This window comes from Felis catus, chromosome D2 (genome assembly GCF_018350175.1).
Source record: "Felis catus isolate Fca126 chromosome D2, F.catus_Fca126_mat1.0, whole genome shotgun sequence".
NCBI classification, from domain to species: Eukaryota; Metazoa; Chordata; class Mammalia; order Carnivora; family Felidae; genus Felis; species Felis catus.
In genome coordinates, this window is record NC_058378.1 from 48,271,855 (window position 1) to 48,334,319 (window position 62,465).

Sequence of the window (62,465 nt, forward strand, 5' to 3'; positions counted from 1 at the left end):
GAGAAAGACAAATGTATGATTTCACTCATGTGGAATTTAAGAAACACAACAGATGAACAGAGGGGAAGGGAAAGAAAAATAAGATAAAAATATAGGAGGTCTTTATTCATAGTTCCCTACTTCAGAGCTAATGATTTCCCGGCTATTACAGTTTTATAATAAAACACCTGACACACTATTTCATAAGGACCACTAGATGCTGGCTATGGAGACTTTCCTTTTTTTGTGCCCAAATGGGTGTCTCTGTGCCCACACCAAACCTTCTTCAAGCAGAACTCATAAGTATTCTCACTATAACCACAATTCACGTGCTTATATTCTAAAATAGTACAATTTCACTAAACATGATTTAGAATTGCAAAGGTTATCATGGGGAACTTTTGAGTTGGTGAAGTTAAAACATCTTGGAATGACTTCCAGAAGGAAGGAAACACACCAAATACTCAGAAGGAAGTTGTTTTGATTGGTATGGTGAGGGCTCAAAACAAAATTTTGACTCCATTACAGCCTTCCTCAAAATTCCTCTGGGAAAAGCTAAAGTTAAGAGCACACTTTATTCATATCTTCATACATGGGCTCTTATTGTCCCTTCTTATGTCCTACCTGCTGTGATTTCACAACTTAGACTACTCTCCTCAACATCTTCCCCCAGTAGACTATTGATTTAGTGGGTCATTCCTCACTCCAGATTGCTTTGCCGGAACGTAAATCAAAGGAAGATGAATATAAGTTGAATTATATTAGAACCATGATGAAAAAACTTTCCAAATCACAGAAAAACCAAAACATTGCTATGGGATTTTGAATTATATTAGTAATTTACTGGCCAGGGACTCTAGATTTAAACCAATTAAGGTTTCTCAGATGAAGACAAAATTTATTGAAACCTATCATGTGGGAAAGTTAAAATAATTTTTAAAATTCCATCATGGAAAACACTGAACAAGGCTTAGAAACAGTAAGAAAAGTAGGTCATTTTTGAAGCTATCAAGATTAATAGCTACAGTTATAAACAAATAAAAAAGACAACTCTAGACCAGATTCTAGAATTCTGTTTCAAGAAAATTTTAAACAATATTCTCAGGTGGACTCTAAGCTAATGTAAAAGTATCCTTGTCCTTTCTTTGTATAAGTGGGCTAAAATATGAAATAGGGAACCTAGTCAAAAATTATATGAGAAATTGTAGTTCTGAGGTTCTCCAATATTTGGCCGAACATTTTCAAATGCACTTGGAAAAATTGACAAGCTTAGGGCCAACAACAAATGTATGGCCCTTGAGATATAAAAAACCAAAAACCAAAAACCAAAAAAACCCCACAACTGGTCCCTGAAACAGAGATTGAATTAAAAGGCCCTCCATCATCTAAGAATTAAAGAACTATTAATGATAATATGTGCAGCTATGTAAGCAAAAACGTAATGGGAAGAGTCAGTGTCCCACATTATTTAAAAGCAAAACTAATCATCCCTTTCACTGGTCCTTGTAATACTTCTGTTTTATCTATAAGGGCTAAATAGACGAGATTGTGGCTCAGTTCAATATTTGTGTGTAATTAATATAATAGTATACTTTGTTTTTTTATATAGCCTCATCCAAACAGCATAGTTTCCTTAGTCCTACCTGAGGATAAATTCTTGTGTAACAGACTTGTGCTCAGCATTCTTTACTATCCCAGTAGAGAAAGACAGTCAATATCTACCTGCTTCAGGGGCGCCTGGGTGGCTCAGTTGGTTAAGCGTCTGACTTCAGCTTGGGTCATGATCTCGCATTTCCCGAGTTTGAGCCCAACGGTTCGGAGCCTGGAGCCTACTTTAGATTCTGTGTCTCCCTCTCTCTCTGTCCTTCCCCTCTCACACCATGTCTCTCTTTTTCTCTCAAAAATAAATAAGATTAAAAAAATTTTTTTTTAATCTTATCTGCTTCACTTGGGGGAAAGTTACAATGCACTTAGACAGGGATGACTCCATAATGTATTATTGAGGCTCTATCTTATATCTCCTGACTTTTAGATCAGGATATTTAAAAAGCTGTCCATATTGACCTATCTTGATACAAAATGTCGATGATCTCCTTATATACTTCACTGATTTATTCTTCTAAAACTGATTCTAAATATCTGCTGACTGAATTGATTTAAAAAGGCTGCAAAGTTTTTAAGGGAAAGCTTACGTGTCAGCCAAAGGTAGAGGTTATTTGGGGAAAGACTGTCGACTATACAAAATTATCCAAAAATATTTTCTAAAAGACAAATGAGAGAATTTCTTGGATTTACTATTTATTGCAAATGAAAGGGTCCCAGTTTTTCTGAACTATTAAGGTCTTTATATGAGCTTCACTCCTGTGGAACTCGGAAGTTAAAGATAATTATAGTAATATCAGACTGTCCTTTCAACAACTGCCTTTGCTGGGTCTTCCAGATTATGATAAACCTTTCTTCCAGTATGTCCAGGAAAGTTCAGGTCATGGTCTAGAGGCATGAATGTAAATATACCCATTAAGGACACATTGTACATAGCCTGTCCCTGACCTACAGGTTTATTTTTCCTGCCTCTGAGCAAATGGAACTCTAGCTAAATTTTTCTACTAGTGAAGGTGGCCACTGTTTTCCCCTTATCCAATGACTGGGCTATGTTGTGTTTTTTAATGAAATTATCCATACTCAAAGCTGGTTGTCTGGATATCTCCTCCAAAATCTTGATATGATATTATTTGTTGATGGGTTTTATCTAAAAAGTGACAAAGGTCAATACCACATGTGGTTTTTCCTTTGTCCAGGCAAGAATTTTGAAGTGAATTTTTTTTAGGTTTGAGAGCAGTGTGATTTCCTTTAATAAACAGCTGCACAATATCCCATCATATGACTGTGCCATATAGTTCATTATTAACTGAAGCCATAAAGTTAATTATTAGAAAATAACTAAACTAAAAGCTTCATATTCAACGACATAAAAGATTAATATTCTATATAGAAAAATATATTTATATATAAACAAATCAAGTACAAAATGATAGATTGGAAGAAAATATTTACATCATACCTGACAGATAAAGGTTAGTATCCTTAATATACTAATCATTCCTAAGAGAAAGGCAAACAATTCAATAAAAAAATTAACACACAATATAAAGGACAATTTCAGAAGAGGAAATGTGCATGTCAAATATACTAACAATCAAGGAAATGTGAAGTAAAATAATAGGTAATAGTGATTCAACATTTTATCCATCATATTGGCCAATGCTAAAAAGAATTACAACAGTTAACGCAAGCTAAGGGCGCTGGGAAAAGGCTCCATTCCTCTGCTGTGGTTGTGTGAATCACTACAACTTTCATGGAACAGAACTTGGCAGTATCTAGTGACATTTAGAGCATGCATACCCTTTGATCCAGCAATCACACTTGGGAGATCCATTCCACAGAACTTAAAGTCCTAGTATATAAGAATCTATGTGTAAAGATTTGTATCCCAGACTCGACCTCCATACCAGTAACTTGATGATGATGTATTCTTTTTGAGGTCATTGTGGGGATTAAAGATAATATGTAAGAAATGTATTTTGCAAATTAGTTATCAATATTTAAAATACATGGGAATAGTATGGGATTTCCCAAAGAGGACCCCACCTTCCCTAGTCTGACTCGTCATACATCATCCTCTGTACGTGGTGTTTCCCATAGCACAGCACTCAGCAGAAGCCAGCAAGAAAAGAAGGAAATAACAGCAAGGAATAGCAGAAATAAATTCAGCAGTCAGGGAAAGAAGCCTGTGCTTTCTCAGCCCGTTATGAAGAGACCCTGGAGGGCCACCTCCTGGAACTCTGGCTCACCAGTCTATTGATGTTTCTCTCAAGTATTAATTACTCCCAGAAAGTTTAGAGTAAGGGTGAAAACTCTTACTCGAGTTTGGAGTAAGGCAGAGGCTGAGCCCTGGTCATATCTGCAGGGATCCTGGGGTCTGGCCATCACCTGCTTGTCTCTAATGGCTTTATTATCTCACAGAGGTGGGTCACCCAGTGGATACCTCCAGGGAGCTTAAAGGCTCTGGGGCAAGTTTTCAGGGACCACTTCTAGCCATAGGTGATTCTGGGATCCTTTGTTAAATCTCTCCTAGTAGGTTAGATACATCATGTGGGGAATTAGGCTTCAGCGTATGAATTTGGGGGGACACAAACATTCATTCTATAGCAACTCTCCCAAGGGTCTGCCTTCCACTCTCTGAGATTTCCCCCATTAATTACCTGTATACATGTCCTTGCTCAGGCTCTGCTTTTGGTGGTGTCTGAAGCCAGAGTAAGTTCATTTTTCCTTTTTAATTCCAGGACAGTATTTCCTTTCCATTATTCTGCACTATTTGCCAACAACCTGAATGACTCAGGGCAGATGCTAGTCCGGAGTCTCCAGATAATAACATAGACTGGATGACACTTTGATTTTGGTTTTGTGAGACCTTATGCAAAGAACATAGTCAAGCCCACCCAGACTTCTGATCAACAGAACTGTGTTGTTTTAAGCCACTAAATTTATGGCACCTTGTTTTCTCACTGATCTTGAGTCAAGGAGCAGGTTGAGAGATAGAACCTGTACGTGTTTAGTGTCCTTCCAAAATTCATGTCCTTCTTGGAACACCAGAATGTGACCTTATTTGGAAACAGAGTCACTGTGGGTATATAATTAGTTACAATGAGGTCATGCTGAAGCAAAGTGGCTCTTAATCCATTATGACTGGTATCTTTACAAGCAGAAGAGAAGAGACACAGACACAAACAAAAAAGGGTGAAAGCCACATGGAGGTGGAGGCAGAGTTTGGGGTGATACCAAGGAGCACCAAGGATTGCTAGCAACACTGGAAACTAAAAGAAAGGAATGGAGCCCTCAGAGCGAGACCGTGGCCCTGTCTACATCTTAATTTCAGACATCTTGCCTCCAGAAATGTGAAAGAATCCTTGTTCTGTTGTTAAAAATCACCTACTTTGTTACACCAGCTCTAAGAAACACATCCAGGACCTGTGTCTTCCTGCCCTTTTAGGTGGTCTTTGTTTCACCAATCAAAGCCTGAGCTCTTCACGAAAGGAAGCCTATGCTATCATTTCCTTAATCCAGCCTTATCTGCTAATAGGTTGTCTATCATTCTCAAGTTTTAGTGAGACTGTGGGTTTTTATCATCACATATTTCAGCGGGAGGGAATAGGAAACCACTAGAGGCTGCTAGACAGCACAACCATCCTGACCGTTGTTGACGATCATGCACATTTTGGAAAACTACCACAAATCTCCTCTGGAACCAGGTTAGGGGCTAATTAACTAATTAGCAAGATCATAAATATTGCTAGAAGGTAAAAGAGTACTTCAATCTATTACATAAGCTTTGCCTTGACTATGGGGCTTTGAAAGTTTAAAAGGCCAGCTCTAGAAAGGACAGGCATCTGGTCAATTTCTCTTCAATCTCAGAAAGGGAATAAAAGAATTTATGATTGTCAAGTGGTATCATTTGGAATAACATACCCTCAGCATCAGAAAGTGGATAAGGAGAGAGAAAAGAATCTGAAACATACAACAGGATACATCCTCAAGCCATTCTTCTACAAGAATGTAGAAAACATCCATCAAAATGCAAATCTGGTTCTGCTTTGTCCCTATTTTTATACCCCTCTAATGGTACAGGGGTATGCCTTCAGGATATCAGGCCACACTTCTTAGCTGGGCATCCAAGTCTCTCCATGATCTGTGCCCTTCCTAACCTCATCTCCTCTACCCCCGCAGCATAGGCTCTAAGCAGAAGCCACGCTGGGCTATGCGCACCCCCCTGAATATTCCATGCTCCTCTACCTCTCTGACTTTGCCCATGTTTCCACATGGACAAGCCTTCTCCTCCCCCAGCCTTCTCTCACTACACTAGCAAATCCTTCCCTGCCCCTCCCAACCCAAGGTGGTTCCTTCCCACTCCTAGTGCCTGCTGTAGCCAGTGCAGGTCTTTGTTTTGCACACATCCCCATTCCTATGCAGTACCTTGTCTCACAGTTGACTTTTCTTCTATGCAGAGAGCTCCCAAGTGGGTTCTATGGCCCAGTGAACTCTGATTAAGATACGAAGTGGAGCGCTGACTACACGTTTAGAGTTGCATCAAAGGCAAGCAGCAGCCTGGTGTCTATGTAGTGGAAAGCCATAGTGGCCCATAAAACTTAATATATATTGAGCAGGCTGTGGCTACATAACTTTTTAAGTCGAAAGAGCACACATCCTTTAAAGGCATACCTTTCCTATTTTCGTGACTCATGTACCACAGTAACCAGATTTTATCTCTGTTATTATTTCCCAGTAAAAGTAACCAACATCCCTTGGAGGAAAACGGATTCTATGGCTCAGAAAAAAATCACAGTGGGTCTGGACTTACCGATAACATGAGGTGAGGATGCTTTCAAGAAGTCAGGGGGAGGTGTTCCCAGTAGGGAGGATGAAAAATCAGAATAAAACTTAGGATGAATTAGAACAAGTTAAGCCAGGGGGCACCTGGGTGGCTCAGTCAGTTAAGCATCCAACTCTTGATCTTGGCTCTGGTCATGATCTCATGATTCGTGAGGGTGAGCCCTGAATTGGGTTCCATGTTGACAGTGTGGAGCCTGCTTGGGATTCTCTCTCTCTGCCCCTCCTGCTCTCTCTCTCTCTCTCTCTCTCAAAATAAATAAATAATTTTAGAAAAAAGAACTAGTTAATCCAGTGTAAGGCCATGAGTTAATAAAATATCGAAGAGTTCATATTATGTGATAAAAGAGTAGTCGTGATCTCAAAACAGAGGAGTGTAATCGGATGAAAACAAATTTTTTTATTTTAATAAGCCTCAGAATATTAATATAAGGAATTTTTCTCCTAATTATATGTTAGTAAAATGGTTTTATGTGTATACATGTATTTATATGTAAGAATATACAAATATGTATTTTGTATCTAAATAAACAGGAAAGAACAAAATAATGTGTTCAGAATAGTAATATGCAGTCTGAAGGGCAAGTTACAAAGTATATCTTTAATAATTCTGCCACAAAGAGTAAAGTTAAAACTAGTGTTTGAGTTAGCTTAAGAAGTTTAAGGGAAAACTGACTATGAACTTTTCTCAATTTAAGTGTGAGGTTGAAAACAAATTTAAATAAATTTGCTCTTATTACTTCTGCATAGATATTACTTATTGGAAGTCCTCAAAAGACTTGATAAATGTGAACATTTAGTAGCATTTTTCTGTGAGAATGGATACAAACATAACATGAAAACATATACACAGAGATGAATTATTTTTTAAGTAGTCACATCAGAAAGTATGTGCTCACTGCAATGTTTCCATTACTTAAACTATTGTTAGATTATTCATTTGGAAATTTAGAAATTGTTTTCAGAGCTAATTTATAAGTTTTAAGAATATAAGTCCTATTCTTTCATTTTTTTTCTTTTCTTGTGTCTTTTCTGTCTCTTCTCTCTTCTCAACTACCCTCCCCGCCCCCATCCCTTCATTATAAATGGCGTTCCTCCTTCCCCTTGCAAAACACATCCATTAAAGATGGGAATGAGTACTGTCATCACAGTTAGCAGGCAGATGGTGGCTCGAGCTGAGAACTTCCGATGGCAGCCTCTTAAAGATCCACCTGTGACCCTGAGATCCCTGGGGTTGCCCTGGCTGACCATCCTTCCTACGACCTAGTGGTTCAATTCTTTCTTTAGCCATCTTTCCTTACATCTCTTTGTTTTGTTGTGGTTAGCCAAAGTTGGTTTTGGCAGCCTGCAGCTATAGAGTCATAACTGAGACAACCGATTTACTTGACTTGAAGTCGGACTTGACTTCATTTGATGGATGGGAAAACTTAGGGCTCAAGAGGAAAAATGAATTGCCTAAGGGCATGTGGATATTCCACAACAGAACAGGATCTGGAACTCAGGACTAATCACTCCAATTCAGACATAATTTATTTTATACCATACTGCCCCTTATATTCAACAGCCCCTTTCCCTCCATACCCACCCCAGGTGTACCCAACCGTTGAACACAAATAAGTTCCCATGCATGGACTCTGTGATAGAATTCAGCCCTTTAGAATTTGGGGAAAGAAAAGCACAGGGAGAGGGATTGGAGGAACAAGTACTAGATGAGATGGTATGTTTATGAAATGCAATGCTCCTTAGGACTTCTTGCCCACCAGGCAAAGGTGACAAAGGCATTGCTCTGGGACACCCCCCCACACCCCGACTTCCTGTTTCCCCAGACTGTCCTAGTCTTGCTACAGAAATGTAATTGGCTTTACAGTTATATTTTAATTGTAAATATAATGCATGTACATGCTCAAAAGTCCAAACTCTGGAAAGCAAACTGTTCTTCCAGCTCTAAAGCTCTGGCATCAGTCTCTACAACTGCATTCAATTCTCCACGGGGTCTAGCCTTGCCTTTGAACCTTCCTGTCAGTGGCCTGTGCTGCACAAATTCCTTGAGAAGTTTTTCTGAGCAGAGGGGTGGATGGAAGCATGGTGACTGAGGGGAGAATGCCAGGTAAAGAAAGGGAAAACAAGCACAGACAGATCTTTCAAGGAAAGCAAAGAAGAGGGGAGCAGAGAAAACAGCTATGGTTTGGTTAGCAATCAATCACTTCAGGTGATTTCCTTTCCTCTTCTGCCAGGACAAGACAGCTACCTACTTATCCCTCTGTGCCTTAGAAGTAATTTAATATCCAAGTTACTGAAGAAATGGAATGACAGTCAGGTAATTTGACTGAAATGTGCTTAATCTTAAAAATTATGTTTGTATTCCCAAGGACACTTTACTGAATCCCAGATGACTGCAAAGAGTTGCCTTAAGTTTTCAACATTTTGAGTATGGTATTTTCAAAGGAAAATACAAATTGAATGTGGATCAGCTACAGTCTGGTTTCCATTATGTCTCCTTTGCTCCCATGCAGTGACAGTTCAAGGAAGTACAAGAATCCCAGTGTCCTAGGGGCTCCTGGGTGACTCAGTCGGTTAAGCATCTGACTTTGGCTCAGTCATGATCTCACAGTTCATGAGTTCAAGCCCTGCGTCAGGCTGTGTGCTGACAGCTGGGAGCCTGGAGCCTGCTATGGATTCTGCCTCTCTCTCTCTCTCTCTCTCTCTCTCTCTCTCTCTCTCTCTCTCTCAAAAATAAATAAACATTAGAAAAAAAAAAAAGAATCCCAGTGTCCTAGAACAGTGAAGACTTTTGTGACGGAGTACCTTCTGTTTCCTTTGCCCACATGGTGCCTTCATTGGGTGGACATATTTCTGAGTCTAGGGATTTAATTTGTTGGTTTTCTTCAGTGGTAAAAATCTCCTCAAGAGCACTTACTAAACATGTTTCTGTATGAAGTGAGGCAATCAGACCCTTGAAAATGACATGGGGTCCATCTCCAGCTCAAACAAAATCCATGAGGACATCATGAAAAATAAGCCCATGAATGAATACTTTGGTTGCTTCCATATCATAGCTATTATAAATAATACTCAGCCTTGCCCCCTTTTTTTCTGGAACACTTTCCATGGAATACAGTCTTTAACCTGCATTAATATGCTATATAGTTTTCAACATCAGAGAAAACAAGGGAGTGTTTAATGAACGAAATGAGGAAAGAGGATTGATATGTGTAATCCTGTCCTTTTGCTGGCTGGTCTCCTGTTGGCTTGAGGAGGCCCAGCCAATAGGGGGCAGCAGCAGCATTTTGTTTCATGCTCACTTCCAGGGTGAATGCTGTGTCTACTGCCAAGAATGAGACCGTAGTCGACACCAAAGCTGATTAGACCTTTGGTCCCACTGAAAGACTTTCCTACAGGAGACTTTACCATGCTCTCCATACTTGTGAGCCATCAGAGTGCAGCCCTTTGCCTCTCCCCAAACCACCATTCACTTTTTATCAAAGTCTGCAAGAAAAACCGTAGACAAGACTTGTAAAATTGTCCTTGGAGTAGCAGAGTTGAACAGCCAAAAGGTCCACAGAACCAAGGTAAAACAGAACCTAGGTTTGGATCCGTTTGGTTTTCAAAGGGCAAATAAATCCACACTTATGGGTGTCTGTGCAACTAAGGTAGATCCAGCCAGAGATCCAGAAGAGCTGGAGGCTGTGTATGGAGTCAATACTCATTCCTGTTATACTCTATTCTGGCAAATCTCCTCTCTCTTTGAGGTCAAGGAGGTTGGGACTGTTACTTTTATTTTTGATAGCCATAAAGGTGCATCCATTTCACATGATCTAGGATGGGATAACGAGATATTTAAAAGACATCCAAAAGGCCATGGACCTTTTGGTCCGGTTTGATGTTGAATAAGTTACTTGAACTCTCAGAGTCCGTTCCTTTATCTAGACAATGGGAATAGTATCCCTTGCGAGCTGAATTGTGTCCTCCCAAAATTCATATGTTGAAGCCTTAACCCCCAATGTGAATGTATTAGTAGATAGGGCTTTTAAGGAGGGAATTAAAGTTAAATGAGGTCAGGAGTGTGAGGCCCTAATCCAACAGGACTAGTGTCCTTGTAAGAAGAGACCCAGGGAGCTCTCTTCTCTCTCTCACCCCCTCCCCTGCATGCACAGAGGAGAGGCCATGAGAGAACACAGTGAGAAGATGGCTGCCTGGAAGCAAGGAAGAGAAAACAGAAAACAACCCTGCCAGGACCTTGATCATGGGCTTCCAGCCTCTAAAATAAGAAGACAATGCCTGTTATTTAAGACACCCAGCCTGTGGTATTGTTATGGCAACCCAAGCAGATTAATACAAAATCTAATGTATGTAAAGCATCCAGCACAGGGTGGTGCAAAGATGAATTTCATTCCTCAATATCTTCCATGCTTAGACACAGATATTCAATTTTCTATTACAGTTGTTTACCCAGATACTACCATAAACATCTCAAAAATCAGTATTTCTTAAAACAAATTCATTGTCTTCTCCCCAAACCTCCTAGTCACTTGGACTGGAAAACACCGTGATGTTTCCTCTCTTGCTTGCACCTCAAATCTGTTGTGTCTCAGGCCTGTCCATTCTATCACCACAGTATCTCCTTCCAAGACTTCCCCACTCCAGATCCCCTCTTTAATTTCTTCCTGCGTGGACTACTCTAAGAGTCCTCTTGACTCTCAGTGCCAGCAAATGATCTACTTGATCCACGTCTCTACCTTTCAAATCATCTAGGTAACATTCTGTCCAAATTACAGACTTAAAACTCTTCCAAAAACGTCAGACTTCCCAATTTTGGAGAGCTGGTATTTCTTGGTCACAAAACCAATATTAAGTGTGTGTGTGTGTGTGTGTGCGTGTGTGTGTTAAAGTCTGCAAAGTCCTTAAAATGCTCCAGATCCGGCTTTAAGGTGAAAAACGCAGAGTGTTGGGTCATTTAAAAGTTGGAAATGGTGGTTTCCTAAAATGATATAGACGCTATGTATATGTGTTTTATAACTCCAAAGAGCATAAAGGAAGAATTTGGGTCATTAAAAAATAATCGTCCAATTAGGGGAAGGTGAAGTAAGTGGCCTTTCAGGTCCCTTAAGACCATGAGAATCTTTTTCCTTAAAGGTTGATGCCATTTTATACACATTCATTCATTCATTCATTCAACAAATATAAGTGTGTACTTTGTGCCAGGCTAAAGAATGAACTACACAATGAGCAAGGACCTCCAAGAGGATAGAAGGTTTGAAGAAGAGGGATAAGGATGGCAGATAGGGGAAGAAAAGTTCTATGGGGCACTCTTCAGCTAGGTAGGTATGATAGCTGACAAGTAGGCTAGCAACTTTCCAGAACTAACTTCTTACCTCTTTCTCTAACCTTCTTTCTGTACTTCCCTCTTACCATTTTTCACTAAAACTGACTTGATTGACTACTGTAAGCCAGGAGCTCGCTGTCTAGTAGGAGAGAGGAAGAATGAGAGAGATTCAAACATGGATCACTACAATTCAGTTTAAAGGAAGAGCGTCTAAAGAAGGTACAAGGCTGACATCCTGGGTGGTCTACCTCTCAGAGTAGGTACTGCAGGATATTTGCAGGATAAACAAAGCTACAGAGCAGTTTGGAGTTGCTGTCAGTGTGGGGCAGGGAATGGAAGGAGAGAAGACTTGAGGCCTGAGGCAGGAAGGGAAGCCCTGTAGATCCAATTAGTCAATTGGGTCTCTTCCGGGGAGTTTTTCTTCTCACCAACGGGGTTGTTCTCCTTTGTGGGTTCATCATCTTCCAACCTACACTCTAAAAACCTTTGTGCATTTCGTCTCAAACTGTTTCACTCTTAAAGTAATATTTAAGGTTCTTCTGGAGGCCCCAGCCTTATCTCCCACATCTCTTGGATAAAACTGGACTGTTAATAAAGCAGTTATTAACTGCACTGTTAATAAAGCAGCCGCTCGCTGTTCGCTGGGCATTCTTCTGTGTTTTGCAGCTTCGATACCATCATGCAGCTGGGACTTTCCCCTCCATGCTCTCCATACACACAGAGGCTTCATATTCTTAAAATTCTAGTCCAAGTGTGGCAAACTGACAAGAAGGGTTGTGAGTTTCAAAATCTGGATTTCTCTTGGAAAGTCAAGAGCTGGTAAGTCTGGGCCTGAATCTCTATATGGCAAAAAGGGGTTGAACCTGAGTGGGGTTATCTTTTGGACGGGGACAGGCACCCATTTACAGGACACATGTCTTTGGCTTCACTCATTACATTAGCTGCCTGGCCTCCACAGCCTTTTCGGTTCCATTCCCTAACCTAATATAAATGTCATTCCTTTATGATTATTTCCTTCCTTCTTGTACTAGATGTAAATTCTCCCAACTTGAATAGCAATCACACTGTATATTCATCACCTGTTTTCATATTACTTTAAAAAAAATGTAACCTCCCTTTACTCCCAGTCTTTTATACATGGCCAGTACCTACTTTTATACGTGGCCAGTACTCAACAAATTTTTGTTTCCTCAACAACATGAAAGCTTCTCCTTCCCCGATATGGAGTATAATCATTGTGTTTGTGGCCATGTACTTCTATTTTGAACAGGTCCTCCCATTACTTGTCAAAAAATTAATGGATTCTAAAATTTCTCTTAGAAACTTAGATGGTCCTTGTCCTTTTTAGGCATCTCTTTCTCTCCCAGGGTCTTGCCTCAATCAAAGTAAAAGAGAACTCACCTTTAAATTTATGGGAGTAATACTTTTGCCACTGACAATTTCAGATGGATAGAATAGCTTCTCTGTCTCTGGCAGTCTAATAAGCTAATCAGTAAATCCTAAACAATGTCCCAGGCACCATGCTAAGCTCTCTGCCTGCATTTGTTCATTTAATTCCACCCACAACTCAACCATAGGCATCTTCTCCAATCTAGGCAAGGGCAATTATTCAAACTGACCAGTTGCTAGGTAACTAAGATATAAACCTAAGTAGGTAGACCCCAGGGCCATCTTCATCATTAAATCCTGCCCATCCTTATCAATGAATAGTATTATGTATCTTAGGATTTTATGTGAGCACATCACTACCCTCCAGTAACGGGTTATAGTAGTTCTCAAAATGTGTCCTAGACTAGGGTGCCTGGGTGGCTCAGTCTGTTCGAGTGTCTGTAGGACTTCGGCTCAGGTCATGATCTCATGGTTCATGGGTTCGAGCCCCACATCTGTGCTGACAGCATGGAGCCTGCTTCAGATTCTGTGTTCCCCTCTCTGCATCTCCCCGGCTCATTCTCTCTCAAAAATAAAATAATTTTAAACATTAAAAAAAAAAAAGTGTCCTAGACCACTCTATCAGCATCACCTGGTAGTGTTAGAAATGTAAATTATCTGGCTACAACCCAGACCTACTGGATAAGCAATTCTGGGAACAGACTGAGGAATGTTTTAACAAGCCCTCCAAGTGACTCTGATGCACCTTGAAACTGAGAACCACTGGGCCAGAGGAACTGCCCTGATGCTCAAACAGCACCCTGTGCTTGCGCTCCTAGTTTAGTTTCCCAGTTCCTCTACCCAACTACTCATTTAACCAAAGTTCCTTTACACTAAGGGTGTCTTGATTGGCTTTATTTCTACCACAGTTGTGAAATGACTGAATAAACGAATGTGGAAGGCAAAGACATTGAACAACACCGCTTCCTCACTAGTGTAGGGTGAATGAAATTTCAACAATACTTTAAAAAAACACCTTGGAGCTTTTTTTCCCCTCTTCTCCAATACAACATCCAGAGACCGTATAAGAAAAGAACCTGCCAGAAGGATAAAAGGATTCGGTTTAGTAAACGTGAGTGAAGGCAGAGATTCAGCAGAATATTGAGGGGCAGCATATTTTCACATGAGATGGCCTTTAAAGAGGCAGTGCCTGTCAGATTTACATTCTCCCGTAACTCAATTTCTAGCAGGGGAACATAGCCTTTAATCAATTTAAAGCAGCTGTGATACTTCTCTGGTAAGATGTCACAAAAGCAGATGAAGGCTGCCGCCTGTGCGTCAGGTCCTACGAAAGGCCACCAAGTTATTGACCTATTTGCTTCCAGTTTTAGGGCTCTGAGAAGACATGCATACCACAAACTGGGAATACACAAAAGTCTGAAGAGGATTTGCTTTACTTTTCTACAGAATATGGAAGTCTATTCAGGGTAAAAATATAAACTATGAAATCTAACAAGATACAGAGGTCTTTCTATTGCAGGTTGCTGTCAAAATTGGCAAATTCATTAAAGAAAGTGGTGTTGGTCCCAGACACAAGTTACTCCAGACACAAAACTGCTATAAATAACACTCATGGCAGAGCCTCGGGATGGCCCCGGAGCCATGCCCCTACTACAAAGTGACTTGGCTGTGATTCAGGGGACACTTGCTAAGTAAACGATCAGGGATCGAGTCTTTTGTAAAAGATAACTACAATCACCTGGTACTCACCAAACACTCTGTGGATATTCTGTTGAATGAAACTGTTGTCAATAAGGCATCTTCTATGACTTGCACTCAAATGCAAGGCCAGGAGGGAGGCCAAGTTCAAGCTTGAGGAAATAAAAAACAGGCAGAACAGGGATTCCTCCAAAAGCTCGGATTTCTACATGTTGCCTAAATCACTGAAACAATTTCCCAGGAGCAAAATAAACAGAAGGTGGTCGTATGCAAAATATTTCATTTTCTTTATTTTTATGGATGTCATTAATACAGCAGGAACTGGTATGATTACAAAAGATACAAAAAAATCAGAAGAATGTTAGCTTTCAATAGAAATTAAAACCTGAGCTGAAGGCTGATCAGAATGTCTGACACTTGGCACTGTCCTGACGAAAGTTAAGAAACAGGTTTGCTCAACTTCATAAATAATTCGTATCGACTCAGAGGAAGTTAACTTACATTTCAAAATCTACACATTGAGCTACAGATGCACGGACACTGGAGTCAAATGACTTTCACTGTCGACAAGCATTTGTTTAAGATAACCAGTGTTACCTAAAACTCTCAAAGGGGGAAAGCAGGGAAGCGTGTAAATTGTAGATTTCTAATTAACAAGTTGAGTGTGCTGGTAGGATATGGTTTAATTATTTATTCACGTAGATCTAACAGGCTGGCTCAGTTTGTCAGAGGGTAAGCGAATGCCGAAAGACAAAGGCATGGGGACGGGTGAACACGAAGCCACCCCAACCTCTCAGAAGCAAGTGGCACAGTGTAACACCATCTCAAAGAACTGTGCTAGTGGGAATAGGAGACTTGTGGTCTACTTCAGTTCTCACTTTGGCTTCTAGAGGATCTCTTATTAAGCACTGGGTGAAAGAGAGGGAAATCCAATTCCGTTTATTAATAAGTGTCCGTAAGCAGGAGGGAAAAACAAAAGCTAAGTGAACAGGAATACATTTTAATATGTTGAGTCTTGAGTCATACTTACATACCAAATGGTTAATATACTACAAAACTTTACAAACATAAAATCTCCTCATCGGCTGCAGAACTTCCACACTAACGGAATTAATTTCTTCTCCCTTTTAATTACTTCCACAGAAAGTCCTAAAACTGAGGAGTCACTAGAATACCTGCACTTTCACACGTGCCATTAAAACATAGTTATTTTTGTCAAAATGATGCAGGAAGCAACTATCATATGAGGTCAAGGATCTTATATTCTCTCAAAACATAGTTTCGGGTTTTTGTCTTCCAAGTTACATAAAAAGAAATGAGACCAGCTGGACTTGTAGTTTTTCTCAGCCCAAGGTCATAAACTCCCAATGTTTCCATGCTAGGAAAGGATACAGTATTTAAGTGCTCTATTACAAAATATCTCCAGTTCTAAAAGGGACAGCTTTTATTTTTGTATTTAAAAGAAGGCTGACGCAGTGCCCTTTACTTAGCGGAGACCAGCCACTGACTTCCTACCTGTACCAGCTTTCCAAGATGACACTAAGTGAGTTTTTGCCCTAATATTTTTGCCCCGGGTTTTACGAGGTTTCTCTTCTTTGTGCACCTTCATGTGCTGCCTAAGATGAGAGCTCTGGCTGAAGCATTTGCCACATTCACTGCACTGGTAGGGCTTCTCCCCTGTGTGGGTTCTCTGATGTTGAATAAGGTGGGAACTCTGGCTGAAACATCGGCCACACTCATCACACTGATAGGGTTTTTCTCCAGTATGAATTCTCTGGTGTTGAATGAGATTTGAACTCTGTTTAAACCTTTCTCCACACTCATCACATTTATAGGGCTTTTCCCCAGTATGGATCCGCCGATGCTGAATGAGGTTAGAGCTCTGAAAGAAACTTTTCCCGCAATCGGCACATTTATGGGATTTCTTTCCGGTGTGAATCTTCTGGTGTTGAAAAAGAGTTGAGCTCTGACTGAAACTCTTTTCACATTCAGTACATTTATAGGGCTTCTCATCCAACCTTCTTCTCAGTCTACTCAAGCTTGAGTCAAATCGAACAGTCATTCCCCATTTTTGCCGCTGCCGGCCTGTTTTGCGTGGGTTCTCATAAGCTTTTCCTTGGCTTGAGCTCCGAGAAATACCTCCCTTAGGTTTTCCTAACCTCATGGTGATGAGCCAGATGTACTCTTAAGAGTCTGCTCTCTTCTTCTGAAGTTTCACCTCCTAGAGCTCCTCAGCTCAGAATTTTCTGCATGGAAGAAAAAAATAAAAGCCAACTTAGATCATTTGTTAATTATTCAACTTTAATACCTCTCCAACCCACTAAAATTGTATCCATGCTTAAATTAACAATGTATCCAGTACAGGGGTGCCTGGGTGGCTCGGTTCCTTAAGCGTTGGACTTCGGCTCAGGTCATGATCTCGCTGTTCGTGAGTTCGAGCCCCATGTCGGGACAGCTCAGAGCCTGGAACCGGTTTTGGACTCTGTGTCTCCCTGTCTCTGCTCCTCACCCCCTCACACTCTGTCTCTCTCTCTCTCTCTCTCATAAATAAACATTAAAAAAAGTTTTTTTTTTTTTTTAATGTATCCAATACATATGAAAGACAATTCTGGGGGAAAAATACTTGGAAAATAATTGTAATAATTCCCAGGGTTTCAACTTAATAAATATCCCCAAATTTTGACCAAATTTACCTATGGAGTTTTTGTCTGTTGAGACATGACAAAATAAAAGTGATACTGTGAAATATGTTTTTATTAGGCATTATCAAATGGATATAGAATTCTGAAGGATTAAAAGGCTGAGACAAAATAATATCTTCATGGGAACAGAAGAAATAACTCCAAAAGACAATCAAAATTTGGGTAATAGACTATCATTACACTTTAGTATTTACTCCCATGTTAAAATTCTACTTTCTTACTGGTGACTACATAAGGCATCCAAATTAAAATGAAATGACAAATCATACTACTTCATTAAATATTTTTGTTTATCCTTACTTGGTTAGCCATTCTACTTTCACAGCGTGAATACTACTTGGCTTTAACTTTGTAGCAAAAAATTGCTTTGACAGTAGGAGCTCCTCTCTAGGGAGTGGCAAGTTTGTGAATCAATTCAATAATACTGGATGAGAAAAATATAAATGAAGAGACGCTTTAGTATTTTTTCCAGATTCGAATGATCCAAGAAAGAGGACAATTCTTTGAAAATTTGAAACAAGGGAATTGTTTTTGGAGAGAGGAAAAAAAATTTCAGAAGAACTTTTAGTGGACAGTGGAACAAAACGGGGTAGGAAAAAAGTGGGGTGAGCAGGGCACACGAAAAGGAAGGGCGGCAAGTTTACATGCAAAAATAGGACAGGATTTTGTAAATACCCAAATGCTAGGAAAATTCAAATAAATGAATTTCATCTACTTAGCTTTTTATTGAAATAATGGCCATAAAGTAAGTCACTAACTCCAAATAGGTGACAATGTGGGATAAGATGGGCTACAAAGGTAATAAAATTATTGGAACTATTTTCCACATCTTGTGTCAGAAAGTAGACTTTAAAATCAGAATAATTATTCTGGGTCTCTGCATACAAGCTTATGAAGCAAATAACTGAAAATACAAATTACATCACTGTTCTTGCTTTTCCTTCATCTCATATTGTATAATTGAGACTCTAGGCCTGGAAGTGCCGAGGACTTTATTTGGGATATTTAATAATTAGCTCTGTTGTAATTACGGTAAGTATCAGAAAGAGCAAACTGCACACACTATCAATTACTGAGAGGGCACCACTCATTCCTTCAGTGAATATTTACGGAGTATCTATTACAGAATATGTATCTACTTACAGAATATCTATTACAAGGAAACATTTGTTAGGCACATGGTCTTGTGTTCAAACAACAGCTATAATGGGACTTACACATTGAAAAAGAAATCACTTTTCATACTCTAGAAGTCAGATCTGGTAGGAAACTTTTAGACTGTGCAATCCACCCAGAACACTACAGATGAGAAAATCATGCTGAGAGGCAGAGACTGTGCTATGATATTTCATTCTCGTAGCAGCTTCACGCGACGATCTCTATTTTACAGCTAAGGAAAGGCAGGCATACGTCGGCCGGGCTCCCAACCCCTAGCAGCCAAGCCCCAGAGCTCACGCTCTTCAGTGGAAGACCCGAGTGCAGCCACAACTTCTAACACCAAGTCCAGCGCTCCGCCCGGTGCTCAGCATAATTCCTCGGCGGGTGGAGGTATTAAGGTAAACCCGAGCGATGGGAACTGTAGTCGTGCGAACACGCGTACCGGAGCGGGCCTTGCTTTCTCTCGCATAGAACTGGGAAGACAATAAGGCTGCTACATCATCAGGGTGTTAGAGGTGTAAATGAGTCAGTCTCTGCGGGTCGCCCCTAACAGCCCCGTGCTACCCAAGCGTTTGTTCAAACTATTTAGTCCTGAAACGGCGATGGCCGGCGTAGGGGATGCGGCCCGACTCGCAGGGACTCCCGTGCAGGCCTCCGCCCTCCCGAGGCCTCCGCCGGCCGCTCCTCGCAGGCCCGGCCCGCCCAGCTCCCTCCGCCCCCGCCCCCGCCCCCGCCCCGTGGCTCCGGGAGCGGGGGCCCGGGTCCGCGCCGCCCCGCGGCGGCCAGCTGGCGCCAGAGCGGCCTCCGAGCACCGAGCACCGGGCCTCGCGCCCCCGGCCCACTCACCGCGCCGCGGGCCGCCGGCCGCCACCCTGGCTCGCTCACTCGCTGGGCGCCCCTCGCGCCGCCGGAAGTGAGGGCCGCGCCGTCAGTCGGCGCCGAGCTGCCGCTCTAGGAACGCGGTGGGGGCGACCCTCTATGGTGCTGGGCCCACCGGAAAGAAGGAGCCCTATGCTTCTCCTTGTTTGTTTCCCGCTCTCGCCCCTCTGATGGCATCCGGAGGCCGCCGGGACAGCAAGACCTGTGGCGGGGCCCCTTTGTGGGCGCCCAGCGGCCTACGGGGCCAGCAAACCGAAGCCCGATCAGTCAGGGCTTTCTTAAGGCAGCGCCGGCCTGCCCGACCCCCTAGACCTCATTCTTCCTACAAGTATTGAGCACTTACGAATTATAAGAGGTACTTCTGGAGAGCCGAAACTGTTACCGATAGTTTTCACGAGTCACCTGTGTTAAATTTTTTTTTTTTTTTTTTTTTTACCAAGTAAATGTCAAGATTTTTTTTTTTTTAATTCCAGTGTAATTTACTGTCTTATATTAGTTTCAGGTAAATTTTAAGATCTTGATTTGGCTTTGTTAAGCAATTCATGAATGGGCAGCATCCCATCTGGGAAGTAGAGATGCTCCAAGGAGTTGTAACAAAATGGAAGATTTTTATAGGAAGGAGGGACAATTATCAGCAAAAGAAAAAAAAAGTGTTGTTATATTTTGGGGGGAGGGAAGGAAAAGCAGGGTTTTTGTCATGCAGATGACCTCACTAGTGCCCATCAGGAAATTTCAGGTGTTAAAAGGCCACAGTCCTGGGACAGATTGAAACTAAATAAGTCTTGAGTTCCTGTTGTGGGGGAGCGGCACAAATGACCCCATTTTGGGCTTCTTTAACTCCTTAATTATCACCAAAAAGCCTTTGCAAAGTGGAAATGATCATACTCTCTAGTTAAGGAAACCAAGACCTAGAGAAGTTTGCTCAAGTTTACACAGTGTGTGAAGTGGAAGATTGGGAGTGGCCTTTTCAGCAACAGTCTCCTGATTTTCAGCGTAGTCCTCTGTTTCGCTTTAATAATGATCTCTCCTGATTCTTCTCTCTTACAAGCTCCTCCTCCTTCTCCAGCCTGGCGGGTGCTGGGTCATCTGACCTTTCTTCCTCTCTGTGCCCTCATTCCCCTGTTGAGCTACTCCAGTCTGATGGCTTCAAATACCATCTGTTAAAGCTGGAGACTGCTGACTTGGTAACTCCAGCCTGATCCTCAGACGCAAATATTATTGAACTCCAGGCCTGTATCTGCAATTGATTATTCGGCTGCCATTTGCATGCATGATGGACACCCCAAACCTAACATACACCACAAAGGAACTTATGACTGAAAGGGCGGGCCTACGCCTGCCGACTCTATCTTGTTCTGTGTCCTTCACCTTGACCACACCTCCTCCCCTTGAGTAACCCCCCCTCACCTGCCTGACAGGACTCGGACCCTTCCCCAGCACCCTTCCCCAGCCAATTGGCTGAGGCCATAGCCATTACCTCACCAACTGCCCCTAGGCCCCAATAAAACCTTTGTCCTTTTGAAACTCGCTCTGTTTCCCTGGTATCTCACCGCTGCGTCGGTGCAGGTAGGGGATTGAGCTCGAGCTAGCTCGAATAAAGGCTCTTTGCTTTTGCATCGGACTTGGCTCCCTAGTGGTCTTTGGGGATCACGAATTCTGGGCATAACAATGACATTCACCCAACCTGTTCCTTCAGTGGTCGTCGTCCCAGCAATTGATGGCAACTCCATCTTCCTAGTTGCTCAGGTCAAAAATCTTGATGTCATTGTTGTCTCTTTATCCACCCCAAACCCAAACCCAATCCAATCCTCAATTCTGGTGTCTCTATCTTCAAAATCTACCCAGAATCGAGCCACTTTCAACACCTTCACGACTATAACCTGCCCCAAGCTGCTGTCATCTCCTTGAAGGCTGGGGCTTTTCTGGGAAACCACCCAGCAGGGACCAGTGTGCCCTTGAGCCTGGTGGTATTTGACAAGCTCATTCTAGGAAGAAGCGCCTACACACGTGACACAGAAGCCCCGTCTCAGCAGGGAGTGCCGCTGCATTTGGCAACAATGCAAGGGAGCCTGGTCACACGTGTGACCCAAGCACAGTAACAGGAGTGGTCCACACACAGGGACCCCTGGACAATAGTTCTGTCGACCAAGCCTGAAACTTTGCTTTCTGTTTCCTTTGGGTTCTCTGGGAAAGGAAACTGTGGGAATTCCCATTCCTGGGTTTGCAGAAAACATTCTATTAAAATCCTGGCGGAGGGGGGGGGGGGGGCGGGATAAGCAGAGCCCCACCCTGCATGTTCTGAGTCCAGGGGCAGGTCAACAGCTGACTTTCTTTCAGACAATCTCAGCTTGTGGGGCCTAAATACAGCACGTGTACGTATGCTGTTTTCACGCTTAGAATGGCTTGGCTATGACTGCACTTCCTGCCTGATCACGGCTGAGGGACTGAGGCAGAGGGGCCGCTGCCCACCTGGGCACCTAAGAAGGATGTCCCGCTCCTTCTCCACAGCTGCAGGGTGCCTGCATCCTGCCCACCTTGGGGAACATTGCACACTCCTGGCTCCTCCACAGATCACCTGGTCAGACTGAATAAGCCTTGTGCTTTGTTTCCCTGCGACTAAAGGCCCAGATGTATCCTGGGTGAACACAGAGCTTTATTGTGAAAGTAGGAAGGTCTTTAATCCGTTTTCTGGTAAACATTCCAAGCAGGTGGCATATGGTTATCACATGAGAAAAACAAGCTGTTTTTTGGTTCCTTCTGATAATTTGTTCTGGGCAAATCACCCTGTTTTTCCGGAGTCCAGGCCTTCTTTTGCAATCATGTTGATTTCATCCTGTGTTTATTATTTTCTCTGGTTGAGACCTGGCCTGGGAAGGCAGGCTTGTTCTAGGAGAGGACACGCACTCACAGGAATCTGTACTTTGTTTTTGGATACTTTTATTACCTGAGATACTAGTTAGTGAGGGAGCACGTGAGAAACACCGTAAACTCTATGGAAAGAGGAAAATAGAGCTCCCACACAAACCAGCAGGAAACCACAGAGCCCAGCAGAGAAAGTCTGCAAGTGTGGTGTCACTGTGAGCTGAATTAGCAGCTTTTCAAATTGCCTCTGAAAAGCAAATATGCTGTTGATGAAAAGATTTGCTAACCCCTTAGATGACTGTAGAAGTGTACCTTTCCCCCTTTCCTATACAACTTGCTAGTGATTTTTCTTTGCTACGATCGTCACAAGTTAATTTTGATAATGTCTATTTCAAAAGTGATCCTTATCTAGAGATGTCTTGAACAATACTATTGTAGCAACTGCAAAAAAAGAAAAAAAAAAAATCCCGAACACCAAAAAAACTATAAAATGAAACCAGTGAGTGCTTTCAGAAGGTCTCCTGATCAATGGCTTTCCCCTGGGCTTTGTCTTTCTCCCAAGCTGGCACGTGTTTCTCAGGCTGGAGTGCCACATACTCCAACCCGGGCTCAGCCTCAGGCCTCCTTCCAGGGACTTAGATCAGCTCTATCCTCTCTGGTCCAGCTCTGCTGGTCCCCTGACCCTCCTGGGTATCCAGCTTGCTTCTCCAATTGAGGGTACCCCTGAACACCTCCCGGTGAGGTGAACCGTGGCTCTGTCTTTGTCCCTCCAGGGCTGAGCACAAGCCTGGCATAGTTACCGCTGAACGATGGATCGGCGGTTGTCCTAGACCTGAGCTTGTCAGTAACGGGTTGGGGAGTAGAACGACCTGGGGGAGCCTGTTTGATTTGTTTTCTACCCTCTCTTAGGTAGAGATGCTGCCATCCCATCTGAGCCCCTGCCTGGAAGATTCCTATGGTCCTGATGCCAAGATTCTGTAAATCACGGTGGCCCTATTGCTTATCATTCAGGCTGCCCACAGACCCCCACCAGTGATTCTTTCTCTGTGCCCTTTGGCTGCCTCTGTCCTCAGGCCCCACACCAGTCCCAAGGATATGCACTGAAATGAAGGAGTCACGTTGGGGTCTAGAGCAGCGGGCTGCCCCCAGCGTTGGCTCTTTTGCCAACTTTGGCCACACGTATCGTAGGATAAAATTTGAGAGGTTCGAGCAGGGAGTTAGGGTGGACACACACAACAAAAAGAAGGCTTGGTCCTAACTCCTTCACTTCAGCACACCTTTATTGAGCACCTGTGAAATTATGTTGCCAAAGGAGAACAGAGATGACAGAAACTGCAGGGGATCTCCCTGGGGCATCTCTGCGTGTCTCTGTGACGGCAGAGCTAGGTCAGGGCACCCTCGGCACGAAGTTCACCCTGAACAGTGGATCCACAGGACACGGCTGCTCCCAAGCTCTGCTCTTTGTGGGGGCCAGTAAGGAGCCACTGCACAGAGCAGAGTTGGGATCTCTCTTATATCTGGAAGACTCTCTAGTTCTTCTCTTTAAATCCACTATCCACAGGCCCCAGTGGGAAAAGAATTTGGTCTTTAATTTGCTCTGGTTTGGACAAACACTTCACATGACCAACGTAAACTGTTGCACAGTTGTGCAAAGGCCTTCTTGTTCATTCCAGAAATTCTCCGACAGCTGACAAACCCAAATTGTTCTGGCCCCAGGGGGTTCAAAGCGCTTTCTCCTCAAATACACATTTCTTCTCATTGTGCCCCTTTGACGGGAAGCGTAGAGAGTGGAAGAAAGAGACCAGAAAGGGCAAGAGGCACACAGGTATCCATGGGACAGCGCGACGGGGACGGACCATTGCCTTCCCGAGCCCACCACATGGCTGCCCCCTGCACTCGGACTCTGCTCCACACAGGCTGGCACCCTTCCAACGCCACGTGGGCCACCTCCTCCGTGTGATCAAAGTGCCATGTTTCCTGCGGCAAGCTCCTTATAAGAATTCCTTCAGGTCTCACTGAGGATGTTAAGAGTGAGTGCTGCAGAGGGAAGATGGTGCACTCCTGGTCTTACTCCTGGTCTGACCTCTGCTGCCAGGGTGCTAGGCTGCATGGGGCTCGTGGGGTGGGCGGCCAGGGATGCCGTGGAGAAGTGATGGCCGGACACAGGGCACATCCCGTGTCTGCTAGCAGCCCCTGCTTTTCCCAGCAGAGTCCGGAGCTGCTGCATGAGGTGAAGGCAGACGGGGATCTTGTGGGTCACGTGGATGAGGAGGTGGGGGGCTTGTGGCTGTGCAGAAACTCTGGGCCGGGCCCTGGGAGAGCAGACAGAGCGCACACCTCACGGGCTCGATCGGGTACTGCTCTCCTGAGCCAGAGAGGTACGGCGTGAACAGGACTGGCCGCGACATCCAGCCCCATACTCTGGCCAGTGCCACGGCTTCGGGGCTACTTGCCGCACAGGCAGGCCTCAGACACCCCACCCGGCAAATTTCTGGCTCCTCAGGCCTGGCTCTGGGCCCTGCGAGTGAGCCAGGAGCCAGGGGCATGGGACTTATGGTGCTCGGGCAGGTAGACATGTAGAAGCACGTGTGCTAGACTCCTCAGCCGGTGGCTCTCGGTCAATGTGACCGATCAGGGCCTGGCCACCGGCGCTCAGTGCGCACTGGCCGTGGGGGGCTTCGGAAGAGGCTGGTGCCGGCTGGCTACTCGGCCTCCACCAGCTGCTCCAGGCGCTGCAGCATCGTCAGACGCAGGGCTTGGAACCTGGAGGGAGACACAGTCAAGGGGACTCGCTGACACGGGAGGACACAGGGAGAGGGGAGAAGAACGAAGGAGCACACAGGTGCCTAGGCCAGTAGACCCGCGGCTGGCAGCCGTCATCTCTCCTCCACCAAGGAGAGGGAGGAGCCAGGCCCGCACCCTGCAAGACGGCTGGCTTAGAGGAGCGGACAGACGGGGCCTCACACCCTGCTGGGCCTCAAAAGCAGAGCGCGCTGTTCCTTTCCGAAGATTCTCCAGTACGGAAAGGGGCGTGCTGGAGTGGACAGGTGGCAGGGCAGGGATCAGGAAGCCTGCGCTCAAGCCCAGGCTCGTCAGTGACCTGTGCTGCGACCTTCCTCACCTCAGGCCTCGGCTTCCTCTCCGTGCGCCGAATAGACTGACCAGGTGGCCCCCACGTCCCCTTCCAGCTCCAAAACCCTACAGTGACACTGCAGACTGCACGGTGGACCGTCCTCTCTGACTGGGGGCCTCTGCTGACTGCCGGAAGAGGCCTCGCCGCATGGACGGAAGCCCACGGGGCATGGGGAGGGCCGTGGCTTTCCAAAAATCGCTCAGCCAGAAACCGGAATCCAAAGCAGTCTCCCCACCGCAGGCCCTGGCCGTGAGCAGACTCCCTCCTTCCTTTCCTAAGGAGGGGGACTCCAGCCCTGGCCCTGGCTGATGCCCCAGGTGCTCTCCCTGCCCCACCCTCCACCCTGCAGAGGGACAGACCAGTCACTGGGCTGTGCATCTTGGCTAACCTCGCCCAGCCGGGCCTTGATGTATCTTCCCCAGGAGCCGGCTCACCTTTCCATTGGCCGGGTCCCCTGCGCCCGAAAACATCGGCTGTTACAGAAAGCTCCAACAGCCACCGCTTCGGGGCAGGCTCAGAGAGCCCACCAGCACAAAAGGTGCAGACCAGGCTGAAACCGCCCTGAGCAGGCCCTCTCCTCGCTTGCCCCTACAGAGCTGTGTCACCAGAACATGTTACCCTGGCCCAGCACCCAGCCACACTCCTGCCTGACTCTCCCACTCAGTTTCAACAGCTGGGCCCTTCCCGTGCTGGTGAGGTGCTGGGGCCAGATGGGCGGCTTGCACCGCAGCCTGCCATTCTGGCGGACTGTCACCCCATCTTGGTGTCAATACTGAGCAGGGGGCCAGAGGGAGGTGCTGGGGAGCCAGGGCTGGGAGGCGAGGGGAGAGCTGTCCCGGCCCCAGCCTGGGTGCTCTGCCCTGCACGCTTGCCCTGGTGTTCAGGACCCACGACTGGCTCCTTCTGTGCTGCTTACTTCATGGTCAGTTTGATTATTTCTCTTTCCTCCTCTTCTTTTAATTTTTCAACAAAACTGTCCAGCACCGGCATTTCAAATTTAATGTACTGAGCGACCTAGAAAATCCAAGAACATTTGAGTGTGCTTTCAATTAGAAGCCAGACATGTGTTTTCTTTTCCTCGTGGCTTCCACGGCAGCCAAATCCGGCAATGTCTTATAGCCAAGGAAGTGGCTGCCCTCCTCCCCAGCCAACCCCAGCACTCTGTCTGCTCTGGGATGGAGGACGGATCGGCTCCTTTTTACCTCACAGGCCACTATCATCCCTGGGACGAAAGGTCAAGCTGGATGTGAGGGAAATTATTCAAGAGAGAGCAGGACCACACTGGGTATTCTCTGGGGTGGGGGTGAGGGGGGCTGGGAACACCACTGTTTCTATCAGTGGAACGAATCTGCACTAGTCTGTGAATGGTCTGAGGGATACAGGGTCACCGGCCTTTGCCTTGGGTTCAAACCCTATGGGCCTTTCCTGTGCAGGGGAGTTTGGCAATGTGCTCACTCCTAGCCCAGGACTCAGGCTGTGGTAAGACTTAGCCAGCTGGCTCCCTTCCACAGGCCCTGGGTAGGTCCTAGTTAAGGAGCCCTTGGGTAGGTCTTTAAGGTAATAACTAAACACACTCTAACAAAGGAAAAGTTTCTACCTGCCGAGGGGAAAAGCACAGGCTATGGTTTTCTAGGACCCAACTTCTTTTTTCCCCTAGGCCTGCTGTTAGAGCTGGTGGTCACTGACAGGAGGAGGGAGGGCTGGAGCCCTCACTCTGCCAGGCTTGGGGCCCTGGAGGACAGCTGTGTGGCCCCTGGAGACAGGGCCTGGCCAAGGTGCCCTTCAGAGCCCTTGGGGCCCCCATGCTGTCATCCGGCTCTTCCTTCAAGAGCAGGCTTCCCAGAGCCTCAGCCCCCACTCACGTCGTGGGGGACTTCCTCGCCCAGGTCGGCTTCCATCAGGAACATCCTGGCGATCTTCTCACACGGCCCGTGCAGGATCCTGGAAATCAGCGGGTACTCACAGTCTTTTAATTTTGTTCGCTCTGAAAAAGAAGGCAGTTTACAAAATTCATGGGGCATTAGTACTGCCCCTCATTGTTCCAGGCTGGGAATGTGGTAGAAAATGGATGTCCGGGGGGCCCAGGAATCTTCTCCAGGCTTGGAAGAGAAGGGTGCCCGGAATGACGTGTGATTGTGGCACAAAGCAAAGGCCCAGGTCAGAGAGGAACAGGAGCCGAGGGAGAAGCAGAGAGAGCAGAGTGGCCATGGGGAGGCCAGTGCTGTACAGAGGGCCATGCGGGTTCGGCAAACGTACTTGGGGGGGACCCTTCAGCTCCAACTCCCGGACCCCGACACACATCCCCCAACCCCTCCCAACTGAGCGGGGCTGGAGATGGTGACTTCCCTTGGGATTCTGAGAGGCATAGCGAGGGTGGCTGGGTTTCAGCCTGGCAGAGGTATTCGTCGTGGCCCCCTGCCCAAGCAGCATGGCCAGTGAGCCTGCCAAATGGACAGCGGCTTTTGTTTTCATGATCTGGAAGCACAGGCAGACACTTACCCCCAGACTCGTGAACAATGTAGAGTGCAAATTCACTGGGGCCATTTTCCACCTGTACAGGCAGTGATAGGCAGTCAGACCACGGCTTTCTGGGACAAGATGGACAGAAAGGGATCCCTGGCAGAAACCACACCCCCAGTGCTACACACACAAGTCCCCAAGGATCCTCCCCTCTCCCTGCTCTAGATCCCAGAGATGCTGCTTCAGTCCAGGAAACCTTGCTAGACCTTCTACCCAAGAACCACGGGCACCTTCCCCAGCCTTTGCCAGCCCCCTCCTCTAACAAAACAGCAAACCACCAGCCTCCCGGGGCAAGGCCGCTCATGGCCAGACTTACTCGGAACTTGTTCAGCAGCAGGGTGAGCACGTGCAGGGTTGTCATGGTGCTGTTGACCCTCACGTTGGTCACAGACCCATAAGCAGGAGTAAACACTGAGGTCTGTGGAGGGAGGCGGATTGTTCAGGGCAGGGCCAGAGGGACATGGAAGTGACATCAGGCAGGGTCTGGGCACACTGTCAGCCAAATGGTCCAGAGGGACAGGTGAACCTGGGCTGTGGGAACACCTGTGCTTGTCCGGTCACAGGTCTACACACAGCTGTGCCCACATCTGGGTGCACTTGGGGAAACTGTAGCAACAGAGGACTGAAAGAAAGATGCCTCCAAAGCTGTCTGATCCTAGGAGTCAGTCCCATGGAAGTACTTCACAGGGGGTGGGGGGGGGGCGGGGATCAGTCTCCTTCTCACTCTGTCTCTGAGTCAAATTGCCAAGTGTCTGTTGATTCTAAGACGGAAAGTTTTCGAATCTGTCCGCTCCTCCCCATTCTCCCAGCGGTGCCCGAGAAGAGGCTGTCCGTCTACACTGCCTAAGTGTCCCACCTTTCTCCCGTCCAATCTCAGCACTTTCCATCCATTCTCCACCCTGCTGCCCAAAGGAACAACCTTTCAAGCACCTTGCAGCTCTGTGTGTTCTGGACCAGCTGCGTTAGCACAGAGTCTTGGCTCCCAGCCCCAGCCTCCTGAATCAGAACCCGCATTTTGAGGAAACCTCCAGGTGATGCTTTCCATACAGGACAACTTGAGAAGCACTGTCTTTTAGCACAGTTCTTGTTAAAAGTCTCTGAAGGCTTCCCATGGCCCAAACGGCACCATTCACAGCTCCTCTCACTGTTTACACATGTGGTACGATGATTCTCTCCCCGTCTCCCTGTGGTCCAGCCACACAGACTCTTCACATTATGTTCCTTGCCTTTGCCTATGAGACACCATATATCCAGTCAACCAGGGCATTGCCTGAGGCTTCATAGTCCTCAATGAACACTAGCCAGGTTATAGACCTGCTTAGCATTTCATCCCAAATCTTTGATTGGCTCCTACAACAGCTTTTCGAAGTACCTGTCACTAGTCCTCCTTTTAAGAAAGGACGCCGAAGCTCGGAGAGGTTAAGTAGCCTGTCAGGGTCACCCATCTAGAAAGGACAGAGCCATTGGAAAGCCCTTGCTTTGGGTCCTCCCTGTGAGACTCACTCTCCCCCCCCCCCCCCCAGGTGAGCTCTTCCTCACTTGCCAACACCAAATTCAAATTTGCACATTCCTCCTCTGTGGTCCTAGCCCTGCTGTCCCCAGGAAGTAACTGGAGCTCAGGTGTATGAAGGACCTGCTCAGTGTCCCCAAGCACCAGGGTCAGACTCAAATCCAGACCTGCCTCCTCCAAAGTTGAGACGTAGAATGACTCTGGGAGATACAGAACGCCAGAGTAGGCTTTCAGTCCCCAAGAAATACGGACTGGAGGAGTCAGGCCATTTCAAGGAGAAGAAAGGTCTTGTCAACAAGACATTGTCAGTGCTTCTGCCTGGTGCCTTTTCTCACAATGATACTGACCAGCTCCATGTAGGAACGAAGCTCCCATCTTTGCCATCTCTGGTAAAATACATTTGAATCCAACAGCCCAGGGCAAAGCACCGGGACAGGTACCAAGTTTAACCCGGTCTGGAAATCATGTCAACATCACTGTGAATCACAATAGTTTTGAAAAATGATGGAGTCTTGAGGTAATAGCGTGCAGTCCTCAGAAAGAAAATGCAGACTAACAGCCTTAGGAAGTCAATTCTAGAATTTCTTTTCTCCCCTTGCTGCCTGTGACTCAAATACTGTGTCACCTGATTTCTAAGGACACGGATTCTGAATGGATCGTAAGTAAGGTGAGAGAGGGGGAGCCCCTTACTCGGCCAGGAGATGGGAATCCACTATCCAACATGCCTAAAGACACTAGCTCACGTCCTGGGGTTTAGTCAGTTTGCCTGGAAGAAGGAACCCACCTTCTGTAGGTAAATCTGTCACTGGGAGAAAGAACCACCCTGACTGGATTACAGGCTAGTGGGTTCAGTGTTGGGCTGGCTGAGGAGCCCTTCTCGCCAGAGCAGCTCCAATGGGCCGAGACAAAAGCTCTCACTGGTCATTGCTGTGCATTTTGAAGGATACAGAGTGCTCAGATCTCCGTGTCTCTGGGATATTTGTAATGACTAAAATAAGGCTTAATCTGCCAGACACACATCTTAGAGATGAGTCACTTCTCAGAAGAGGGGGGTAAACGTACTGGAGATAAACCCCACTCTTTGGTACCTCGAGTCACGGATCAAAAGCTTCCTTTTTTAGGAACATAGAAATACAAAGAGCCTAATCCCATGCAAATATTCTTTTAAAATTTTTGACTAATTCCTTAAACTAGCATGTAAATATCTAATATGTTTATATAACGCCTTACAGGCCAACCCCCTTTGGAACCAGATTTAAAGAATACCCAAGCCAGATTGAGAGTCCTCTGGCTAATCCAAACCATTCTTAATCTCTGCTTAACCTCAGCCCTGCCTCCCCTGTGCCCTCTCAGGAAACTTGACTCTCAAATAGTCCTGGGTTTTCCTGCACTTAGCAAAGATAACCTATTGTCACCCCTGAACACTCACCGCCAACCCAGCACAGAGAGGAAGGCGGGTCCTGACAACAAGCTTGCCTTGCTGAATTCTTCACCCCGAAGTCCAGGGTGCCCCCAGAGCACTCGAGTGGCTCCTGGCAGGCCTCAACTGTGTAACCGTTCTTGAGATCTGACCCTGAGACCTGCCTTTGCCAGGCCCCCTCCCCCTCCCATGAGTCATCGCCTATCAAGACGGGCAGCTGCCTCAGCTGGAAACCCCTGCTTCCATTTCCCAGCGCTGCAGGATGTGGCCCCGTTATGGGACACTCCATCCGGGGCCTCACCCACACTGCCACTCATGCCATTTATAGAAACAATCAACTTCTCCTTTTACACTTCGGTTTGTTTAGGGACTGATGTCATCTGGGGAAGGAGATCTCTTCCTAGGGTCAGTACAATGTGCACTCGGACAAAAGGCTAAGTGCTGGGAACCAGGAGCAGGGCAGGTTCTCTGGGACACAGGAGCACATGCCTCTGGGCGCACCTCAACCGAGGGGGCTAATCTGCCCTGTAAGAATGCCAGTAGCACATCATGTTCCCACAAAACCATCAACTGAGCTCTGGTGGAAACCTCATAGAAAACTGCCTCATCAGACATAAACATGGCATTACTTTCCAAAAATCCGTGCAACTTATGAAAATGGATTGACAGTGAGTAAGCATGTGGTAAACAAAACAAAACAACACAGGCTTTGGGGTCACCAGGTGGAATGCTTTGTTTGGTTTTGTTTTGTTTTGTTGAATGCTACTTTGATGTGACTTTGGGCAAGTTCTTTCTCCTCCTGAGCAGATCCATCTCCCCATGAGGACACAGATACGACCACCCCAGTCCACAGGGCCAGGGTGACGGTGAACTCTGACAAGACTTCTGTGCGGCCTGGCCTAGCGAAAGCCCAACAGTTGCACCCGTGCAGGCTGGGGGCTGGTTCCCCGTGGCCTCAGCTTCAGGGCCCAGGGGAGAGGCCGGGCTGGGTCATCACCTTGTGGTTGTAAAAGTGCCCGTTGATGGAGAACCGATGTCGCCGGATCCTCTGGGCCTCGCCGGGTGTGCGGGACCGGGGCCTCCTCTGGATCACACAGGCTGCGTCGCTCTTGGTCCGCATCAGCTGTGGGGTCTCCTCATCCTCCTCCACGGGCTCTGCAGGGAGGAATGAATGAGAAAGTTGGTCCCGGGTGGTGCACAGGTCCAGAGACCTGCTGTGCTGCAGTGCATGGGACCTGGCTTCCTGGGGCTTTGTGGTGGCACCACGCTACAGCAGACAGTAATGTGAATGCTGCTGCTGTGACAGAGGCTGGGGTCCAGCTCGGGTGATGCCCACTTCGCAGACGGGAAAGGTGACCCCCAGGCAGGATGACCTATGTCACCACACCACATGGCCGTGGTGTGGGCCTCTGTCTCTGGGCACTCAGGGCAGGTCTTTGGCGGCCCTGTCCCAACCCTCTGAGCCCCGACTGAGTGCGAGAGGGACAGAAGAGCAGTCTGGACCCCAGAGTGTGAAGATGTCCCAGAGGTTCGCAGGGCCAGGAGGGCACCGTGCCCGCTCCTGATGTTGTCTCCTTTCTGCAATGCAGCACGGGCCAGGGGACTCAGGCAAATTATGTCAAATAATGTCACCTCTGCAAGCCTCTGCTTCCTTTGCTATGAGGAGCTGATGAGACTACCTCATACTGAGGAGGGATTCAGCCAAGTGTCGTTCCTGAAGACAACTGAAGCCACTCTGTGCCCCTCCACAAAGCTGTCCTTCAGAGACAGTCCTGAGCCAAGCCCCTCCGCTCCTACCCGGGCTGAGTGAGACACGGTCCCGGGTAGCTTGAGGCCCCACTTACCTGAGCTGTCTCTGGAACTCTCGGTGCTGTGCGCCGTCTGAGCGTTCGGCTCCTGGGCGGCGACCTTGCCTTCCTGAAGAAGCGGCTCCTTTCTGAAAAGACAATCATGGTGCTCACAGAGCTGCTGACAGAGCGAAGTAGCTCGAGTTAGAGAGACAAGGATGGATGCCTCTGTGGACGGGACAAAGGTGAGAAGCAGGGCAGGCTGAGGTAAGGCTGGATTTCACACCGAGTTAATGCAAAAATATTAAAAGAAGAGCAAAGAATTGCCATGGTGTCTGCTGGAGGGAGAGGGAGTCGGTCCCGTTGACCCGAGTGAGCTTGTCCCTGTTGCATAGACACAGGGACACAGGCGGTGCCCATGCACTCCTAGGCATAGACTGGGGAGGCGCTGTCTGTGGCCAAGCGCTGAGCGGGCCTTCTGGGCTTCCTTCAGGCCCAATGGAGTGTTGGGCAGGGGCAACCTTGAGGGGCTAACCTCTGGGCCTCTGGGCAGGGTGGACTCCAAGCGAGGGTAGCTGGTGCCAGGCTGGAGAAGGGCCTCTGAGGGTCCTGCTGTCTGTCTGCTCACGTGGCTGCTTTACCCCAGGGAGTGGGACGCATGAATCGCACTAGCAGCCTTTCTAAGAAGTCCATCCAAATGCTATACTTGAAGTCTGCATGGGGTGCAACGGGGCGGCGGGGGGGGGGGTGTTCAGTGCCCTCAGAACAGCACCTGTACTTGAATTTTTGAAGGGGAGAACGTTTTGAATTTCTGCCTCTCAGAAGGATTCATTATAGGCAGGAACAAGCAAAACACAGCAGCCAACTGCCCTTTATTGGGGGTGACAGGGCAAGAGGAGGCAAATGTCCACTAAGCAATAAAATGGGGACCTGTTTTGTCACGATTAAAACGTATTTCTGATATTAAGATAAATCTGGCATCGAGCCCAAGTACATTTATAAAAACAAATTCTGATATTAAAATAAAAGCAGAGCAGTGAGAGGTGAAATCTGTGTGAATTTTTGAGCTAGAACAGATGCCAAAAAACATTCACTTTGTCCAGGATGGGGGGAGCCCCCCTGGCTGTAGCTTGCCTCCTTGCAGATAAGGTGGTTCCCGTGAATGTATGAAAAACACAACTGGAGGTGGTGGGAGTCTGGAAAATTCTCCAAGAGTGAGGTGACTTGGTCATCATCTAGAAAGATCACTTGTTGGCAGGTGAGGCCATGGGCTCAGGCAGTTGCGGGGTGACAAGGATTAAGGCTGACTTGTGCTCTCATGTGCCCCATGATGGAGCAGGGCTTCTGCCCTGAGACTGAGGACCCCAGCCCCCGAACCTCTCAAAAAGTAAGCGGGGTTGAACAGTCGTCAGGGAGGCCCCCTGGCCCTGCCTCAGCCATCCCGGCACTCACAGGTGGCAGCTGGGCTGTCCAGGCGTCCAGGAGGCTGCCGAGAGATGCACTCGCTCCCTGTCATCCTGGATCTGGAGCCGGATTGGCCGCCTCAGTCCCCAGGCAATGTTGAGAAGTCCCTCAATGATCAAAGCGCCTTCCTCCTGTGGGGACCCACACAGGTTAGCCTCAGTCCCCAGAGCAGCCCTCCTCGGGGGTCACTGCCCACCCTCCCCCAAGCCCCGTAAGGGCCAGCCTGTCATCCACGGGACGCCCTGCACACTCTTGGCCCCAAACACGACCTCTCCTCCTTGGGGTTCTCCCCAGGGGGAAGGTACACAAGCCTCTACATGCTCCAAGGCGTAAGGCCATGTGACTGACCAGAGGAAACCTGGGGCGTGCCCTTTCACTGCTCAGCTCTCGTCTGGCCAGGGGCACGGCCTGGGACAGAGCGGCTGAGTCAGGCGTCCCACAGGAACCCAGCTGCTATCCAGCAAGCACGTCCACACAGGAGTAAGGAAACATGTTCCAGAGAAGCATGGCCACAGTGACACCAGTGCCAAGCAGAGAGCCTTCCCACACCCCTCCCCCCACACTGCACCTGGGAAGGAGGTCCCACGGTCACCAGGTCCTGCTGCGAACATGTGCAGGGCGCTGGATTCCATTCCCTGCTGGTCCTCGGAGCTGGGTCTCAGCCTCACCCTTCTCCCCACACTGCCGCCATTTGCCACCGTAACCACTCGAGTGGGCCGGACCCACCCCCATGTTTCCAAGCTGCCTTCTTTCCCGAGGGCCAGTCTTGCTTTCCTCACCACCTGGACACAGCCAGTCCCATGGTTCACCATTGGCATGAACACTCAGAAGATCTACAACAGCTCTCATTCTGTGTCCCCAACCAGCTTTGATTTCCTAAGGTCTGCAGATGGCACAGCTACCTACTGCCCTTCTGCCAGACTCTGAGGTCCTCATTGTCAGAACCCTCCAGAGGCACCCTCAGCGAGTGCCCTCAGGTCTCAGGGGTGCCACTCACACCCCTCAGGTCTTTTTGATTCTGTTTCCGACCTAGTTCAGGCTCCTATGTATGCGCGACCACCTCCAGGCTCCTTGTGCCCAGCCTAACGGCCCCCACGCGTGTGCCTGGCCAGGCTGCTTCAGAGCATCTGTCTGAACTCTTCTCGGCCTCATTTTCCCCAGAGCTGTGGTCCTCCCAGCTCCAGGCTCCTAATCTGCTTTGATACTAGCCTTTGGGCAGTGAACTTTGAACATCATTCTCCCATTGCTATCTTGAACATCACTCTAGATTCACAAATTCCATTTCTTTCTCCTTATAGGCATGGGAAGCCTTGCAAGAAGAAGGGACCTTGTAGAAACTTCTTCATATCCCCGGAAGGCCTCACGGGGGATGTGCCCTGCAGTGTTGATTTCATAGTAAGTTAGTCATCGTTTAAAACACTCCGCCATCCACAGAGAAAACAGTTCCACTTTGTTCAAGGTTATCAAAAGTACACACAGCTTTCTGGAATGGCCTTGCACTACTTGTTAAAAAAGAAAACAACAACAACAAACCAGAGTGATTTTTGATAACCACTGATGTTACACAGTCACAGATAGGTAACTAACCCTCCCAACAAAGGAGAGACTGGATTGATTCACTGGAGTTAAAGGGGGCAGTAAGGAAACCCAGAGTGGGGTTCCTCTGAGCTGCTGCCCCACCTAAAACACCTCAGCATGTCTGTTCACAGAGACCCGTGCCTGCCGGCCCGGCTGACCCGGGTGAAGGGAGATCAAACCAGTCAGGTGCTGGGTATGAGAGTCAGGAGGAAAAGAGAACACGGCTGGGGCAGGGCAGTGGGGCCGGACACGCTGAGGCTGAAGCTTCAAATATGCCATTGGAAGGCTCTGGAGAGCTGGCAGGGAAGGAGGCAGGGGGAATTGCCCTGGGGCTGGAAGCAAGGAGCTAAAGCAGAGTAGAGCCTCCCAGGTCAGGGGTCAGCTGTGCTGGGGACTGCTGGCCCTATGTCCCTGCATGGGCCACGTATGAGCCTCCACGCTGTCACCCCAGCCACGACTCCACTGTCTCTCAGCCTGCCCCCTATGGAATGGAGGGGAGGCCCTGTCAGTCTGCAGCTGTCTCTGGTCAAATCAGAGGAAACCGAGGTCAGAGGAGGACCTCCGGGCTTCTGGGCAGCGCTCGCCACACAGGTGGGGAAGTGCATGCAGACAGAGGCAGGACTAGAACGTGCTGTCCCAAGGCCTCACCTTTCCGTAAGTCAGGAAGTCATTGTGTGCCCTCAGTTCTGGGTCTTAGCGAACACCTTCCTCCTTACTGGAGCCCCCTACTCCTCCCTCTGCCCTCCACTCCCTCACCCCTATTCCACTCGCCCCTACTCCACTCCTCCACAGGAATGGTGCCCCTCCCTCCCCTGCCCTGTAGAGTAAACATCCCCCAGGGCCTCCTGTAGCTCCAGGCTGGCTGCTGGGCCAAACCCCGCCCCACCCGGCTGTTTTCCTCCCAAAGCCTTCCTGTGAACTGCTATTTTTGGCCCTCGTGACAGTAATTGATGGCTGGTGGAAAAGTATAAAAGCAACGGCCACACCTCCAGGTTCACCAGACGGCTCCCGGAGGCCAGCGCTCCGGACAGGGGCCAGTTGTCCCCACATTCCACGCGGGACGCGGGACTCAGCCGGCTGGGCCCCCAGCCCTCCGCCCTGAGCTCTGCGGGTCTTCCCAAGGACTGTCCTTGCTCATCTGGCATCCCTGCTCTCCCCACGTTCCCTCAGCTACAGGTAAGAGGGAGCAGCTTCCTTCTGGTTTGAGATAAAATGGAAAGGTTTTGTTTCTCTTCAAGGGCAGGGACCTACACAGCTTCACTGGCTACGAGAGACCAGGGGATGCAGTTAGCGGCTAATAGCTGCAGAGGGCGTCACATTCGAAGAGATTTCACGTGTAGGGTCATTCCATGTGTTTCTTACATCCTTTCCAGCGGGTATTTATAACCCTGTTTTATGGACGGGTAAGGGGGGGCTTGGAGAGGTGACCCGGCCATAGGTCCCCAGGTCAGGAAGTGGCAGAGACTGGCTTTACTCCCAGGTTCCCTCTGACTCCAGTCTGTTAGGCCGGGTTCTCTTATTTGTATAGGTTCTTAAACTACAGGAATGACAGATTCTTAAGCACAAGGTGTTCAGGGGTAGCAGGAAAGGGAGAGTCCAGGAGGTCCGAGCCTGGGCTTGGGGCTGCAGACTTCACTCTGCTCTCAGGCCCATGATTCACCTAGGCAGCCTCCCAGATGAGGGAGGGGACACAGGAGGGGTGACAGGATGGCAGACGCTCACCGCTGGTCCTCTGTCCACCAACAGGTTACTGCTCCCCATCGCCGGCAGCCATGAGGTCCCGGCTACTGGTTCCTGTGGCCCACCTGCCCACGATTCGGGAGACCTCGGAAGAGATGCCCCCCGGGGGGCCTGGGCAGGAACCCCTGGCCTCCCCCAGCCTGGATGACTATGTGAAGTCCATTTGTCAGCTGGCACAGCCCACTTCAGTGCTGGACGCGGCCACAGCCAGGGCCCAACTCGGCAGACCGCCCCAGCCAGCCCAGGCCTTCGAGACGAGCTGCCCTACCGAGTCCCTACGGGACATTACTACCCGCTTCAGTGGCCAGCAGCCTGCACCGCCCAGGGATGGTGCTGCTGACCCCCTGGACTGGCTGTATGGGGAGTCCCAGGAAAAGCAGCCAAGTAGGAGGGACCCACCGAGGCAGACTGGCTCCTCTGCTGACCCCTGGGGTCCACAGAGACAGATGGATGGTGGCAAGACCCGAGGGACCCCCGGAGGGAGACTCTGTGGCGCCAGGGTGCAGGGGCACTCTCTGGCAAGGCCCTCAAGGGACTGGCACCAGGGCTCCTGGCCTTCCAAGCCACTCTGTGGGACCGCAGCCTCCCCCCCACCCCCCCGCCACGGCAGCACCCTCAGAACTCTCTATTTGCACCTTCCGGTGATCCATGAACTCTGACCCCTCCCAATAAAGGCTTCTGTATAGAGCACGCTGGTCTGTGTCACCTTCTGGCCCTCTTCCCCTGCGGTGGGCGCTGTCCCCGGCAGGTCTCTGAGAGGGAGACACCTTTCTGCAGGGGCCGCCTGCCTTGGCATTTCATAGCGAGACCCCCTCCTCTGAAGAGTGAGAACAGCCTATCTGGCATGATGTGGTATTACTGACCCCGCTCACACTGTTCCTTGCTGGATGATCACCTTGGGCAAGTGACTTAATGTTTCTGTTCATTGGTTTTCTCATGGGTAAAATGGGGTAATTAAAGGGACCTGTTTCCTCGGCTGTTTCTGATGAGTAAGTGGGATAAAACCCACATGCATCATGGGGGGGGTGTTGTAAGCCCATACTCGGAGTAGCTACTGTCTATGCGGTGGCTTCAGGGTGGGGAAATGAGGTCGGTGGCAGGTAAGAAGCAAAGGTCTCAGCCCCACGGTGATTTCAGAGTGAAGCCCTGGGCACTCCAGAGTCAGCCTCCTGGCTCCCACCCTCAGAGCCTGTGCTCCATGTGGCCCAAGAGAAAACAGCATTTCCCCAAATGTGCCCGCTCGGGTTTGGGGGGAACTTATCACCAGGGTACCTGGGGCTATCTCAGTGGCTCCAGCTCACAAGTCCTGTTGTGTCATTGGGGGTGTGTTGTCCATGCTGAGGGCTGAGACAGAACCTGCACCAGCTCAGCTTACAGACCAGGTGGCTCCGTCCTCACTGTCCCCATCCCTCCCTCCACCCAGGGGGCTTCTCAGCTGTGGGGCCAAAGTGCAGGCTGTTGTCCAGAGCCCTGCTCTCCGGCAGGTCCAGCGGCCAGGGCCTCCTTTCACATGACCTAAGGTCTGGGCCAGCCCTGGGTCCTCTAGCCTGGAGGCATCTGGCAAGGAAGGAGGTGAGGGTGAGGAATAGGGGAGAGGAAGGGTCTCCTTCCTCAGAGAGGCAGGTGAGGCATCAGAGAACTCAAAAGAATCAGGCCTGAGGACCCATTACCCTGCTCCCTTGGGCCAGGTCAGAGCTGGCTAACCCTGGTCAGTGCTCAAGGGACAGAGGGGAGAGGAGGAGGGCAGAGCTGGGGCCACATTCAAGTTCACAGCCTGCTTCAGTGTCCTCTGTCTCTTCTGTGGGCTATCAAACTATTTTCTTCCTTTCTTCTTCCCTTCCTACTTTTTTTTTCTGTTTTAAAATTGCTTTTCACTTTAAAAATGTTTATCTGCCCTCTTTTTGAAACATTTAAAAAAGTTTATTTATTTTGAGAGCGAGAGAGACAGGGAGAGCCACTGAACAATCAGGAGCAGGGGAGGAGCAGAGAGAGAGGGAGAGAGGAGAGGGACGGAGAGAGAGAGGGAGAGAGAGAGAGAGAGAGAGAGAGAATCCCAAGCAGGCTCCCTGCCATCAGCACAGAGCTCTACGTGGGGCTCAATCTCACAAACCGTGGGATCACGACCTGAGCCGAAACCAAGAGTCAGATGCCCAACCGACTGAGCCACCCGGCGTCCCTATCTGCCCTCTTTTATGTGTGTTGAGTGGGGAGGCAGAATGTAAACCATACATTGAAAAGTTTCAGGCAAGTAATTTACTCAGTTTCCTTATCTGTAAGATGCGGACACCAACCCTGCCCTCCACACCCCACAGGGTTGGGAAATGGGGCACGTACTCTTGGAGATGGAGTTAGAAACAACATATACGAATGCCTGCATCTGCCACAACCTGCTGGGCCCTGATCTTCGCTGGCAAATAAGTGTGGGGCAGCCTTCAGCCAGAACATCCTTAGGAGGCGGCGGGGAGGGCTGACCTGGGAGTGGGTGCTGGCTGGTGCCCACAGGGGTTGGGCTTGCCTCGCTGTAGCCCCTTCTACGAAGCTGTGTGAACCAGGGTCAGAGGGAGGCAACTAAGGAGGAGTGAGGCTGGCCAATTCTCCCCAAGCTCAAAACCACGTGGCTGCATTTGGGACATCAGACAGGGCTCTGGCTCCTCTGCTAATATGTACTGAGATGAAAGAAGCTAATGGTATCTTCAGAAGGTGTCCCCCCACCCCCCGCCAAAAAAAGAATAAAGGGCAGGGGGAAGGGGTTTCTGGCATTATTCCAAGCTTCCCATGAGACACAACAGCCTAGGAGAGAGTCCCTGTGATGGGGGTCCTATGGAGAAGTCTCTTCCCCACAGCCACCACTGGAGTGGGAAAGGACACAATGACCTGACCAGGGGGCAGCCTGGCAAGCGCTTTGGAGCTCTCAAGGGAACGTGTCCATGGCCGAGTACTCACCCCAGGTGCCAGTAGTCTGTCAACTGCCTGTCATTTCTGCCTCCAGGCCTTAGAGGAAGGGGGGGGGGTCATTTTAAGAGGGAAGGGGATCCTGACTTTCCCCACCCTGGGAGAGACAGAGACCCTGAGCCCAGGCATGCTCCTCCCCTTTCTTCCCCTGCCCAGGCGCCTGGCGCCAAGGATGGGGCCTGGGTGTTGTGCGTGCTCACGGCCACCAGGGGGAGCATCAGAGGCGGGCTCCCTGAGGGGGCCACACGCCCCTGCACGACATAAGGGCACTGCTTTTCATCACAGTGATATATTTACCCACTGGTATTTCCAGGTGGTCCATTTTTCTCTCAAGAAGCCACCCAGCCTGGTTAAAATGCTTTGCTATCTTTCAAAAGGCACAGATGGCTCCAGGTTGCTCAAGCTCTTCATTGTAATTCAAGCAAAAGTATCCAAAAGCAAAGTTTATAATACAATAGAGGAAGCGGGTGCCTGGGCCTCCTGAGTGGGGATTCCTTTGCCCTTTGGAAGCTGGGGAAGAGTTCACAGGGAAACACTTGCCCTAGGGCGTGGCCCCTGCTCCCTGACACACTTCATCTCTCCAAGGGCTCTGGACCCCCGAGGAGACGGTGGCGGAGGGGGTGTCCCCAAACTGTGGCAGTCAGGCCACAGTTGCACTGGGGGAAACCTAGTGACAATGGGTGGCGGGGGGGGGGGGGAGGTCTCTTCTGGGCCCCACATGGCTCTGTGAGGGCGCAGCCTGTGCTGAGCCCCTTGGTAGCTGGAAGGCCCCTTAGCTTGCTGATTGAAGGTGACAAGCAGCTGCCTGCATCCCCGAGGCCCCTCAAAGCTTAATGCTGGTAATGCTGTTGCTGTGTTACAAATTTGGCGCCCACGCCTTGCAGCCACGCTGGCACCTTCCACTTGCTGCAGTGTTTACCTTGCTGGAGACTTCAACTCTGAAGGCCTCAATCTCTTTGTCTGGAAAATGGCCATTCTGATGTCACAGAGCTCTTGTATGGTGAGAAACGAGTCGGAGGCAAAGTGCCTGGTGCCTGTCCGCCCCACCCCTGAGGAGAAGCCGGCCTGGGGTGGCCCCACAGTGTAAGTGCCTGCAACTGGGAATTCTCCGAGGTCCAGGAGGTCCCGGGGCTGCATGCCGAGAAACGGCGGAGGCCTGAACGCCGGGTGGTGGGTGGGTCGCTAGGCCCTTGGTGTCCAGGAACCAGTCATGCATTTCAGCATCAGAACTCGGTGCTGCCCAGGCCTACAGCCTGTCTCTATAGTGGCGATCACCTCCCGAAGACACATACTCCCTCAGGCTCACATCCCCTTGATGGCTAAGGCTGTGGAAGTTTCCTGCGAGGTACTTTCTGGCTCTGGGGAGATCAAGTCAGGTCCTCATACCTTTTTTAGGTTAGGAACATGAAAATCCCCAACTGTGGGGCGTTAACTTCTTATCACGGGGCCCGTTGAGAATACCTCTTCCCCTTTTTGGGTCTCTCACTTTTCCACGTGGCCTGTCCCATCACACACAAACACAGGGCTCAAGTTTGGGGCTTCCCAGCCCTGCTCCCCACACAACTGCTCCTACAGAGGGGACTGTCTTGGGGAATCCCAAGAGTCAAGACCAAACTCTAAGAGTAGCAGTTCTCAAACTTGGCCTTCATCGCAATCCCCTGGAGAGCTTGTTAAAACACAGCTGGGAAGATAAAGAGTTTCTGAGTCAGGAGGCCTGGGGGAAGGAGGGTGATAAGAATTTGCATTTCTAGCCAGTTCCCAGGTGACTTTGAGGCTGCTGAGCAGAAACCACCTGTTGAGAGCTGCTGGGTCTTACATCAATCACTGAATGGCCCAGGGCTAAGAAGCAGGATGCAGCCAGAAGACCCCCTCACATGCCTCCAGCACAAGGACTGAAGTGGGTCCAACTCCTCGCTTAGCATAGATTAAACTGTCCGGCACACTGGAGCTTGGGACTCATCTCAGCTTGCCCTGGGCCTGCACTTGCCGATTAGTCACCCAGCATCTGTGCGCAGGTGCTACACCGTGCCTGGCCGGGGGACACGAAGCCGGGCGGCAAGAAAAGAAACAGCAAAAGCAGGAGCAGGGCGGTGGCATCAGAGCCCTTCCAGCAGCAGTACAGAGCAGGGTAAGTGGCCGATAAGACGCGTATCAGAGAGTCCGCTCTGCAGAAACAAGAGCGGGAGCGAAGGAACAGTGCAGAGGGGCTGGGAGACAAGCTGTCAGGGCTGGCCCCAGGCCCTGTGCAGGGCGGCGGGTCCAGGGGAGGTGGCGTGCGAGGTTGGCGCAATTCCAGGTCACACTACTGGCAGGCCAGTGCTGCCTGGACCAGGAGCCAGCTGCTTCCCTCCCCTCCAGGCTCCGGAGCTGGGCGACAGTAGCCTGGCCTGGGCTGCGTTTCACCTACAGACGTGTTTTGTTTAGCCCGCTTGGTGTTTCGAGGTTTGGGAAATTGCACATGAAATTCCAGATGTCTAACTTCTCTGGCTCCCTGGAGCCCATCTTCCTGCACAGCAGCAACAGGTTCGGTCCGCAGGGCGACAGCGTCTGCAGACAGCACGTGCTCTCTCGAGTCCTCCACTCCCCACGCCTGCCCTGTCTCTCCCGTTCTGACCTGCCCGGCCACGTGAGCACCTTTTGGGGAGCTCTCCTCCATTTCAAGCCTTCTCTGATGTCTATTCTGATTGGCAACCACAGAGACTGCTCCCACTTCTTGACTGCCCTGTGAACTTGGGCAAACCCGAGCCCTGTGCTGAGTTCCTTATTTGTGCTGTGGGCTGGGCACAGAAGGGACTGGCTGTGCGGTCTTAAAGATTTTAGTCTCCAGGGTCCTGGCAATTCACGTAGGCAAAAATCTCAGGTGGAAGGAGAAGAACTGCAGGTGATTATTTCCATCTGCTCTGAACTCTTGCTGGGGGAGGGAGAGGGAGGGGACGCTCTGACCCTCAGCACCCCTTACAGGACGTCCGGGAGAGAGAGCTGGTAACCTGGTCTCTAACTCAGAAGATGGACGGCCTCATACTTCATTATCCTAACTGGGACACTTCTCAGAGTGAAGGGAAAGGTCTTAATAATGACCCTGGAGTAGCAGGTATAAACCAGGACTGTCTTCAGCAATCCAAGATAAACGGTGACCTATGAATAAAGAAGAGAAACAGGCCTTACCTCTCGGTGTCTCAGCTGAAAGCTTCTGCCTTCATGGTAGCAGTTGTAAGTTTTTAGCAAGCTTAAGAGCTCCGACCTAAAAAGGTAAACACACATATAATCTTGGGGTGTGGCAGGGCTTTGGGACGTGATGATACAGGTCTCGCCAGCCACACATAATCAGTTTAGAGACTAGACTCTGCCATCAGACACATGCCTTTTAGTCTTCTAGAGGTTTCCACATGACAGACCTTGTGTAAGGTGTAGGGCTGGGAAGAGAAGGAAGTGAGCTCACAGACGGCCCATAGAATTGTGCAAATGGTGTTTGCATGCTTTCACTATCACAGATAAGAGTTCCCGAAAATCTCCCTGTACTTTACTTCTGAGTCATTTCCTCAATAAATCCCCCGGGATTGGATTATTGGCATTTTAAAGACTCTTGCTTCCCCCTCGCCGCCCCCCCCCCCCCGCCCCACCAATATTACTTCCTGTGAGTGCCTGGTGTGGCTGCTCTGGGGGCATCATGAGGGGTGTCTACCTCTTCCTCATCCTGGCTTTCTGGAGGTCTGACCAAGAGGTGAAGGTGACAGCTGTGAGATAAGATCCCGAAGGTCTGAGGGAGGCCACTCTGCCCAAATGCCTTCTCCCCAGAATAAAGGGAAGCCTTAGCAGATAGAAGCCGGTCCCTGCGCCCAAGCTGGGCTCTGCCGGGGAGTGCAGTCCAACAGATAAGAAATGCAAGGTCTGGGTGGCTCAGTCGGTTGAGCGGCTGACTTCAGCTCAGGTCATGATCTCACGGTCCGTGAGTTCAAGCCCTGCGTCGGGCTCTGTGCTGACAGCTCGGAGCCTGGAGCCTGTTTCGGATTCTGTGTCTCCCTCTCTCTGACCCTCCCCCGTTCATGCTCTGTCTCTGTCTCAAAAATAAATAAACGTTAAAAAAAAAAATTTTTTAAAGAAATGCAAGGCACATGCGTGCTTTTAACCCTTCCAGCGGTCACATCACAAAGGAAAACAAAACAGGTGAAATTAATTTTCATAATGCATTTTATTTTATGACACAATGTATCTAAAATATTTTCATGTCCACATGTAATCAATATGAACATGATGAATGAGGCCTTATTCACTATTTTATTTTGTAATAAGTGTTTGCCACCTGTATTTGGTATTAATATATGAACGTTTTACATAAACGTTAACGAGATCTTGTTCATTATTGTATTTCGTAATATGTCCTTGCCACCTGTCTTTTATATTAACTGTACTTCTCCGCCCATAAGTCACGTGCTTGGCAGCCACACGTGGAAGTCACTTCCCTGCTGGCCAGGGCCGCTTTAGAACCTCTCTGGGCAGTGCCTTCACTGACACTGGAGCACTCCAGGGAGTGGATAAGCAAAACCCGCCATTGGTGCTCTGGTGTGCTGCCTGACGTGGGGATGACGGTAACTGATGACAGAAGTGATTCACTTGTGGTTCAGTTAATGTTATGGCGTTAACATTGCAAGAGTCAATGCTGCATGTTCGCTGTGCTTGTAGGTGTATCAATGCTGAACATAAACTTATTAGGATATATACACATGAAATTAATCATGTTATGGCTATTATTATGACTTTCCCCAAAACTATATTGTTTTGAGAGAGAGAGAAAGAGAGACAGAGAGAGAGAACGAGCAAGCAGGGGAGACAGGCAGAGAGAGAGAGAGAATGAGAGAATCCTAAGCAGGCTCCACCATCCCGAGACCCTGGGATCATGACCTGAGTTGAAATCAAGAGTTAGCTGCTCAACCGACCGAGCCACCCAGGCGTACCTAATGTTATTCTCATTATAAAATTTAAACCGGGAATGTGAGAGTATGGGCAGCACTGTGAATGGGATGCTGTCTGTTTTCTCAGGTGTCTAACTGGAGGACCCAGGAAGCAGCTCAGCGAAAGCTAGGAGGCTGGCTTTTCTTCAAGGAGGCAAATAGGAGCTGCCCAAATCTAGAAAATATTTGGACCCAGCACGCAAAAAGCAAGAGAAAATGAAAACTTATGTTAGTTCAGAAATACATTTGAATAAATACTCCAAGTATTTTTTTATGGTAAGACGGAATAAATAAAATTAAAAATAAGCCAGGCTAAAAAATCATCATGTCAATAAAATATGCTTTTTTCAAGAACAACTCTAAACCTATTTTGAGTTTTATTTTTTTCCCCAAACTGTTTGACACAATAAGAGTATTAGTATTGCTCTAGCTTTTGAATAAATTAAATGCCATCTGTGCAGAGTCACAGCGGACATGGCCATGCTTTCCTGCTTTTGTGGGCCTGAGGGGACAGGGGTCAAACCCCCAACCCAAAGAGATCCTTGATCTCCAGGGCACCAGGCTTCAAAAAGAAGTGCCCCCATCACTGTCCCTGGGGCAGGCACATCGTCCTATCTATGAAAAGTGCCCAGAATCCCTCTACCCAAAGGCTGCCCATGGCAGGGAGTGACCACCAGACCCCCTCCCTGTACACAAAGGCTTACTTCAAGATGGACTTGCTGTCACTGATGGGAACATGAGAACTGGGTGGACAATCTTCCTTCATGTTCTCCTCTTGTCTGTAGCATCAGGGAGGCTACCTGCAGGGAAGAGGAGGAAGAGCATACAGACAGGTGAGCCGGAGAAGGAAGTGCTGGCCAGTGCAGCGCCCAGAACCCTGTTGTGCAGGCCTTGTGGCTCCAGCCTCACCTCCCCCCTCCCACCCTGGGGCACAGGGTGGCCATAGCTCTGAAGGATCAGGCTCAGAGGACTTAATGGGGTCCCACACCCCACACGGGGCAGCCACGTTTCCCTCGGTGGGAGACAAGGTCAGAACTGCTGAGCTAGCTGGCACCCAGTACCAGCCCAACAGCCGCCCTCCCCAAACCTCTCCATAATCCCTAGGGATCTGGATCCGTCTCCTAAACGTTTCAGACCACAGGCTCTCTTGCCTCAGCTGGGACACCCTAAATGATGGCTACTGCCTCCATCACTCTTCCAGCCCCCCAAAGCACCCTGGGCCTTTCTCCTCCATTCCCACTGAGCTCAGGCTGGTGGCCTTTTGGAACCAGCACACCTGGGCCAGCTCTCCTGGTGATGGGTTAGTCGGTACTGGGGTCACTGCATGCTGGAGACCGTGTTGAGCATTTTCTATGAATTATCGTTTTTACTCCTTACAACAATGGTATAAGGTAAGTACTATCCTTGTACCATTTTATGGGCGAGAAAACAGGAACAGAAGTTAAGGACTTTGCCCAAGATTCCCAGTGAATCGGTGGCAAAGTCATTGTTTGAACATAAGCATTTAGATCCTAGATCCTGGTCACTAAAACCCATCTCGCACAGTGACTTAGACCCTCCAGACTTCCTTTTCTTATCGATGCAATGGGGTAATCTCTATAAAGATTATAAGATTGCTAGTTGATTCACACATGAAGCCGTGTATTCACAACCCAGAAGGCTTCACGGAGTTTCTTAAACCCTCCTGGGGAAATCCACTAGTGTTTTTTTCTGTCTTGTTGGCATCTTCTGCGCAGATTTCTACTACTTTCCCTCTCCAACTTACCCTGGCTGAGAGCTTTCTTATTGAGGCCCCCCATGTGTCAGGCAGTGAGCCACAGTACCTCTTTCTCTCCCTATCCCAGTCATGGCCCTGTCTCTACCTCTCCTCTCAAGTTGCAGCTAGGACTCTGAGGGGTTAAGTCACACTGGGAAGTGGCACAGACAGGGCGCACAGCCTGTCCTTCATATCACAGAGTGGCTCCTTCCCCAAACCCCAACATCTGTTCACACAAACCTGGCTCAGTCGGGTCTTCCCCACCTCTGTGTGTGTGCAAATGTTCCTGGGGGTTCGGGGTCAGGTTCAACTGCTGCTGTGTCAATGCCCTCAAAGTGGAAAGGGTGCTCCGTCCCCTTGGGCCCTGACTCCCTAGCTGAACACACTCTCCTCCCACTTGTTTGATATCACCCACAAACAACACAGGCTTGCTTTCTGTGTTGGTGTGTCAGGCCTGAATGAGCATTCGATTCTGGAAGCAGGGGAAACAGGGAGAAGGGGAATGAATTGAGGGAGGTGGGCTTCTCAGTGACCTCAGAATCATCCTAAAAAATACCTCCCTTCTCCCTGGGTCTAGAGACAAGCAAAACAGGATCTAGACAGAGGTCAGACCCTACCTCTATAGGGCACAGGGCAGGGCGCTATGGGGTCCTGGAGCGGGGGGCCTCACTGCTGGGCAATAGGATTTCAAAATCGGGTTTCGGTTCCTCAGCACCTCAGTCTCCAGTGGAAAAAACTGCTCTGCAAGGCTCCCTCTCTGACGAGTTCCTCAAACGTTTCCATGCAGAGCTGGCTTCAGCCCAAGAAAAAAGTATCTGAGTTTCTCACTCAACACTGTTTCTGTGTCTTGCTTTACACAGGCTCATTACCGGAAGGGAAGAGCTGGGTTTACCCAGAAGTAACAGCAGGCGGTTTTCCCTCCGGCCTCCTCTGTAGCCAGCTTCTCTCCCACCCCTTCTCACTTCCTGCTCTCAGCTCTAGCTTCCCCGAGCTGCTCTCATCTCGCCTACTGTGCTCTCTGCTTTGTTCTCCTTTTGGGTCTTGATGGAGCTATTCTCTGTCCAGAAAACAGCCCACTGCTTGCCCTGTATTCTGCAAGCTAGCTCTGCCAGGAAACCCTTGCCAGAGTGGTCCCCTCCTCTAGTATCAGGAAAGGCTCCTCTCTAGTCCAGCACCTGCTCTGGGCTCCTGGATGTTCTGGGCCCGCAGGGCCTGACCCATTGAGTGGGGAGCTGACAGGACGATGGGGGAGTACAAGTAGGGGAGGTGGGAGGGGAGGCTGAAGCCGCAGACCTCCGCACCACGGATGATACTTTTCCGGCTCACCTCTTGTTTCCAGCCCCGAGCCCGAGCCTGACACACAGCAAGAGGCCCATGGATGTCTACTAAATTATTGGATGGATTTGAGAAGCCTCATGGGGTCCTCCAAAGTCAACTTTCCCAGAGTTGTGCATCCCCAACTGGAATAAAACACGTAAAAGTCTCCAGGGGCTAGGAAAGTGACTCAACTGAGACACTGGTCAGTGGAGTCCATGGGGAACAGGGAGACACATTCCTTCTCTGGAGGGGCAGCTCTTCTGGCGTTTCATGAGAAGCCAGAAATCTGCATCTGTAAGGGCTATATTTCACTGTTTGGAGTTGGACACTGTGGCGGACACATTGCCCCTGGGATGACCTGTGATCACTCTCACATTCCTCCACCACGCCCCCCCCCCCCAGGGTGGCCATGTGACTAACATGTCACACGCTACACATAAGAGGTGTTGTGTGTGTCACTCTCAGACTAGTGCACTCAAGCCAGCCTGTGACCCCGTTCTTCGCCGTGGTGATCCAGAAAGCCACATGTCCCGATTGGTGCAGCTTCCAGATGGTCAGCCTGGGTCCCAGAGCGCCTCTGCGGACTAGAGCTCTCTGCCAACCCACGGCGGATATGGACTGGGAAAGGGATTTAAATAAATCTAAGCTGCTGGTGTCTCAGGGATCTGTTACTGCAGCATAATCTACACTATCCTAAGGCCGTAAATTATTCAATTAAAACTATATAGTTAAAAATAAAATGTAGCTAGACAAAACATACTTGCAATACAGATACCTTTAGCGGGGCTCTGGCGTGTGACTTCTGATTCATGACAGGACCCAGTTTACAATACTTTGATTCTCCTACAGCATGTGGGGACTATGCTGATTTTGCTCTATTTAGGAGGAATACTTATAAGTGAAATCTCTATAAGTCAAGCAGTGATCAGTTACAGCTCTGGGCCAGGGGCTGCTAAAGACCCTCATGGCTCTAGCTTCCTGCCTTTTCCTCTCTGGGCCTTCATTTTCCCATCTGTACAATGGGGATATTGATCTCCAGCAGGTTAGACGTTTTCTTAACTGTAGAAGACTTTTTTTTTAATTTTAATTTTTTTTATGATAATGTCAAGTTTAATCTGCCAAATATACAAGTGGGGCTTGTGGAGCATGTTCTCCCTGGGTGTCGCACAGGAAACAGAAGTGTCTTGAAATGATCAACGGGCAAGGTTAAGAATGGGCCCTGGCTCTGGCCAGAAGGGTGGGAATGGGGCAGGGAAGGGCAGAGAGGACTGGCTGGGGAGGACCTGTGACCCTCAGGGACCCAGGGCCACAGGCTCCTGGACAACAGCCCCTCTGAGTGAGCTCCCAGGCAACACAGACCAGGGCTGGTTGCTGCAAACTCATCAGCAGCCGCCCCTCCGCACAACCAGCCCCTCCTGTGTAATCTACGGGACAAACGGAAGCTCTTCGTACCCTACCTCCCAGGCTTCCCCAACAAGAGTTCTGAATTCTTAAAACGGCAAAAACATTCAAATGGTTACGTATGAAATGCTGTCCTGCACCCCACCATGCCCCCCCCGTGATTTTTTTTTTTTTTACATTTTATTTATTTTTGATAGAGAGCACAAGTGGGGGAGGGGCAAAGAGAGACGGAAATACAGAATCCGAAGCAGGCTCCAGGCTCCGAGCTGTCAGCACAGAGCCGGCACAGAGCCCGACGGGGGGCTCGAATCCACAAACCGCGAGAGCGTGACCTGAGATGAAGTCGGACGCTTAACTAACTGAGCCACCCAGGCGCCCCTCCGCCAAACGCTTTCTAGGCCAAGATGAAATGGAAGCCTGGTTCCACTGAACTTTGTTCACATGGAATATTTATGCAAATCAGATTAAAAGGGGCTGCTCGGGGTGACAGTGAGGTGGGTGGCCGGGACCCCCCCATCCAGGGCTTTGCCTAGGGCTCTGTATAATATTATTTGCAAAGCACGGTACAAAGTAACACATGAAACCTTCCAAGCCCTGGCTTTCGGGAGAACTTTGCCCTCCAGAATCTGCTTTTTAAAAGGACATGACCAACAGGCTGAGAGGCTCTAGCCGGAGTCAGGTGGCATCAGCGGGGGATGGGGTCAGGAGGAAAGTGGAGAAGGGTCCTGGATTATAGGTGGTCAAGTGAAGAAGGAAGGGGGAAGGCAGCCCATAAAGTAAATACCTTAGCTCGGCAGGAATGGAGAATGGGGTTGTACACTGTCCCAGGGGAGGGCAGGAAATGAGTGAGCAAGGCTGGAGGTAGGCAATAAAGGGCCCACTTCAACAAAGGGGGTCTCTTCCAACTTGCTGGGCTGGGTCTGAGCCTTATGTGGTGGGAACCTTGCCCCCCTAGAAAAACAGTATCTTCTTTGAGAGAACGACGGACTTCTGATATGCATCATCTGTCTGATTCTCACATGTCCACCCTTCCACCCGGAGGAGACAATGTCTCCACCTCCCTGAGTTCCAGACCTGAGCTTGCGGTCACTCATAAGATCTCCACTCCAAATCTGAAAACTGTGCCTTTGTGCGTCCTTTACCAGACTGAATGTTGAGATGATTTTCATTCATTTTGATAAGCCCAGTGTCTTGTAGAGCTCTAAAGTGAGGTGTACATGCACCTTAGAGGTGCCCTAGAGATAAGTGCCGAATGAGAGAGTTGCAAGGGAGGGAGAGAGAGAAGAGAGCAACAGGAAGAAAGCAGAGATCCCTCTCTGTTTGGAACATGTTCCTGAAACTGCCCCTTTTTAAATATTCACTCTCTTCGTGCACTGGACACGGCCTTAGCGAATCTCTTAGTGGAGTGCTTTTCAACCTTTAATAAAAAGCACAATCTCATATTTACAGGCAGAAGTCCAACGCACAAATGGATTATAGCAAAGCTACTTTATGGGATGCCTAGGTGGCTCAGTCGGTTAAGCATCCAACTTGGGCTCAGGACATGATCTCATGGTTCATGAGTACAAGCCCCGCATCAGGCTCTCTGCTGTGAGCACAGAGCCTGCTTTGGATCCTCTGTCTCCCTTTCTCTCTCTGCCCCTCTCCTGTTCTCACTCTCAAAAATAAATACACATTTAAAAATTTTAAAAATAAAAATCTTAAAAAAAAAAAAAAAAGCAAGGTTACTTTGGTTGAAGCTGGAGCAGGGGAGAGGACGGGCTGGGGCTGGCCTGCCACCCTGGCGCAGTCCAAAAACCAGAGTGACAGATGCAGCTGGGCAGGCCAACCCTCTGGCCCTGGGATCCAGCCTTTTTTGTCCTGGCCTCCACCCCTCCCCCAGGGCCCCAGCGCACACAGCTCAGGTCTCCATGTTTTCTTCCCCAGGCCAGACTAGGCTCTGTTCCCAACCAGAGACTCATTCGGCAGCCAGGGCTCCTTGTCCCCCAGAGAAGGGCCCCCGGGGCGACCTGCCAGCCATGGTTACCTACCTGTCCCCAGTGAACAAGCAGTGAACTGTTTTTGCTTTCCACTTCAGTGGCTGCTCCGTCAGCCATGCAGAGGGGCTGCTGAGGACAGCAGGCACCACAGCCTGCCCTCGCTATTGTCTCTGGCCTTTGGTTTGGGACAAAGGACACTGAAGCCTTTACAACTGCTAGGCTTGGCCCATCTCTCCCTTGTTTGTGGTCATGGAGCCGGTTATCACAGAAGAAGGCAGCTTTGTGGCCCTTCGGGTCACCATGACAGCCCGATTCCTACTGGCCAGGGCCGAAGGGGAAAGAAAGGCTAAGCGAGTGGGGTTTCCAAGAAGCCAACTGAGTACATTTGAAAGCCTTTTCTTTCATGACTCCGCGCTGCCTACTTTTCCCTCTTACAATGCCCTCTCTTTTCCTGAAGTGATGGCAAAAATAGATGGTCATTGTCCTCACTTGGCAAAATGGTCAATGCGTCACTATCCAAATTAAAATGCTCCGGGGATGTCTGTGAGATCTGGGGGCTTGGTAACCTCTGTTCTAACGCTTCCTCAAGTTATGATCATTCTCTTATTTAGGCATGATTACAATCCAGTGTGTAAATAAAGAGACGCGGGAAGCAAAAGAAAGGAGGACAGAGGTGTGGGGCCCAGGATGCTCCTGCCAGAAGGAGGCAGGCTCCGAGAGAGAGGGCAGGTGCAGGGACACTGCCTCGCATTCCCGGGAAGCCGACGTACTCCGCTCAGTAGCCCATGACCAGCCAGGGGCAGCAGGGGGCACTGGAAAGAAGGGGCCTTAAAGGGCCCCCCTCCCAACCCCCCAGCACCTGTCAGCCAGCAAATGGCGGAGCTTGGCCACGGAGGAAGCTGCGGTGCCTGCTGGTACCAGCTGCCTCCGAGAGGACGTCTGCTCGCACACGGGCTGCCCCTCAGTGACACGTTTTTGCTGAGAAAGCCAGTTGTTGGGATGCAGACAGCAGACAGCGACTCAGCAGCTGCTGCCCCCCGCCCCTCCACACTGCTGTCCTTACCCTCCCCTCCATATCCATGGCTGTCCACCCCCCTCCCTCTGCCGCCATCTGCCCGCTGGCTCAGCCACAGCCCTCCTTGCCTCAGCACGGTAGCTGGGAAGGAGGTCCCAGGAGGACACTGTGCGCACTCCAGATGGTGGTGATGGTGGCTGAGGGAGGGCAGGAGAGGTGGCCGCAGAGACAGCAGCCACTCCACTCACTGCCTTCTCCTGGGCTGACTCACGGACCCCACCTCGCCTTTACTGCATCCTCCCGCCTCCTGGGCTCCCACCAACAGGTCTCCCTGAGCCCGTTCTGGCACCCGGGTCTCCCTGACACCATCGCCCTTCCTCTGCAGCGCCTGGCCCTCTGTCCACACGGAGGCTGGCCTTCCTTACGGCTCCTCACCGAGCGCACAGGCAGTGCTCACCCAGCCCCCTGTGGCAGGATTTTGGGCTTCTGCTCTTGCTCTCGAGGCGTGGCAGCTCGAGGCAAGAAAGCCATTTCCGACCCTCCTGCTCGCTCTCTCACACACACTTGGCCATGTGGGACCCTTCCTTGCGTATGGAAGAGGGTGTCTATGGAAGCAGGAATCCCCTCAGCCATGTTTTTTGGGCCAGACAGGTGCTCAGGATGACCAACAGCCTGAGTGTCTGGGGCCAGAGGTGCAGGGGGGGGGGGGCAAGCCCTCCAAGGGTTCAGTGCCAGCTGCTGTTGGGCCACACCGGGTGCCCTCTGTGGCTTCCCCCACCCCTGCTATCTACTGCACCAGGCCTGTGTGCCAAGGGCAGTTGCTGGAGGTGGTTTCTTGTGACACATAGTGGGGCTCAGAATCTTCTGGGCCATAGAGCCCTTTGGAATCTCTTGAAATAACACACACTCCCCAGAAAAATGCACATGTGTGCATGAGTGTGCAAGTGTGTGCACCAAATTTACATACTACCGCAGGGGCCTTGGGAAGTCCCTATTCATGTGCCCCTGGATTCCCAGAGCCCAGGTTAAGAACTCTGCTGAAACGTGTCACAGCGAGAGGGAGGAGGCAAAGGGGCATCCCAGAGAGAAGTCTGGGTGTGGGTTTCGCTGCAGCGTCAATGTGGCATGTGACGTCACCACGTTGTGCCAGCCCTTGGGCCTCAGTTTAACCAGGATTGTACCGGCAGCTGATCTAGAGCATCTTCAGGGCTCTTCCCAGCTCTGCAGCTATGGGGCTGCATGGCATCCCTGCTCCCATCCCCCAAAGTCAGGCAGGGCAAGGGGAAGGGGTTCCAAATCTCTCCCTCAGCAGTGCCTCCTGGGGAAGGAGGTCAGACAGGCAGAAAAGAAAACTGAGCAAACTATAAGTTCCCCTTTCACTAGAGCAGAAGCTCTGGGAAGTGTAGCTGCTTTCTATTTGGTTTTAATTTACTTGAAAACAATTCCAAAACACTTCCTTCACTGTACTCTGTGACCAGATAACAACCCAACCTTTATAAGGATCCGGGTTTCAAGCTCTGCTCTGTGATTCTTCAGCTGTGTGACCTGAGGCCAAGTCCCGTTCCCTCTCTCAGCCTCAGGTCCCTCATTAGTTGAATCACTGACTGCTATAAGATGGGCCTCACCGCGGGCTCACCCATAATAAACTGAAGCTCTCATGATAGGGCACAACGGGGTGTACTCTGGAGATAGGGACAAGGGACTCAAAGAGGGTGGCAGTCCTCCCCTGGAGTGGCTGTGAGCAAGGACATATGGCTGAGTTTGCTCTCAAAACCAGGGCCCAGGTCCCCAGAGGCCCAGTCCAGAGTGCCTTCCGGTAGACCTCCTGGTCAGGGTCTCCCCGTGAGGCTTCGCACTTACAGGATCTGAACTGAGACATGCTGAGTTCTGTTCATGTCTTTTATTCTCTGTCATTGTCCAGGTGACCTTGACCCAGGGGGACCCTGGACCTTCACTCTGTTCTCGACCTCCAGGCCGCCCACCGGAGTCTCAGGGTGGAAATATGGCCTCCCTTCCCACTTTCACAGGGGCTGTTTAATCAGTAGCGTCAACCTCATTTTCGCTGTCAAGTCGAACCACCAGCACTACCCACACAGAGAATGATGACAAGAACTGCTGAAAATACGCTTCACCACCGACAGAGAGCTGAACCACACCCCATTACAACTTCCAGCCAGAAATGTTTCGACTTAAGTTTAATGCGGTCCATCTTCTCTGCTTACCCTTCCCCTTCTCTCCCCCCCTTTCTCTCCTCTCCCTCAGTCTCTCCTTCCTCCCTTCTTCCCTTTCACACCTCTCACCCTGGTGGTAGCAGCTCAGGGATTATACTGAAGAGCAGGAGGCAAGCAGACCTGCATTAACCTGTCAGTTCTACCAATTCACTGCGGGTATCTTTTTTTAAAATCATGGCTACTGGCAACAAATCTTGACTGTACCCTGAGCAGTTAAACTATAGAGAAGCTAGGAAGGGTTTCTTCTGCCAGTGCAAGTGTGAGGCTTTGGAGTCTAACCTGCCTGGGTTCAAATTCCAGAATCCTAGCCCCACTTGCTGGGACTTTATTTAATTTGCTTATGAAGTGAGTTTACTAAAGCTTTCCTTACAGTGTTTTAAGAAAGCACTGACCAGCACTAACCCTGCCCTGATCCTGGTGTGGGAGGAGGCTCTCCCTCCCACAGGGCTGTGTCCCATTGTAAAAACACTGAAGCGCCTCTTGGGGATTAGAAGTGCCTGATTGAGTGTCAGGAGCTGGGGCGGCGAGGGGTGGGGGGTGGGGGTTGGAATAGGATGGTGGGCAGGGTGAGCTCTGAAGTCAGCTGCTGAAATGAATGAGACCTGGCCCAACAAAGTCTGAGTTCAAATCCTGTCTCAACCACTGACTCATCTGGGTGAAACTGGACAGTTCCATAACTCCCCATGCCTCAGTTTTCTCACCTGAAAATGGGGAAAATGAAAGTATCAGGGCTGTGAGAAGTAGGTGCCGTATAGTGCTAATGACCTTTGCACAGGTCTGGGAACAAGGCAAATCCTCTGTAAATGGCGTGGTGAGGCAAGCCCCTCCTTCTGCTATTATCTCGGCGCCGGTTCTCCATCTGTGAAATCCGAGAGTTGTGCCAGAGCCTCTTGGAGCCTCTCCCCACAACTAAGATCAATGCTTCTAGGATATTGCCTAAGATAAGAGGCAAACTGGGCAAAGGTGTAGCCTGCGGCCGCTCTCACCCATCGTGCTCAGGTTTGAGCCCCTGAGGTGCCTTCCCTCTGGAGAAGGTGCCTGGCGCAGTGCCCACTCTCAGCAATGGCCGGGGCTGCGCCAGGCTGGCAGGGGGAGGGAACTCTGCACGCGGCAGCCAAGGGGCACCGGTGCCCAGGCTCCAGAGCCCATGGTTGGGGGCGGTCTTGGGCTCGGGGACGGGGGTGACGGTGCTCCGTGGATGCCCCCAAACTCTCCTGCCTCTGCATAACTCACCGTCCGCTCATCGCGCCGTCCAGAAGCCGCTGCCCGTGCTGTGCCCTCGCCGGCACTCGAGCTGTGTAGGCAGCGCTTACTGCCCCAGTTCCCTGGGGCTTAGAGCGTAGGGCCCGCCCCTCCCCGCCCCTCCCCGCCCCTCTCCCGGCGCCGGCCAATGGCCCGCTCCATGTGTCCCTCTGCGCCCCGCCCCTCCCCGCCTCTCCCCGCCTCTCGCCTCGCGCAGGCCAATGGCGCCGCCGCGTCCGTCCCGCCCCGCCCCGGGCACACAGGGGAGGGTGGGCTTCGGGCGGTGCCCGAGAGGCAGCGAAGAAGGTTCGGGGACTCAGGGCGGAGAGGTGGCCCCGCGTCACGACGAGGGCCCCCGGAGACGCTTGGAGGAAGCAGTCCCGACTCTGCCGGAGGGTCCGGTGCGTGGGCGGAGTCTGGGACCCTTGGGTGATCAGGACCCTTGGGTTTCCAACAAAGGCCACTTCGTGGGTACCAAAATTACTAGTGTGCACTGGGCTTTAACTGGGAGTTAAAGCCAGGCAGTTGTCATCTTTTTTTGCTCAAGTGGCACCTGTGTGTGGTCCTACTGTTTGGTGTGGCCTCTTAGAACTCATTCTGAGTTTAAGAAATGCGATCCGATGGTAAAGAGGAGGTAAACTTCTCGGGGCCCCTGGGTGGCTCAGCCAATTAATCGTCCACTCTTGATTTCCGCTCAGGTCCTGTTCTCATGGCTCCTGTGATGGAGGCCTGCGTTGGGCTCTGTGCTGATGGTGGGGAGCCTGCTTGGGATTCTCTGTCTTTTTTTTTGCCACTCCCCTGCTGGTGTGTGCCTGTGTGCTCTGTCTCTCTCTCTGTCTCTCTCTCTCTCAAAATAAAAATAAACTTAAAAAAAAAAAAAAAAAAGGAGAGAAACTTCTCTCCCAATCACCGCCTACCGGATGGGGATTTGCTTGCACAGAGGCAGAGGGGACAAAAGCACACAGGCCTTTTAGAGAACTCAGAAGTTCATTGTTTCTGGGGTATGGAGGGGGTGGGGGTGGGGTGGGGAAGAGGCTGATGGAAACATTTGCAGTTTCTGTTTTATATCACCATCCCTAGTCCTGACCTCCAGACCTCTTCTCTTGAACTCTCAACACGAATCATTTTAGTGTCATTCAATCTGTGGTTCCTAACTTTGTAGAAACAGATGTCCATTTTAGAACCTGATACATACCTTCTAGAAAAATGCGGGTATATTCAGCCTGGGATTTGAATTTATGGGCCCTTTGGACCCCTCTTGAGAGGGGCTGTGTTAATTATTGCTGCTGGATTTGGGGTCAAGAGATCGGCTCTGCTGTCTATTTCCTGCACGAGCTTGCCGTGTTGCAACTGCTCAGGGCCTCAATTTCCCCACTTGCAAAAATGAGGGGACTAAAGATGACCAGAAATACTTCACCTTTGCCCTTGCATGAGTTCATGGAGAATGGCCCATCCTCTGCCAGCTTAGGGCCTGTGGTCAGGGACTTCCACTCCTGCATAGCCAAAAGTTCTGGTCATCAAAGCTAAGGCCAGTAACTGGTGCTTCTGAAAAATTTTCAAAAACAGTGAGCAACAAGTGTCCATCAACTGAGGAATGGATTAAGAAGATGTGGCACACACACACACACACACACACACCACCACACAATGGAATACTACTTGACGATGAAAAAGAATAAAATCTTGCTATTTGCAATATCGTGGATGGAACTGGAGGGTATTATGCTAAGTGAAATAGGTCAGTCAGAGAAAGACGGATACCATAGGATTTCACTGATATGGGGGATTTGAGAGATTTAACAGATGAACATAGGGTAAGGGAAGGAAAAATATAATAAAAATAGAGAGGGAAGCAAACCGTAAGAGACTCTTAAATACAGAGAACAAACTGAGGGTTGATGGGGGTGGGGTGGGGACGTAGAGGGATGAGCTGAATGGGTGATGAGCATTACGGAGGGCACTTGGGATGAGCACTGGGTGTCATATGTAACAGATGAATCATTGGGTTCTACTACTGAAACCAAGACTACACAGTATGATAGCTAACTTGGAAAACAATTATGTAACAAAACAAACAGACAAAAACAGTGGGCAAAATTCAACATAGCCCTTAACCTCTGAGTATTCATCCTGTGCCCAATAGGGTAAGTAAGCACAGCACCAGGGTAACATGCAATTTCCCTGGGACTTTCCAGCCCTTGAGAATGAATCATTCCCTCTTATCTGGTTGATTCTGTGTCCAGGGTCAGGACCAGTCTGGAGAGATGATTGCATTTGAGGAAGCAACCTGATGTGTCTTGCATTCCCACTGTGTGTCAGGCACTGTGCTAGTGCTATACATCAGGGACCCCACACAATCCCCTCGACACCCCCTGGGGAATAGGTGTTTCCACCTGGATTTTACATGGAAGACAAGTGTCCATCATCAGGGTCCTCAGTTCCTTCAGAAGGATGATCACCTGCTCCTTTCACTCAGTATTCAATGAAACTGTATTTGGTCTCCAGCTCACTTATGGTGGGTGTTGTGGCTATTGTTAGTTGCCAATCCATTATCCATTCTCTTCTTTGGAGAAAAGAGAGGAAGGAAGTAAAGGAATGGAAAAGGAAGAACGTTGAGAGAGAGAGGGAGAGCCAGGAACTTTTTGGAGCAGAGCTGTGCCAGTCCCTAGCGACGGATTGTGACCACTGCATTTTTCATAAGGCACTTGGCACCATCCCCACGGTGGGTGATGAAATTAAGTGAGTAGATGATGTGACTCATATTTAAAACACTGGAAGAGAAAATATCAGTTTACAGCACACAATGTAAATGTAAGTTGCCTCTTATGAAACTTTTGTTTGCAGTATTTCAGTTATGTGCATTAAACTATGATATGACATGTTTCTCACTGTGGGTTATGGTCAAAAAAGTTTAAAAGTGACTAAGTCCATCTTGACGGTCCTTTCCGTGGCTTTCCCAACTTCCTTTGAAGCTAGAAGGGCCGTATGACCTACTTCTGGGCAAAGAGACAGGGAAAAGCATTCCGGGGGTGGGGGTGAAGTCAACTTTTGCTTTCCTAGTAGAAGGAACCGATACCTCTTTCACCTGCCTTTCTATCTCAGATGTGGATAGAATGTGCTATTTCTGGAGCACTGACAGCTATTTTGAGAACATGCTGAAACACATCCATAGGCTAAGACTAGTGGACCATAAAGATAAAAAGAGTCTGGGCCTTATTAACATCATGGGGCTTCTGCACCTTGCCTGCACTGCCCACTCTAGACCTGTCATGGAGAAAAATAAACCTATTTGTTTAAACCGGAGACTCCTATGTGTTTTCTGTAAAATGACAGATATTAAATATTTTGGGCTTTGTGGGCTAAATAGCCTGTGTTGCAACTACTTAACTCTGCTGTTGTAGTTTGAACGCATCCATAGACAACGTGGAAACCAAAGGGCAAGGTTGTGGTTCAAATAAGACTATTTACAAAAACAGGTGGCAGGTCATGTGACCCTAGGCTGTTGTTTTCTACCTCTTTTCTTAGATGATCTTGCCCCCTTTGTTGCCTCTCTGACCTCATCTCCTACTTCCCCTCCTTCTCTCTGCTCTGGTCATACTCTTTTTCCTGCATAGGTCTACTCCCACCACAGGGCCTTTGCACTTGCTGTTTCCTCAGCCTGGAAGGCTCTGCCTCCACAGGTCCACAGGGTTTGTTCCTTCGCCTCCTTCAGGTCTTTACTCACAAATCACCTTCCCTTTGAGGTCTTTCCTGGTCCCCTAACCACAATGCTCCTCACTGGCTCACATGTCCTACTCTCTGGCAAGCTGTATGTTTCATTTCTTTACCATGAGCTCCTTGAGGGAGGAAGACTGATTCTGTTTTCTAAGATACTGACTCTGGAATGTGGTAGTGTTTAATCAATATCTGGCGTATGATTTTTTTCCCCTTTTCTGCCAGATTCAGATTCGAAAACAGATTCAAGGAAGCTCAATTGCCCATCCAAGGGGACATGGTGAGTAAAGTGAATAAAGAATCCAGGTCTGGGACACTGTGTTTGTGCCACCAAGGAGTGGGGGTAAAGCCACATCTACCCTGTTGGAAGATTGGGCCTCAGGGGAGCTGAGGCCACACAGAAGTTTCTGCAAGGCTTCTTACCCTAGCACATGGCCCCAGGAAAGGGGGCCTTTGAAAGTCCATTAAGGACCAGGGCATTATCCTGTTCACCTGGGGCAGTTTCACGTTTTTTTATTTATTTTATTTTATTTTATTTTTTTATTTTTTTTTAGTTTCACGTTTTATAGTGTTCCTGCATCAGAAAGTCTTTGGAGAAGTCATTATTTTGTGAACAGTGCAAACTACCTTGTAAGATCCTTAAAAAGCCACATGGAAACAAACACAAATGGATCCAACATTTTTAGTCAAGAAAGAGCCACAAAGAACGAATTTGTGTTTGATTTTCGAGGGGGAAGGTGGACAGGAGCCTGAGTCTGATAAAACACATGTGACTTATTGCATCAGCTAAGGCAAGGAAGAGTGAAGAATTACCTTCTTCCCTCTGGTGCTTTGAGAGGCAAGTTGTGAAAATGCCTGGGCATAATCCCATGTTGTCGAGATGCAATTTAGATTTCTCTGAGTCTTGAAATATAGGTTTACGTCATTGGACATAAATGCTATTAATAATGAGGATCACTTCCAAGGCCATTCCCTTAAAACAGTAAAGGTGAGTTTGCATTAAAATTGCTAGTTAACTACCTAAGGCCTTTTAGGGATGACTTCGTAGGACTTTTTCCCCCCTTTACTCTCCCTGACATAAGATTCAGAACAAGTGATTTTTAAAGGCACTTTTTCAAAGTCTTCACGATTTCGAATGTATATCCTTTAGGAAACAATTGGATGATTGCACTTGTTTGAGCTCTGTAAGATCCAGTTTAAACCAAGCAACTTTTCTTTGCCTTTAATGGGCTCCATTTTATTAAACCCACCAGCAGGAAGAGGCCACTTATGGAACGTTCCATGCACCACTTGGTCTGATGGAATCCTTGAGCAGTGAGGTCATCCATTGCATGATCTTAACACATAGAAGGATTTGCCATCAGTTTTCAGATGATTTCTCAATCTGCATACCATCTACCCTTCCTTCCTATGTGAAATGGTTTTCATTAACTCCATTTGTTAGCATACCAAGAACAACTTCAGGTTAATATATGGAACTCTTTAACCCGTGCTAGAGGCAGGCTGAAAATGAGAATTTATTCTCCAAATGGACATAACTTTGCATAATGGGTGGCACATAATTGCCTTCTTACACAGACACATACATACATATACATGTACACACAGATACATGCCCTTTATATACTACTTATTGTTTGTCCGTTATGGTTATGCTTTCGAGAAACTTTGTATCCGATGTTGCAGAACTAATAAGTGCTTAGGCACAGGGTTTCCTGGGATGGAGAGAGCTTACTTTAAATTTTTAAAAAGTGTTTTTATTTTTGAGAGAGAGACAGAGCACAAGCCATGGAGGGGCAGAGAGAGACAGACATAGAGTCCGAAGCAGGCCTCAGGCTCTGAGCTGTCAACAAAGAGCCTGACTTGAGGCTCCAACTTGTGAACTGCGAGATCACGACTTGGGCCAAAGTCAGCCGCTCAACTGACTGCGCCACCAAGGAACCCCGGAGAGAGCTTGCTTTAAAAGGTGATAGCTAGGGGTGCCTGGGTTGCTCAGTTGGTTGGGCGGCCGACTTCTGCTCAGGTCATGATCTCACGGTTTGTGAGTTCGAGCCTCACGTTGAGCTCTGTGCTGACTGCTCGGAGCCTGGAGCGTATTTCGGATTCTGTGTCTCTCTCTCTCTCTGTTCCTCCCCCGCTCGCACTCTGTCTCTCTCTCTCAAAAATAAATAAAGATTAAAAAAAATTTTTAAAAAGGGGATAGCTAAAAATTGCTGCTGAAACTTCCTTTTGGGGAAAAATATCTGCTTAGCTCAAGCCTTTTTTCTACTGGGTCTTGAGAAAAAGATGTCACCATCCCTAGGTCTGCTCCAAAGAGGGGGCA

General features: G+C 49.0%; 2 protein-coding genes, 1 long non-coding RNA gene and 1 other non-coding gene across 10 annotated transcripts; 2 read left to right on the forward strand and 2 right to left on the reverse strand.

Moving 5' to 3' along the window:
- Positions 1-15,096: 15,096 nt before the first annotated feature.
- LOC101098491 lies at positions 15,097-20,969 on the reverse strand. The gene is made up of 2 exons (XR_006587101.1): positions 19,540-20,969; positions 15,097-17,079 (listed from the first exon to the last, which is right to left on the reverse strand). It is a non-coding gene; the product is annotated as an uncharacterized LOC101098491 (transcript).
- Positions 20,970-23,693: 2,724 nt separating this feature from the next.
- On the reverse strand, positions 23,694-56,553 carry RASSF4 (Ras association domain family member 4). 2 transcript variants are annotated; one of them, XM_003994186.6, is made up of 11 exons: positions 56,420-56,553; positions 46,192-46,287; positions 43,704-43,779; positions 34,257-34,399; positions 32,862-32,953; positions 32,015-32,172; positions 28,404-28,505; positions 28,067-28,118; positions 27,430-27,551; positions 26,484-26,581; positions 23,694-25,197 (listed from the first exon to the last, which is right to left on the reverse strand). In XM_003994186.6, the coding sequence occupies exons 2-11, from the start codon at positions 46,251-46,253 to the stop codon at positions 25,137-25,139; spliced, it is 966 nt and encodes a 321-aa protein (XP_003994235.2). In that variant the 5' UTR covers positions 46,254-46,287; positions 56,420-56,553; the 3' UTR covers positions 23,694-25,136. The 2 variants fall into 2 exon arrangements, with proteins under 2 accessions (XP_003994235.2, XP_023096460.1); XM_023240692.2 differs by lacking the exon at positions 26,484-26,581.
- On the forward strand, positions 36,794-38,274 carry DEPP1 (DEPP1 autophagy regulator). Its single transcript, XM_003994187.6, has 2 exons — positions 36,794-37,022; positions 37,593-38,274. The coding sequence occupies exon 2, from the start codon at positions 37,619-37,621 to the stop codon at positions 38,243-38,245; it is 627 nt and encodes a 208-aa protein (XP_003994236.2). The 5' UTR covers positions 36,794-37,022; positions 37,593-37,618; the 3' UTR covers positions 38,246-38,274.
- Positions 39,638-45,767, forward strand: LOC123380833. Of its 6 annotated transcripts, none has more exons than XR_006587104.1 (3): positions 39,638-41,621; positions 42,290-43,787; positions 45,576-45,767. It is a non-coding gene; the product is annotated as an uncharacterized LOC123380833 (long non-coding RNA). The 6 variants fall into 6 exon arrangements; XR_006587105.1 differs by lacking the exon at positions 39,638-41,621 and having other exon boundaries at positions 41,899-43,419; positions 43,500-43,787; XR_006587106.1 differs by lacking the exon at positions 39,638-41,621 and having other exon boundaries at positions 41,899-42,666; positions 43,053-43,787.
- Positions 56,554-62,465: the final 5,912 nt, after the last annotated feature.

Bases quoted from the DNA above. Each gene is read 5' to 3' on its own strand.
- RASSF4 (XM_003994186.6), bottom strand. From the start codon at position 46,253: ATGAAGGAAGATTGTCCACCCAGTTCTCATGTTCCCATCAGTGACAGC. The intron at 43,780-46,191 runs GTAAGCCTTTGT...TTACCTTTTTAG, and splicing joins GACAGCAAGTCCATCTTGAA to GTCGGAGCTCTTAAGCTTGC. The intron at 34,400-43,703 runs GTAAGGCCTGTT...GGGTCCCCACAG, and splicing joins TTCAGCTGAGACACCGAGAG to GAGGAAGGCGCTTTGATCAT.
- DEPP1 (XM_003994187.6), top strand. From the start codon at position 37,619: ATGAGGTCCCGGCTACTGGTTCCTGTGGCCCACCTGCCCACGATTCGG.